This window comes from Schistocerca serialis, unplaced genomic scaffold, assembly GCF_023864345.2.
Source record: "Schistocerca serialis cubense isolate TAMUIC-IGC-003099 unplaced genomic scaffold, iqSchSeri2.2 HiC_scaffold_1393, whole genome shotgun sequence".
Lineage (NCBI taxonomy): Eukaryota > Metazoa > Arthropoda > Insecta > Orthoptera > Acrididae > Schistocerca > Schistocerca serialis.
The window spans coordinates 12,535,191-12,607,279 of NW_026047617.1; positions in this window are offsets into that span (position 1 = coordinate 12,535,191).

Here is a 72,089-nt window from a genome sequence, read left to right on the forward strand (position 1 = left end):
TAATTCCGATGCAATTTCTGTGTTTCATCGTCAATAAGAAGGCCCAAGGTATACAGTAAACCTGAAGTGAAGCATCGTAATCTATAACTAGTGTCACAGGAATGTTTCAAAACATAGTCAGTAAGAAGAGTCTGTCTTCTTTTACTTAAGTCGGCATTGTGCCATTTCTATTTAATTCCGATGCAATTTATGTGTTTCATCGTCAATAAGAAGGTCCAAGGGATACAGTAAACCTGGAGTGAAGCATCGGAATCTATAACTAGTGTGACAGGAATGGTTCAAAACATAGACAATAAGAAGAGTCAGTCTTCTTGTACTTAAGTCGACATAGTGCCTTTTCTACTTAATTCTGATGCAATTTCCGTGTTTCATCGTCAATAAGAAGGTCAGAGGGATACAATAAACATGAAGTGAAGCATCGGAATCTATAACTAGTGTCACAGGAATGGTTCAAAACATAGTCAGTAAGATGAGTCAGTCTTCTTGTACTTAAGTCCTCATTGTGCCTTTCCTATTTAATTCCGATGCAATTTCTGTGTTTCATCGTCAATAAGAAGGTCAGAGGGATACAGTAAACCTGGAGTGAAGCACCGGTATCTATAACTAGTGTCACAAGAATGGTTCAAAACATAGACTGTATGAAGAGTCAGTCTTCTTTTACTTTAGTCGGCATTGTGCCTTTTGTATATAATCCCGATGCAATTTCTGTGATTCATCGTCAATAAGAAGATCCAAGGGATACAGTAAACCTTAGGTGAAGCATCGCAATTTATAACTAGTGTCACAGGAATGGATCAAAACATAGACAGTAAGAAGAGTCAGTCTTCTTGTATTTAAGTCGGAATTTTGCCTTTTGTATTTAATTCCGATGCAATATCTTTGTTTCATCGTCAGTAAGAAGGTCAGAGGGATACAGTAATCCTAAAGTGAAGCATCGGAATCTATAACTAGTGTCACAGGAATGGTTCAAAGCATAGTCAGTAAGAATAGTCAGTCTTCTTGTACTTAAGTCATCATTGTGCATTTTCTACTTAATTTGGATGCAATTTCTGTGTTTCATCGTCAATAAGAAGGTCCAAGGGATACAGTGAACCTGGAGTGAAGCATCGGAATCTATAACTAGTGTCACAGGGACGGGTCAAAACATTGAGAGTAAGATGAGTCAGTATTCTTGTATTTAAGTCGGCATTGTGCTTTTTTAATTAATTCCGATGCAATTTCTGTGTTTCATCGTCACTAAGAAGGTCAGAGGGATTCAGTAATCCTGAAGTGAAGCATCGGAATCTATAACTAGTGTCACAGGATTGGTTCAAAACATAGTCAGTAAGAAGAGCGAGTCTTCTTGTACTTCAGTCGGCATTGTGCCTTTTGTATTTAATTCCGATGCAATTTCTGTGTTTCGTCATCAATAAGAAGTTCCAAGGGATACTGTGAACATGAAGCGAAGCATCGGACTCTATAACTAGTGTCCCAGGAATGGTTCAAAACATAGACAGTAAGAAGAGCCAGTCTTCTTGTACTTAAGTCAGCATTGTGCCTTTTGTATTTAATTTTGATGCAATTTCTGTGTTTCGTCGTCAATAAGAAGGACCAAGTGATTCAGTAAACCTGAAGTGAAGCATCGGAATCTATAACTAGTGTCACAGGAATGGTTCAAACATATACAGTAGGAAGAGTCAGTCTTCTTGTACTTGAGTCGGCATTGTGCCTTTTGAATTTAATTCCGATGCAATTTCCTTGTTTCATCGTCAATAAGAAGGTCCAAGGTATACAGTAAACCTGGAGTGAAGCATCGGAATCTATAACTAGTGTCACAGGAATGTTTCAAATCATAGTCAGTAAGAAGAGTCTGTCTTCTTTTACTTAAGTCGGCATTGTGCATTTTCTATTTAATTCCGATGGAATTTCTGTGTTTCATCGTCAATAAGAAGGTCCAAGGGATACAGTATACCTGGAGTGAAGCATCGGAATCTATAACTAGTGTCACAGGAATGGTTCAAACGTAGACAGTAAGAAGAGTCAGTCTTCTTGTACTTAAGTCGGCATTGTGGCTTTTGTATTTAATTCCGATGCAATTTCTGTCTTTCATCGTCAATAAGAAGATCAGAGCGATACAGTAAACCTGAAGTGAAGCATCGGAATCCAAAACTAGTGTCACAGGAATGGTTCAAAACATAGACAGTAGGAAGAGTCAGTCTTCTTGTACTTAAGTTAGCATTTTGCCTTTTGAATTTAATTCCGATGCAATTTCTGTGTTCCATTGTCAATAAGTAGGTCCAAGGGATACAGTAAACCTGGAGTGAAGCATCGGAATCTATAACTAGTGTCACAGGAATGGTTTAAAACATAGACAATAAGAAGAGTCAGTCTTCTTGTTCTTAAGTCGACATAGTGCCTTTTCTACTTAATTCCGATGCAATTTCCGTGTTTCATCGTCAATAAGAAGGTCAGAGGGATTCAATAAACCTGAAGCGAAGCATCGGAATCTATAACTAGTGTCACAGGAATGGTTCAAAACATAGTCAGTAAGAAGAGTCAGTCTTCTTGAACTTAAGTCCTCATTGTGCCTTTCCTATTTAATTCCGATGCAATTTCTGTGTTTCATCGTCAAGAAGAAGGTCAGAGGGATAGAGTAAACCTGAAGTGTAGCATCGGAATCTATAGCTAGTGTCACTGGAATGGTTCAAAACATAGTCAGTAGGAAGAGTCAGTCTTCTTGTACTTAAGTCAGCATTGTGCTTTTTCTATTTAATTCTGATTCAATTTCTGTGTTTCATCGTCAATAAGAAGGTCCAAGGGATACAGTAAACCTGGAGTGAAGCAACGGTATCTATAACTAGTGTCACAAGAATGGTTCAAAACATAGACTGTAAGAAAAGTCAGTCTTCTTGTACTTTAGTCTGCATTGTGCCTTTTGTATTTAATTCCGATGCAATTTCTGTGTTTCATCGTCAATAAGAAGATCCAAGGGATACAGTAAACCTGAAGTGAAGCATCGGAATTTATAACTAGTGTCACAGGAATGGATCAAAACATAGTCAGTAAGAAGAGCCAGCCTTCTTGTACTTAAGTCGGAATTTTGCCATTTGTATTTAATTCCGATGCAATTTCTGTGTTACATCGTCAATAAGAAGGACCAAGGGATACAGTAAACCTGGAGTGTAGCATCGGAATGTATAACTAGTGTCACAGGGATGGTTCAAAGCATAGACAGTAATAAGAGTCAGTCTTCTTGTACTGAAGTCGGCATTGTGCCTTTACTATTTAATTCCGATGCAATATCTGTGTTTCATCGTCAGTAAGAAGGTCAGAGGGAAACAGTAATCCTGAAGTGAAGCATCGGAATCTATAACTAGCGTCACAGGAATGGTTCAAATCATAGACAGTAAGAAGAGGCAGGCTTCTAGTACTTAAGTCATCATTGTGCACTTTGTACTTAATTCTGATGCAATTTCTGTGTTTCATTGTCAATAAGAAGGTCCAAGGGATACAGTAAACCTAGAGTGAAGCATTGGAAGCTATAACTAGTGTCACAGGAATGGTTCAAAACATAGTCAGTAAGAAGAGTCAGTCTTCTTGTACTTAAGTCCTCATTGTGCCTTTCCTATTTAATTCCGATGCAATTTCTGTGTTTCATCGTCAATAAGAAGGTCAGAGGGATACAGTAAACCTGAAGTGTAGCATCGGAATCTATAGCTAGTGTCACTGGAATGGTTCAAAACATAGTCATTAAGAAGAGTCAGTCTTCTTGTACTTAAGTCAGCATTGTGCCTTTTCTATTTAATTCTGATGCAATTTCAGTGTTTCATCGTCAATAAGAAGGTCCAAGGGATACAGTAAACCTGGAGTGAAGCACCGGTATCTATAACTAGTGTCACAAGAATGGTTCAAAACATAGACTGTAAGAAGAGCGTCTTCTTGTACTTTAGTCGGCATTGTGCCTTTTGTATTTAATTCCGCTGCAATTTCGGTGTTTCATCGACAGTAAGAAGATCCAAGGGATACAGTAAACCTGAAGTGAAGCATCGGAATTTATAACTAGTGTCACAGGAATGGATCAAAACATAGTCAGTAAGAAGAGTCAGTCTTCTTGTACTTAAGTCGGAATTTTGCCTTTTGTGTTTAATTCAGATGTAATTTCTGTGTTTCATCGTCAATAAGAAGGACCAAGGGATACAGTAAACATGAAGTGAAGCATCGGAATCTATAACTAGTGTCACAGCAATGGTTCAAACATAGACAGTAGGAAGAGTCAGTCTTCTTGTACTTAAGTCGGCATTGTGGCTTTTGTATTTAATTCCGATGCGATTTCTGTGTTTCATCGTCAATAAGAAGGTCAGAGGGATACAGTAAACCTCAAGTGAAGCATCGGAAGCTATAACTAGTGTCACAGGAATGGTTCAAAACATAGTCAGTAAGAAGAGTCAGTCTTCTTGTCCTAAAGTCGGCATTGTGCCTCTTTTATTTAATTCCGAAGCAATTTCTGTGTTTCATCGGCAATAAGGTCAGAGGTCTACAGTAAACCTGAAGTGAAGCATCGGAATCTATAACTAGTGTCACAGGAATAGTTCAAAACATAGTCAGTAAGAAGAGTCAGTCTTCTTGTCCTTAAGTCGGCATTGTGCCCTTTGTATTTAATTCCGATGCAATTTCTGTCTTTCATCGTCAATAATAAGATCAGACGGATACAGTAAACCTGAAGTGAAGCATCGGAATCCAAAACTAATGTCACAGGAATGGTTCAAAACATAGACAGTAGGAAGTGTCAGTCTTCTTGTACTTAAGTCAGCATTTTGCCTTTTGAATTTAATTCCGATGCAATTTCTGTGTTTGATCGTCAATAAGAAGGGCCAAGGTATACAGTAAACCTGAAGTCAAGCATCGTAACCTATAACTAGTGTCACAGGAATGGTTCAAATCATAGTCAGTAAGAAGAGTCTGTCTTCTTTTACTTACGTCGGCATTGTGCCTTTTCTATTTAATTCCGATGCAATTTATGTGTTTCATCGTCAGTAAGAAGGTCCAAGGGATACAGTAAACCTGGAGTGAACACCGGTATCTATAATTAGTGTCACAAGAATGGTTCAAAACATAGACTGTAAGAGGAGTCACTCTTCTTGTACTTTAGTCGGCATTGTGCCTTTTGTATTTAATTCCGACGCAATTTCTGTGTTTCATCGGCAACAAGGTCAGAGGTCTACAGTAAACCTGAAGTGAAGCATCGGAATCTATAACTAGTGTCCCAGGAATAGTTCATAACATAGTCAGTAAGAAGAGTCAGTCTTCTTGTCCTTAAGTCGGCATTATGCCTTTTGTATTTAATTCCGATGCAATTTCTGTCTTTCATCGTCAATAAGAAGATCAGAGGGATATAGTAAACCTGAAGTGAAGCATCGGAATCTATAACTATTGTCACAGGAATGTTTCAAACATAGTCAGTAAGAATAGTCAGTCTTCTTGTACTTAAGTCCTCATTGTGCCTTTCCTATTTAATTCCGATGCAATTTCACTGTTTCATCGTCAATATGAAGGTCGGAGGGATACAGTAAACCTGAAGTGTAGCATCGGAATCTATAGCTAGTGTCACTGGAATGGTTCAAAACATAGTCAGTAAGAAGAGTCAGTCTTCTTGTACTTAAGTCAGCTTTGTGCCTTTTCTATTTATTTCTGATGCAATTTCTGTGTTTCATCGTCAATAAGAAGTTCCAAGGGATACAGTAAACCTGGAGTGAAGCACCGGTATCTATAACTAGTGTCACAAGAATGGTTCAAAATATAGACTGTAAGAGGAGTCACTCTTCTTGTACTTTAGTCGGCATTGTGCGTTTTGTATTTAATTCCGATGCAATTTCTGTGTTTCATCGTCAATAAGAAGATCCAAGGGATACAGTAAACCTGAAGTGAAGCATCGGAATTTATAACTAGTGTCACAGGAATGGATCAAAATATAGTCAGTATGAAGAGTCAGTCTCCTTGTACTTAAGTCGGAATTTTGCATTTTGTATTTAAATCCGATGCAATTTCTGTGTTTCATCGTCAATAAGAAGGACCAAGGGATACAGTAAACCTGGAGTGTAGCATCGGAATCAATAACTAGTGTCACAGGGATGGTTCAAAACATAGACAGTAATAAGAGTCAGTCTTCTTGCACTTAAGATGGCATTGTGCCTTTTGTAATTATTTCCGATGCAATATCTGTGTTTCATCGTCAGTAAGAAGGTCAGAGGGATACAGTAATCCAAAAGTGATGCATCGGAATCTATAACTAGTGTCACAGGAATGGTTCAAACATAGACAGTAGGAAGAGTCAGTCTTCTTGTACTTAAGTCGGCATTGTGGCTTTTGTATTTAATTCCGATGCAATATCTGTGTTTCATCGTCAATAAGAAGGTCAGAGGGATACAGTAAACCTGAAGTGAAGCATCGGAAGCTATAACTAGTGTCACAGGAATAGTTCAAAACATAGTCAGTAAGAAGAGTCAGTCTTCTTGTCCTAAAGTTGGCATTGTGCCATTTGTATTTAATTCCGACGCAATTTCTGTGTTTCATCGGCAATAAGGTCAGAGGTCTACAGTAAACCTGAAGTGAAGCATCGGAATCTATAACTAGTGTCACAGGAATAGTTCAAATCATAGTCAGTAAGAAGAGTCAGTCTTCTTGTCCTTAAGTCGGCATTGTGCCTTTTGTATTTAATTCGGATTCAATTTCTGTCTTTCATCGTGAATATTAAGATCAGAGGGATACAGTAATCCTGAAGTGAAGCATCGGAATCCAAAACTAGTGTCACAGGAATGGTTCAAAACATAGACAGTAGGAAGAGTCAGTCTTCTTGTACTTAAGACGGCATTTTGCCTTTTGAATTTAATTCCGATGCAATTTCTGTGTTTCATCGTCAATAAGAAGGTCCAAGGTATACAGTAAACCTGAAGTGAAGCATCGTAATCTATAACTAGTGTCACAGGAATGGTTCAAAACACAGTCAGTAAGAAGAGTCTGTCTTCTTTTACTTAAGTCGGCATTTTCCCATGTCTATTTAATTCCGATGCAATTTATGTGTTTCATCGTCAATAAGAAGGTCCAAGGGATACAGTAAACCTGGAGTGAAGCATCGGAATCTATAACTAGTGTGACAGGAATGGTTCAAAACATAGACAATAAGAAGAGTCAGTCTTCTTGTACTTAAGTCGACATAGTGCCTTTTCTACTTAATTCTGATGCAATTTCCGTGTTTCATCGTCAATAAGAAGGTCAGAGGGATACAATAAACATGAAGTGAAGCATCGGAATCTATAACTAGTGTCACAGGAATGGTTCAAAACATAGTCAGTAAGAAGAGTCAGTCTTCTTGTACTTAAGTCCTCATTGTGCCTTTCCTATTTAATTCCGATGCAATTTCTGTGTTTCATCGTCAATAAGAAGGTCAGAGGGATACAGTAAACCTGAAGTGTAGCATCGGAATCTAGAACTAGTGTCAACTGGAATGGTTCAAAACATAGTCAGTAAGAAGAGTCAGTCTTCTTGTACTTAAGTTAGCATTGTGCCTTTTCTATTTAATTCTGATGCAATTTCTGTGTTTCATCGTCAATAAGAAGTTCCAAGGGATACAGTAAACCTGGAGTGAAGCACCGGTATCTATAACTAGTGTCACAAGAATGGTTCAAAACATAGACTGTAAGAAGAGTCAGTCTTCTTTTACTTTAGTCGGCATTGTGCCTTTTGTATTTAATCCCGATGCAATTTCTGTGATTCATCGTCAATAAGAAGATCCAAGGGACACAGTAAACCTTAGGTGAAGCATCGCAATTTATAACTAGTGTCACAGGAATGGATCAAAACATAGACAGTAAGAAGAGTCAGTCTTCTTGTATTTAAGTCGGGATTTTGCCTTTTGTATTTAATTCCGATGCAATATCTTTGTTTCATCGTCAGTAAGAAGGTCAGAGGGATACAGTAATCCTAAAGTGAAGCATCGGAATCTATAACTAGTGTCACAGGAATGGTTCAAAGCATAGTCAGTAAGAATAGTCAGTCTTCTTGTACTTAAGTCATCATTGTGCATTTTCTATTTAATTCGGATGCAATTTCTGTGTTTCATCGTCAATAAGAAGGTCCAAGGGATACAGTAAAGCTGAAGTGAAGCATCGGAATCCATAACTAGTGTCACAGGAATGGTTCAAAACATAGTCAGTAAGAAGAGTCAGTCTTCTTGTACTTAAGTTGGCATTGTGCCTTTTGTATTTAATTCCGATGCAATTTCTGTGTTTCATCGTCAATACGAAGGTCCAAGGGATACAGTAAACCTGGAGTGAAGCAACGGAATCTATAACTAGTGTCACAGGAACGGTTCAAAACATAGACAGTAAGATGAGTCAGTAATCTTGTACTTAAGTCGGCATTGTGCATTTTGTATTTAATTCCGATGCAATTTCTGTGTTTCATCGTCACTAAGAAGGTCTGAGGGATACAGTAATCCTGAAGTTAAGCATCGGAATCTATAACTAGTGTCACAGGAATGGTTCAAAGCATAGTCAGTAAGAAGAGTCAGTCTTCTTGTAGTTAAGTCGGCATTGTGCCTTTTGTACTGAATTCTAATGCAATTTCTGTGTTTCATCGTCAATAAGAAGGTCCAAGGGATACAGTAAACCTGCAGTGAAGCATCGGAATCTATAACTAGTGTCACAGGAATGGTTCAAAGCATGGACAGTAGGAAGAGTCAGGCTTCTAGAACTTAAGTCTGCATTGAGCCCTTTCTGTTTTATTCCGATGCAAATCCTGTGTTTCATCGTCAATAAGAAGGTCAAAGGGAATCAGTAAACCTGGAGTGAAGCACCGGAATCTATAACTAGTGTCACAGAATTGGTTAAAACATAGACTGTTAGAAGAGTCAGTCTTCTTGTACTTTAGTCGGCATTGTGCCTTTTGTATTTAATTCCGATGCCATTTCTGTGTTTCATCGTCAATAAGAAGGTACAAGGGATACAGAGAACCTGGAGTGAAGAATCGGAATCTATAACTAGTGTCTCAGGAATGGATCAAAACATTGTCAGTAAGAAGAGTCAGTCTTCTTGTAGTTAAGTCGGCATTGTGCCTTTTGTTCTGAATTTCAATGCAATTTCTGTGTTTCATCGTCAATAAGAAGGTCCAAGGGATACAGTAAACCTGAAGTGAAGCATCGGAATCTATAACTAGTGTCACAGGAATGGTTTAAAACATAGTCAGTAATAAGCGACAGTCTTTTTGTACTTAAGTCAGCATTGTGCCTTTTCAATTTAATTCTAATGCAATTTCTGTGTTTCATCGTCAATAAGAAGGTCCAAGTTATACAGTAAACCTGGAGTGAAGCATCGGAATCTATAACTAGTGTCACAGGAAAGGTTCAAAACATAAACAGTAAGAAGAGTCAGTCTTCTTGTACTTAAGTCGGCATTGTGCCTTTTCTATTTAATTCCGATGCAATATCTGTGTTTCATCGTCAATACGAAGGTCCAAGGGATACAGTAAACCTGAAGTGAAGCATCGGAATTTATAACTAGTGTCACAGGAACGGTTCAAAACATAGTCAGTAAGAAGAGTCAGTCTTCTTGTACTTAAGTCGGCATTGTGCCTTTTGTATTTAATTCCGCTGCAATTTCTGTGTTTCATCGGCAATAAGGTCAGAGGTCTACAGTAAACCTGAAGTGAAGCATCGGAATCTATAACTAGTGTCACAGGAATAGTTGAAAACATAGTCAGTAAGAAGAGTCAGTCTTCTTGGCCTTAAGTCGGCATTGTGCCTTTTGTATTTAATTCCGATGCAATTTCTGTCTTTCATCGTCAATAAGAAGATCAGTGGGATACAGTAAACCTGAAGTGAAGCATCGGAATCCAAAACTAGTGTCACAGGAATGGTTCAAAACATAGACAGTTGGAAGAGTCTATTTTCTTGTACATAAGTCGGCATTGTGCCTTTTGTATTTAATTCCGATGCAATTTCTGTGTTTCATCGTCAATAAGTTGGTCAGAGGGATACAGTAAACCTGAAGTGAAGCATCGGAATCTATAAGTAGTGTCACAGGAATGGTTCAAAACGTAGTCAGTAAGAAGCGTCAGTCTTCTTGTACTTAAGTCGGAATTGTGCCTTTTCTATTTAATTATGATGCAATTCCTGTGTTTCATCGTCAATAAGAAGGTCCAAGGGAATCAGTAAACCTGGAGTGAAGCAACGGAATCTACAACTAGTGTCACAGAAATGGTTCAAAACATAGATTGTTAGAAGAGTCAGTCTTCTTCAACTTTAGTCGGCATTGTGCCTTTTGTATTTAATTCCGATGCAATTTCTGTGTTACATCGTCAATAAGAAGGTCCAAGGGATACAGTAAACCTGGAATGAAGCATCGGAATCTATAACTAGTGTCACAGGAGTGGATCAAAACATAGACCGTAAGAAGAGTCAGTCTTCTTGTACTTAATTCTGCATTGTGCCTTTTGTATTTAATTCCGATGCAATTTCTGTGTTTCATCGTCAATAAGAAGATCCAAGGGATACAGTAAACCTGAAGTGAAGCATCGGAATTTATAACTAGTGTCACAGGAATGGATCAAAGCATAGTCAGTAAGAAGAGTCAGCCTTCTTGTACTTATGTCATCATTGTGCATTTTCTATTTAATTCGGATGCAATTTCTGTGTTTCATCGTCAATAAGAAGGTTCAAGGGATACAGTAAACCTGGAGTGAAGCGTCGGATTCTATAACTAGTGTCACAGGAATGGTTCAAATCATAGACAGTAAGAAGAGTCAGACTTCTTTCACTTAAGTCGGCATTGTGCCTTTTGTATTTAATTCCGATGCAATTTCTGTGTTTCATGGACAATAAGAAGGTCCAAGGGATACAGTAAACCTGGAGTGAAGCATCGGAATCTATAACTAGTGTCACAGGGACGGTTCTAAACATAGACAGAAAGATGAGTCAGTATTCTTATACTTAAGTCGGCATTGTGCTTTTTGTATTTAATTCCGATGCAATTTCTGTGTTTCATCGGCAATAAGGTCTGAGGTCTACAGTAAACCTGAAGTGAAGCATCGGAATCAATAACTAGTGTCACAGGAATAGTTCAAAACACAGTCGTTAAGAAGAGTCAGTCTTCTTGGCCTTAAGTCGGCATTGTGCCTTTTGTATATATTTCGATGCAATTTCTGTCTTTCATCGTCAATAAGAAGATCAGTGGTATACAGTAAACCTGAAGTGAAGCATCGGTATCCAAAACTAGTGTCACATGAATGGTTCAAAGCATAGACAGTAGGAAGAGTCAGTCTTCTTGTACTTAAGTCGGCATTTTGCCTTTTGAATTTAATTCCGATGCAATTTCTGTGTTTCATCGTCAATAAGAAGGTCCAAGGTATACAGAAAACCTGAAGTGAACCATCGTAATATATAACTAGTGTCACAGGAATGGTTCAAAACATAGTCAGTAAGAAGAGTCAGTCTTCTTTTACTTAAGTCGGCATTGTGCCTTTTGTATTTAATTCCGATGCAATTTCTGTCTTTCATCGTCAATAAGAAGATCAGTGGGATACAGTAAACCTGAAGTGAAACATCGGAATCCAAAACTAGTGTCACAGGAATGGTTCAAAACATAGACAGTTGGAAGAGTAAGTCTTCTTGTACTTAAGTCGGCATTTTGCCTTTTGAATTTAATTCCGATTCAATTTCTGTGTTTCATCGTCAATAAGAAGGTCCAAGGTATACAGTAAACCTGAAGTGAAGCATCGTAATCTATAACTAGTGTCACAGGAATGGTTCAAACATAGTCAGTAAGAAGAGTCAGTCTTCTTGGCCTTAAGTCGGCATTGTGCCTTTTGTATTTAATTCCGATGCAATTTCTGTCTTTCATCGTCAATAAGAAGATCAGTGGGATACAGTAAACCTGAAGTGAAGCATCGGAATCCAAAACTAGTGTCACAGGAATGGTTCAAAACATAGACAGTTGGAAGAGTCTATTTTCTTGTACATAAGTCGGCATTGTGCCTTTTGTATTTAATTCCGATGCAATTTCTGTGTTTCATCGTCAATAAGTTGGTCAGAGGGATACAGTAAACCTGAAGTGAAGCATCGGAATCTATAAGTAGTGTCACAGGAATGGTTCAAAACGTAGTCAGTAAGAAGCGTCAGTCTTCTTGTACTTAAGTCGGAATTGTGCCTTTTCTATTTAATTATGATGCAATTCCTGTGTTTCATCGTCAATAAGAAGGTCCAAGGGAATCAGTAAACCTGGAGTGAAGCAACGGAATCTACAACTAGTGTCACAGAAATGGTTCAAAACATAGATTGTTAGAAGAGTCAGTCTTCTTCAACTTTAGTCGGCATTGTGCCTTTTATATTTAATTCCGATGCAATTTCTGTGTTTCATCGTCAATAAGAAGGTCCAAGGGATACAGTAAACCTGGAATGAAGCATCGGAATCTATAACTAGTGTCACAGGAGTGGATCAAAACATAGACCGTAAGAAGAGTCAGTCTTCTTGTACTTAATTCTGCATTGTGCCTTTTGTATTTAATTCCGATGCAATTTCTGTGTTTCATCGTCAATAAGAAGATCCAAGGGATACAGTAAACCTGAAGTGAAGCATCGGAATTTATAACTAGTGTCACAGGAATGGATCAAAGCATAGTCAGTAAGAAGAGTCAGCCTTCTTGTACTTATGTCATCATTGTGCATTTTCTATTTAATTCGGATGCAATTTCTGTGTTTCATCGTCAATAAGAAGGTTCAAGGGATACAGTAAACCTGGAGTGAAGCGTCGGATTCTATAACTAGTGTCACAGGAATGGTTCAAATCATAGACAGTAAGAAGAGTCAGACTTCTTTCACTTAAGTCGGCATTGTGCCTTTTGTATTTAATTCCGATGCAATTTCTGTGTTTCATGGACAATAAGAAGGTCCAAGGGATACAGTAAACCTGGAGTGAAGCATCGGAATCTATAACTAGTGTCACAGGGACGGTTCTAAACATAGACAGAAAGATGAGTCAGTATTCTTATACTTAAGTCGGCATTGTGCTTTTTGTATTTAATTCCGATGCAATTTCTGTGTTTCATCGGCAATAAGGTCTGAGGTCTACAGTAAACCTGAAGTGAAGCATCGGAATCAATAACTAGTGTCACAGGAATAGTTCAAAACACAGTCGTTAAGAAGAGTCAGTCTTCTTGGCCTTAAGTCGGCATTGTGCCTTTTGTATATATTTCGATGCAATTTCTGTCTTTCATCGTCAATAAGAAGATCAGTGGTATACAGTAAACCTGAAGTGAAGCATCGGTATCCAAAACTAGTGTCACATGAATGGTTCAAAGCATAGACAGTAGGAAGAGTCAGTCTTCTTGTACTTAAGTCGGCATTTTGCCTTTTGAATTTAATTCCGATGCAATTTCTGTGTTTCATCGTCAATAAGAAGGTCCAAGGTATACAGAAAACCTGAAGTGAACCATCGTAATATATAACTAGTGTCACAGGAATGGTTCAAAACATAGTCAGTAAGAAGAGTCAGTCTTCTTTTACTTAAGTCGGCATTGTGCCTTTTGTATTTAATTCCGATGCAATTTCTGTCTTTCATCGTCAATAAGAAGATCAGTGGGATACAGTAAACCTGAAGTGAAACATCGGAATCCAAAACTAGTGTCACAGGAATGGTTCAAAACATAGACAGTTGGAAGAGTAAGTCTTCTTGTACTTAAGTCGGCATTTTGCCTTTTGAATTTAATTCCGATTCAATTTCTGTGTTTCATCGTCAATAAGAAGGTCCAAGGTATACAGTAAACCTGAAGTGAAGCATCGTAATCTATAACTAGTGTCACAGGAATGGTTCAAACATAGTCAGTAAGAAGAGTCAGTCTTCTTTTACTTAAGTCGGCATTGTGCCTTTTCTATTTAATTCCGATGCAATTTCTGTGATTCATCGACAATAAGAAGGTCCAAGGGATACAGTAAACCTGGAGTGAAGCATCGTAATCTATAACTAGTGTCACAGGAATGGTTCAAAACATAGTCAGTAAGAAGAGTCAGTCTGCTTTTACTTAAGTCGGCATTGTGCCTTTTCTATTTAATTCCGATGCAATTTCTGTGTTTCATCGTCAATACTAAGGTCCAAGGGATACAGTAAACCTGAAGTGTAGCATCGGAATCTATAGCTACTGTCACTGGAATGGTTAAAAACATAGTCAGTAAGAAGAGTCAGTCTTCTTGTCCTTAAGTCGGCATTGTGCTTTTGTATTTAATTCCGATGCAATATCTGTGTTTCATCGTCAATACGAAGGTCCAAGGGATACAGTAAACCTGAAGTGAAGCATCGGAATTTATAACTAGTGTCACAGGAACGGTTCTAAACATAGTCAGTAAGAAGAGTCAGTCTTCTTGTACTTAAGTCGGCATTGTGCCTTTTGTATTTAATTCCGATGCAATTTCTGTGTTTCATCGGCAATAAGGTCAGAGGTCTACAGTAAACCTGAAGTGAAGCATCGGAATCTATAACTAGTGTCACAGGAATAGTTCAAAACATAGTCAGAAAGAAGAGTCAGTCTTCTTGGCCTTAAGTCGGCATTGTGCCGTTTGTATTTAATTCCGATGCAATTTCTGTCTTTCATCGTCAATAAGATGATCAGTCGGATACAGTAAACCTGAAGTGAAGCATCGGAATCCCAAACTATTGTCACAGGTATGGTTCAAAACATAGACAGTAGGAAGAGTCAGTCTTCTTGTACTTAAGTCGGCATTTTGCCTTTTGAATTTAATTCCGATTCAATTTCTGTGTTTCATCGTCAATAAGAAGGTCCAAGGTATACAGTAAACCTGAAGTGAAGCATCGTAATCTATAACTAGTGTCACAGGAATGGTTCAAATCATAGTCAGTAAGAAGAGTCAGTCTTCTTTTACTTAAGTCGGCATTGTGCCTTTTCTATTTAATTCCGATGCAATTTCTGTGTTTCATCGTCAATAAGAAGGTCCAAGGGATACAGTGAACCTGGAGTGAAGAATCGGAATCTATAACTAGTGTCACAGGAATGGATCAAAACATAGACAGTAAGAAGAGTCAGTCTTCTTGTACTTAATTCTGCATTGTGCCTTTTGTATTTAATTCCGATGCAATCTCTGTATTTCATCGTCAATAAGAAGATCCAAGGGATACAGTAAACCTGAAGTGAGGCATCGGAATTTATAACTAGTGTCTCAGGAATGGATCAAAGCATAGTCACTAAGAAGAGTCAGTCTTCTTGTACTTAAGTCGGCATTGTGCCATTTGTATATAATTCGGATACAATATCTGTGTTTCATCGTCAATTAGAAGGTAAGAGGGATACAGTAATCCTAATTTGAAGCATCGGAATCTATAACTAGTGTCACAGGAATGGTTCAAAGCATAGTCAGTAAGAATAGTCAGTCTTCTTGTACTTAAGTCATCATTGTGCATTTTCTATTTAATTTGGATGCAATTTCTGTGTTTCATCGTCAATAAGAAGGTCCAAGGGATACAGTGAACCTGGAGTGAAGCATCGGAATCTATAACTAGTGTCACAGGGACGGTTCAAAACATTGACAGTAAGATGAGTCAGTATTCTTGTATTTAAGTCGGCATTGTGCTTTTTTAATTAATTCCGATGCAATTTCTGTGTTTCATCGTCACTAAGAAGGTCCAAGGGATACAGTAAACCTGAAGTGAAGCATCGGAATCTATAACTAGTGTCACAGGAATGGTTCAAAACATAGTCAGTAATAAGCGTCAGTCGTCTTGTACTTAAGTCAGCATGTGCCTTTTCAATTTAATTCTAATGCAATTTCTGTGTTTCATCGTCAATAAGAAGGTCCAAGGGATACAGTAAACCTGGAGTGAAGCATCGGAATCTATATCTAGTGTCACAGGAATGGTTCAAAACATAAACAGTAAGAAGAGTCAGTCTTCTTGTACTTAAGTCGGCATTGTGCCTTTTCTATTTAATTCCGATGCAATATCTGTGTTTCATCGTCAATACGAAGGTCCAAGGGATACAGTAAACCTGAAGTGAAGCATCGGAATTTATAACTAGTGTCACAGGAACGGTTCAAAACATAGTCAGTAAGAAGAGTCAGTCTTCTTGTACTTAAGTCGGCATTGTGCCTTTTGTATTTAATTCCGCTGCAATTTCTGTGTTTCATCGGCAATAAGGTCAGAGGTCAACAGTAAACCTGAAGTGAAGCATCGGAATCTATAACTAGTGTCACAGGAATAGTTGAAAACATAGTCAGTAAGAAGAGTCAGTCTTCTTGGCCTTAAGTCGGCATTGTGCCTTTTGCATTTAATTCCGATGCAATTTCTGTCTTTCATCGTCAATAAGAAGATCAGTGGGATACAGTAAACCTGAAGTGAAGCATCGGAATCCAAAACTAGTGTCACAGGAATGGTTCAAAACATAGACAGTTGGAAGAGTCAATTTTCTTGTACATAAGTCGGCATTGTGACTTTTGTATTTAATTCCGATGCAATTTCTGTGTTTCATCGTCAATAAGTTGGTCAGAGGGATACAGTAAACCTGAAGTGAAGCATCGGAATCTATAAGTAGTGTCACAGGAATGGTTCAAAACGTAGTCAGTAAGGAGCGTCAGTCTTCTTGTACTTAAGTCGGAATTGTGCCTTTTCTATTTAATTATGATGCAATTCCTGTGTTTCATCGTCAATAAGAAGGTCCAAGGGAATCAGTAAACCTGGAGTGAAGCAACGGAATCTACAACTAGTGTCACAGAAATGGTTCAAAACATAGATTGTTAGAAGAGTCAGTCTTCTTCAACTTTAGTCGGCATTGTGCCTTTTGTATTTAATTCCGATGCAATTTCTGTGTTTCATCGTCAATAAGAAGGTCCAAGGGATACAGTAAACCTGGAATGAAGCATCGGAATCTATAACTAGTGTCACAGGAGTGGATCAAAACATAGACCGTAAGAAGAGTCAGTCTTCTTGTACTTAATTCTGCATTGTGCCTTTTGTATTTAATTCCGATGCAATTTCTGTGTTTCATCGTCAATAAGAAGATCCAAGGGATACAGTAAACCTGAAGTGAAGCATCGGAATTTATAACTAGTGTCACAGGAATGGATCAAAGCATAGTCAGTAAGAAGAGTCAGTCTTCTTGTACTTATGTCATCATTGTGCATTTTCTATTTAATTCGGATGCAATTTCTGTGTTTCATCGTCAATAAGAAGGTTCAAGGGATACAGTAAACCTGGAGTGAAGCGTCGGATTCTATAACTAGTGTCACAGGAATGGTTCAAATCATAGACAGTAAGAAGAGTCAGACTTCTTTCACTTAAGTCGGCATTGTGCCTTTTGTATTTAATTCCGATGCAATTTCTGTGTTTCATGGACAATAAGAAGGTCCAAGGGATACAGTAAACCTGGAGTGAAGCATCGGAATCTATAACTAGTGTCACAGGGACGGTTCTAAACATAGACAGAAAGATGAGTCAGTATTCTTATACTTAAGTCGGCATTGTGCTTTTTGTATTTAATTCCGATGCAATTTCTGTGTTTCATCGGCAATAAGGTCTGAGGTCTACAGTAAACCTGAAGTGAAGCATCGGAATCAATAACTAGTGTCACAGGAATAGTTCAAAACACAGTCAGTAAGAGGAGTCAGTCTTCTTGGCCTTAAGTCGGTATTGTGCCTTTTGTATATATTTCGATGCAATTTCTGTCTTTCATCGTCAATAAGAAGATCAGTGGGATACAGTAAACCTGAAGTGAAGCATCGGAATCCAAAACTAGTGTCACATGAATGGTTCAAAGCATAGACAGTAGGAAGAGTCAGTCTTCTTGTACTTAAGTCGGCAATTTGCCTTTTGAATTTAATTCCGATGCAATTTCTGTGTTTCATCGTCAATAAGAAGGTCCAAGGTATACAGAAAACCTGAAGTGAACCATCGTAATATATAACTAGTGTCACAGGAATGGTTCAAAACATAGTCAGTAAGAAGAGTCAGTCTTCTTTTACTTAAGTCGGCATTGTGCCTTTTGTATTTAATTCCGATGCAATTTCTGTCTTTCATCGTCAATAAGAAGATCAGTGGGATACAGTAAACCTGAAGTGAAGCATCGGAATCCAAAACTTGTGTCACAGGAATGGTTCAAAACATAGACAGTTGGAAGAGTAAGTCTTCTTGTACTTAAGTCGGCATTTTGCCTTTTGAATTTAATTCCGATTCAATTTCTGTGTTTCATCGTCAATAAGAAGGTCCAAGGTATACAGTAAACCTGAAGTGAAGCATCGTAATCTATAACTAGTGTCAAAGGAATGGTTCAAACATAGTCAGTAAGAAGAGTCAGTCTTCTTTTACTTAAGTCGGCATTGTGCCTTTTCTATTTAATTCCGATGCAATTTCTGTGATTCATCGACAATAAGAAGGTCCAAGGGATACAGTAAACCTGGAGTGAAGCATCGTAATCTATAACTAGTGTCACAGGAATGGTTCAAAACATAGTCAGTAAGAAGAGTCAGTCTGCTTTTACTTAAGTCGGCATTGTGCCTCTTCTATTTAATTCCGATGCAATTTCTGTGTTTCATCGTCAGTACTAAGGTCCAAGGGATACAGTAAACCTGAAGTGTAGCATGGGAATCTATAGCTAGTGTCACTGGAATGGTTCAAAACATAGTCAGTAAGAAGAGTCAGTCTTCTTGTCCTTAAGTCGGCATTGTGCTTTTGTATTTAATTCCGATGCAATTTCTGTGTTTCATAGTCAACAAGAAGGTCCAAGGGATACAGTAAACCTGGAGTGAAGCATCGGAATCTATAACTAGTGTCACAGAAATGGTTCAAAACATAGACAGTAAGAAGAGTCTATTTTCTTGTACATAAGTCTGCATTGTGCCTTTTGTATTTAATTCCGATGCAATTTCTGTGTTTCATCGTCAATAAGATGGTCAGAGGGATACAGTAAACCTGAAGTGAAGCATCGGAATCTATAAGTAGTGTCACAGGAATGGTTCAAAACATAGTCAGTAAGAAGCGTCAGTCTTCTTGTACTTAAGTCGGAATTGTGCCTTTTCTATTTAATTATGATGCAATTCCTGTGTTTCATCGTCAATAAGAAGGTCCAAGGGAATCAGTAAACCTGGAGTGAAGCAACGGAACCTATAACTAGTGTCACAGAAATGGTTCAAAACATAGACTGTTAGAAGAGTCAGTCTTCTTCAACTTTAGTCGGCATTGTGCTTTTGTATTTAATTCCGATGCAATTTCTGTGTTACATCGTCAATAAGAAGGTCCAAGGGATACAGTAAACCTGGAATGAAGCATCGGAATCTATAACTAGTGTCACAGGAGTGGATCAAAACATAGACCGTATGAAGAGTCAGTCTTCTTGTACTTAATTCTGCATTGTGCCTTTTGTATTTAATTCCGATGCAATTTCTGTGTTTCATCGTCAATAAGAAGATCCAAGGGATACAGTAAACCTGAAGTGAAGCATCGGAATTTATAACTAGTGTCACAGGAATGGATCAAAGCATAGTCAGTAAGAAGAGTCAGTCTTCTTGTACTTATGTCATCATTGTGCATTTTCTATTTAATTCGGATGCACTTTCTGTGTTTCATCGTCAATAAGAAGGTTCAAGGGATACAGTAAACCTGGAGTGAAGCATCGGATTCTATAACTAGTGTCACAGGAATAGTTCAAATCATAGACAGTAAGAAGAGTCAGACTTCTTTCACTTAAGTCGGAATTGTGCCTTTTGTATTTAATTCCGATGCAATTTCTGTGCTTCATGGACAATAAGAAGGTCCAAGGGATACAGTAAACCTGGAGTGAAGCATCGGAATCTATAACTAGTGTCACAGGGACGGTTCAAAACATAGACAGAAAAATGAGTCAGTATTCTTATACTTAAGTCGGCATTGTGCTTTTTATATTTAATTCCGATGCAATTTCTGTGTTTCATAGGCAATAAGGTCTGAGGTCTACGGTAAACCTGTAGTGAAGCATCTGAATCAATAACTAGTGTCACAGGAATAGTTCAAAACACAGTCAGTAAGAAGAGTCAGTCTTCTTGGCCTTAAGTCGGCATTGTGCCTTTTGTATATATTTCGATGCAATTTCTGTCTTTCATCGTCAATAAGAAGATCAGTGGGATACAGTAAACATGAAGTGAAGCGTCGGAATCTATATCTAGTGTCACAGGAATGGTTCAAATCATAGACAGTACGAAGAGTCAGTGTGCTTGTACTTTAGTCGGCATTGTGGCTTTTGTATTTAATTCCGATGCAATTTCTGTGTTTCATCGTCAATAAGAAGGTCAGAGGGATACAGTAAACCTGAAGAGGAGCATCGGAATCCACAACTAGTGTCACAGGAATGGTTCAAAGCATAGACAGTAGGAAGAGTCAGTCATCTTGTACTTAAGTTGGCATTGTGCCTTTTGTATTTAATTCCGATGCAATTTCTGTCTTTCATCGTCAATAAGAAGATCAGTGGGATACAGTAAACCTGAAGTGAAGCACCGGAATCCAAAACTACTGTCACAGGAATGGTTCAAAACATAGACAGTTGGAAGAGTCTATTTTCTTGTACATAAGTCGGCATTGTGCCTTTTGTATTTAATTCCGATGCAATTTCTGTGTTTCATCGTCAATAAGTTGGTCAGAGGGATACAGTAAACCTGAAGTGAAGCATCGGAATCTATAAGTAGTGTCACAGGAATGGTTCAAAACGTAGTCAGTAAGAAGCGTCAGTCTTCTTGTACTTAAGTCGGAATTGTGCCTTTTCTATTTAATTATGATGCAATTCCTGTGTTTCATCGTCAATAAGAAGGTCCAAGGGAATCAGTAAACCTGGAGTGAAGCAACGGAATCTACAACTAGTGTCACAGAAATGGTTCAAAACATAGATTGTTAGAAGAGTCAGTCTTCTTCAACTTTAGTCGGCATTGTGCCTTTTGTATTTAATTCCGATGCAATTTCTGTGTTTCATCGTCAATAAGAAGGTCCAAGGGATACAGTAAACCTGGAATGAAGCATCGGAATCTATAACTAGTGTCACAGGAGTGGATCAAAACATAGACCGTAAGAAGAGTCAGTCTTCTTGTACTTAATTCTGCATTGTGCCTTTTGTATTTAATTCCGATGCAATTTCTGTGTTTCATCGTCAATAAGAAGATCCAAGGGATACAGTAAACCTGAAGTGAAGCATCGGAATTTATAACTAGTGTCACAGGAATGGATCAAAGCATAGTCAGTAAGAAGAGTCAGCCTTCTTGTACTTATGTCATCATTGTGCATTTTCTATTTAATTCGGATGCAATTTCTGTGTTTCATCGTCAATAAGAAGGTTCAAGGGATACAGTAAACCTGGAGTGAAGCGTCGGATTCTATAACTAGTGTCACAGGAATGGTTCAAATCATAGACAGTAAGAAGAGTCAGACTTCTTTCACTTAAGTCGGCATTGTGCCTGTTGTATTTAATTCCGATGCAATTTCTGTGTTTCATGGACAATAAGAAGGTCCAAGGGATACAGTAAACCTGGAGTGAAGCATCGGAATCTATAACTAGTGTCACAGGGACGGTTCTAAACATAGACAGAAAGATGAGACAGTATTCTTATACTTAAGTCGGCATTGTGCTTTTTGTATTTAATTCCGATGCAATTTCTGTGTTTCATCGGCAATAAGGTCTGAGGTCTACAGTAAACCTGAAGTGAAGCATCGGAATCAATAACTAGTGTCACAGGAATAGTTCAAAACACAGTCAGTAAGAAGAGTCAGTCTTCTTGGCCTTAAGTCGGCATTGTGCCTTTTGTATATATTTCGATGCAATTTCTGTCTTTCATCGTCAATAAGAAGATCAGTGGGATACAGTAAACCTGAAGTGAAGCATCGGAATCCAAAACTAGTGTCACATGAATGGTTCAAAGCATAGACAGTAGGAAGAGTCAGTCTTCTTGTACTTAAGTCGGCATTTTGCCTTTTGAATTTAATTCCGATGCAATTTCTGTGTTTCATCGTCAATAAGAAGGTCCAAGGTATACAGAAAACCTGAAGTGATCCATCGTAATATATAACTAGTGTCACAGGAATGGTTCAAAACATAGTCAGTAAGAAGAGTCAGTCTTCTTTTACTTAAGTCGGCATTGTGCCTTTTGTATTTAATTCCGATGCAATTTCTGTCTTTCATCGTCAATAAGAAGATCAGTGGGATACAGTAAACCTGAAGTGAAACATCGGAATCCAAAACTAGTGTCACAGGAATGGTTCAAAACATAGACAGTTGGAAGAGTAAGTCTTCTTGTACTTAAGTCGGCATTTTGCCTTTTGAATTTAATTCCGATTGAATTTCTGTGTTTCATCGTCAATAAGAAGGTCCAAGGTATACAGTAAACCTGAAGTGAAGCATCGTAATCTATAACTAGTGTCACAGGAATGGTTCAAACATAGTCAGTAAGAAGAGTCAGTCTTCTTTTACTTAAGTCAGCATTGTGCCTTTTCTATTTAATTCCGATGCAATTTCTGTGATTCATCGACAATAAGAAGGTCCAAGGGATACAGTAAACCTGGAGTGAAGCATCGTAATCTATAACTAGTGTCACAGGAATGGTTCAAAACATAGTCAGTAAGAAGAGTCAGTCTGCTTTTACTTAAGTCGGCATTGTGCCTTTTCTATTTAATTCCGATGCAATTTCTGTGTTTCATCGTCAATACTAAGGTCCAAGGGATACAGTAAACCTGAAGTGTAGCATCGGAATCTATAGCTACTGTCACTGGAATGGTTAAAAACATAGTCAGTAAGAAGAGTCAGTCTTCTTGTCCTTAAGTCGGCATTGTGCTTTTGTATTTAATTCCGATGCAATATCTGTGTTTCATCGTCAATACGAAGGTCCAAGGGATACAGTAAACCTGAAGTGAAGCATCGGAATTTATAACTAGTGTCACAGGAACGGTTCTAAACATAGTCAGTAAGAAGAGTCAGTCTTCTTGTACTTAAGTCGGCATTGTGCCTTTTGTATTTAATTCCGATGCAATTTCTGTGTTTCATCGGCAATAAGGTCAGAGGTCTACAGTAAACCTGAAGTGAAGCATCGGAATCTATAACTAGTGTCACAGGAATAGTTCAAAACATAGTCAGAAAGAAGAGTCAGTCTTCTTGGCCTTAAGTCGGCATTGTGCCGTTTGTATTTAATTCCGATGCAATTTCTGTCTTTCATCGTCAATAAGAAGATCAGTCGGATACAGTAAACCTGAAGTGAAGCATCGGAATCCCAAACTATTGTCACAGGTATGGTTCAAAACATAGACAGTAGGAAGAGTCAGTCTTCTTGTACTTAAGTCGGCATTTTGCATTTTGAATTTAATTCCGATTCAATTTCTGTGTTTCATCGTCAATAAGAAGGTCCAAGGTATACAGTAAACCTGAAGTGAAGCATCGTAATCTATAACTAGTGTCACAGGAATGGTTCAAATCATAGTCAGTAAGAAGAGTCAGTCTTCTTTTACTTAAGTCGGCATTGTGCCTTTTCTATTTAATTCCGATGCAATTTCTGTGTTTCATCCTCAATAAGAAGGTCCAAGGGATACAGTGAACCTGGAGTGAAGAATCGGAATCTATAACTAGTGTCACAGGAATGGATCAAAACATAGACAGTAAGAAGAGTCAGTCTTCTTGTACTTAATTCTGCATTGTGCTTTTTGTATTTAATTCCGATGCAATCTCTGTATTTCATCGTCAATAAGAAGATCCAAGGGATACAGTAAACCTGAAGTGAGGCATCGGAATTTATAACTAGTGTCTCAGGAATGGATCAAAGCATAGTCACTAAGAAGAGTCAGTCTTCTTGTACTTAAGTCGGCATTGTGCCATTTGTATATAATTCGGATACAATATCTGTGTTTCATCGTCAATTAGAAGGTAAGAGGGATACAGTAATCCTAATTTGAAGCATCGGAATCTATAACTAGTGTCACAGGAATGGTTCAAAGCATAGTCAGTAAGATTAGTCAGTCTTCTTGAACTTAAGTCATCATTGTGCATTTTCTATTTAATTTGGATGCAATTTCTGTGTTTCATCGTCAATAAGAAGGTCCAAGGGATACAGTGAACCTGGAGTGAAGCATCGGAATCTATAACTAGTGTCACAGGGACGGTTCAAAACATTGACAGTAAGATGAGTCAGTATTCTTGTATTTAAGTCGGCATTGTGCTTTTTTAATTAATTCCGATGCAATTTCTGTGTTTCATCGTCACTAAGAAGGTCCAAGGGATACAGTAAACCTGAAGTGAAGCATCGGAATCTATAACTAGTGTCACAGGAATGGTTTAAAACATAGTCAGTAATAAGCGTCAGTCGTCTTGTACTTAAGTCAGCATGTGCCTTTTCAATTTAATTCTAATGCAATTTCTCTGTTTCATCGTCAATAAGAAGGTCCAAGGGATACAGTAAACCTGGAGTGAAGCATCGGAATCTATATCTAGTGTCACAGGAATGGTTCAAAACATAAACAGTAAGAGGAGTCAGTCTTCTTGTTCTTAAGTCGGCATTGTGCCTTTTCTATTTAATTCCGATGCAATATCTGTGTTTCATCGTCAATACGAAGGTCCAAGGGATACAGTAAACCTGAAGTGAAGCATCGGAATTTATAACTAGTGTCACAGGAACGGTTCAAAACATAGTCAGTAAGAAGAGTCAGTCTTCTTGTACTTAAGTCGGCATTGTGCCTTTTGTATTTAATTCCGCTGCAATTTCTGTGTTTCATCGGCAATAAGGTCAGAGGTCAACAGTAAACCTGAAGTGAAGCATCGGAATCTATAACTAGTGTCACAGGAATAGTTGAAAACATAGTCAGTAAGAAGAGTCAGTCTTCTTGGCCTTAAGTCGGCATTGTGCCTTTTGCATTTAATTCCGATGCAATTTCTGTCTTTCATCGTCAATAAGAAGATCAGTGGGATACAGTAAACCTGAAGTGAAGCATCGGAATCCAAAACTAGTGTCACAGGAATGGTTCAAAACATAGACAGTTGGAAGAGTCTATTTTCTTGTACATAAGTCGGCATTGTGACTTTTGTATTTAATTCCGATGCAATTTCTGTGTTTCATCGTCAATAAGTTGGTCAGAGGGATACAGTAAACCTGAAGTGAAGCATCGGAATCTATAAGTAGTGTCACAGGAATGGTTCAAAACGTTGTCAGTAAGAAGCGTCAGTCTTCTTGTACTTAAGTCGGAATTGTGCCTTTTCTATTTAATTATGATGCAATTCCTGTGTTTCATCGTCAATAAGAAGGTCCAAGGGAATCAGTAAACCTGGAGTGAAGCAACGGAATCTACAACTAGTGTCACAGAAATGGTTCAAAACATAGATTGTTAGAAGAGTCAGTCTTCTTCAACTTTAGTCGGCATTGTGCCTTTTGTATTTAATTCCGATGCAATTTCTGTGTTTCATCGTCAATAAGAAGGTCCAAGGGATACAGTAAACCTGGAATGAAGCATCGGAATCTATAACTAGTGTCACAGGAGTGGATCAAAACATAGACCGTAAGAAGAGTCAGTCTTCTTGTACTTAATTCTGCATTGTGCCTTTTGTATTTAATTCCGATGCAATTTCTGTGTTTCATCGTCAATAAGAAGATCCAAGGGATACAGTAAACCTGAAGTGAAGCATCGGAATTTATAACTAGTGTCACAGGAATGGATCAAAGGATAGTCAGTAAGAAGAGTCAGTCTTGTTGTACTTAAGTCGGCAATTTGCCTTTTGAATTTAATTCCGATGCAATTTCTGTGTTTCATCGGCAATAAGGTCTGAGGTCTACAGTAAACCTGAAGTGAAGCATCGGAATCAATAACTAGTGTCACAGGAATAGTTCAAAACACAGTCAGTAAGAGGAGTCAGTCTTCTTGGCCTTAAGTCGGTATTGTGCCTTTTGTATATATTTCGATGCAATTTCTGTCTTTCATCGTCAATAAGAAGATCAGTGGGATACAGTAAACCTGAAGTGAAGCATCGGAATCCAAAACTAGTGTCACATGAATGGTTCAAAGCATAGACAGTAGGAAGAGTCAGTCTTCTTGTACTTAAGTCGGCAATTTGCCTTTTGAATTTAATTCCGATGCAATTTCTGTGTTTCATCGTCAATAAGAAGGTCCAAGGTATACAGAAAACCTGAAGTGAACCATCGTAATATATAACTAGTGTCACAGGAATGGTTCAAAACATAGTCAGTAAGAAGAGTCAGTCTTCTTTTACTTAAGTCGGCATTGTGCCTTTTGTATTTAATTCCGATGCAATTTCTGTCTTTCATCGTCAATAAGAAGATCAGTGGGATACAGTAAACCTGAAGTGAAGCATCGGAATCCAAAACTAGTGTCACAGGAATGGTTCAAAACATAGACAGTTGGAAGAGTAAGTCTTCTTGTACTTAAGTCGGCATTTTGCCTTTTGAATTTAATTCCGATTCAATTTCTGTGTTTCATCGTCAATAAGAAGGTCCAAGGTATACAGTAAACCTGAAGTGAAGCATCGTAATCTATAACTAGTGTCACAGGAATGGTTCAAACATAGTCAGTAAGAAGAGTCAGTCTTCTTTTACTTAAGTCGGCATTGTGCCTTTTCTATTTAATTCCGATGCAATTTCTGTGATTCATCGACAATAAGAAGGTCCAAGGGATACAGTAAACCTGGAGTGAAGCATCGTAATCTATAACTAGTGTCACAGGAATGGTTCAAAACATAGTCAGTAAGAAGAGTCAGTCTGCTTTTACTTAAGTCGGCATTGTGCCTTTTCTATTTAATTCCGATGCAATTTCTGTGTTTCATCGTCAGTACTAAGGTCCAAGGGATACAGTAAACCTGAAGTGTAGCATGGGAATCTATAGCTAGTGTCACTGGAATGGTTCAAAGCATAGTCAGTAAGAAGAGTCAGTCTTCTTGTCCTTAAGTCGGCATTGTGCTTTTGTATTTAATTCCGATGCAATTTCTGTGTTTCATAGTCAACAAGAAGGTCCAAGGGATACAGTAAACCTGGAGTGAAGCATCGGAATCTATAACTAGTGTCACAGAAATGGTTCAAAACATAGACAGTAAGAAGAGTCTATTTTCTTGTACATTAGTCTGCATTGTGCCTTTTGTATTTAATTCCGATGCAATTTCTGTGTTTCATCGTCAATAAGATGGTCAGAGGGATACAGTAAACCTGAAGTGAAGCATCGGAATCTATAAGTAGTGTCACAGGAATGGTTCAAAACATAGTCAGTAAGAAGCGTCAGTCTTCTTGTACTTAAGTCGGAATTGTGCCTTTTCTATTTAATTATGATGCAATTCCTGTGTTTCATCGTCAATAAGAAGGTCCAAGGGAATCAGTAAACCTGGAGTGAAGCAACGGAATCTATAACTAGTGTCACAGAAATGGTTCAAAACATAGACTGTTAGAAGAGTCAGTCTTCTTCAACTTTAGTCGGCATTGTGCTTTTGTATTTAATTCCGATGCAATTTCTGTGTTTCATCGTCAATAAGAAGGTCCAAGGGATACAGTAAACCTGGAATGAAGCATCGGAATCTATAACTAGTGTCACAGGAGTGGATCAAAACATAGACCGTATGAAGAGTCAGTCTTCTTGTACTTAATTCTGCATTGTGCCTTTTGTATTTCATTCCGATGCAATTTCTGTGTTTCATCGTCAATAAGAAGATCCAAGGGATACAGTAAACCTGAAGTGAAGCATCGGAATTTATAACTAGTGTCACAGGAATGGATCAAAGCATAGTCAGTAAGAAGAGTCAGTCTTCTTGTACTTATGTCATCATTGTGCATTTTCTATTTAATTCGGATGCAATTTCTGTGTTTCATCGTCAATAAGAAGGTTCAAGGGATACAGTAAACCTGGAGTGAAGCATCGGAATCTATAACTAGTGTCACAGGGACGGTTCAAAACATAGACAGAAAAATGTGTCAGTATTCTTATACTTAAGTCGGCATTGTGCTTTTTATATTTAATTCCGATGCAATTTCTGTGTTTCATAGGCAATAAGGTCTGAGGTCTACAGTAAACCTGTAGTGAAGCATCGGAATCAATAACTAGTGTCACAGGAATAGTTCAAAACAGAGTCAGTAAGAAGAGTCAAGCTTCTTGGCCTTAAGTCGGCATTGTGCCTTTTGTATATATTTCGATGCAATTTCTGTCTTTCATCGTCAATAAGAAGATCAGTGGGATACAGTAAACCTGAAGTGAAGCATCGGAATCCAAAACTAGTGTCACATGAATGGTTCAAAGCATAGACAGTAGGAAGAGTCAGTCTTCTTGTACTTAAGTCGGCATTTTGCCTTTTGAATTTAATTCCGATGCAATTTCTGTGATTCATCGTCAATAAGAAGGTCCAAGGTATACAGAAAACCTGAAGTGAACCATCGTAATATATAACTAGTGTCACAGGAATGGTTCAAAACATAGTCAGTAAGAAGGGTCAGTCTTCTTTTACTTACGTCGGCATTGTGCCTTTTCTATTTAATTCCGATGCAATTTCTGTGTTTCATCGTCAATACGAAGGTCCAAGGGATACAGTAAACCTGGAGTGAAGCATCGGAATCTATAACTAGTGTCACAGGAATGGTTCAAAACATAGACAATAAGAAGAGTCAGTCTTCTTGTACTTAAGTCGAAATTGTGCCGTTTCTACTTAACTCCGATGCAATTTCAGTGTTTCATCGTCAATAAGAAGGTCAGAGGGATACAATAAACCTGAAGTGAAGCATCGGTATCTATAACTAGTGTCACAGGAATGGTTAAAAACATAGTCAGTAAGAAGAGTCAGTCTTCTTGTACTTAAGTCCTCATTGTGCCTTTCCTATTTAATTCCGATGCAATTTCTGTGTTTCATCGTCAATAAGAAGGTCAGAGGGATACAGTAAACCTGAAGTGTAGCATCGGAATCTATAACTAGTGTCACTGGAATGGTTCAAAACATAGTCAGTAATAAGAGTCAGTCTTCTTGTCCTTAAGTCGGCATTGTGCTTTTGTATTTAATTCCGATGCAATTTCTGTGTTTCATAGTCAACACGAAGGTCCAAGCGATACTGTAAACCTGGAGTGAAGCATCGGAATCTATAACTAGTGTCACAGGAATGGTTCAAAACATAGACAGTAAGAAGAGTCAGTCTTCTTGTACTTAGGTCGGCATTGTGCCTTTTGTATTTAATTCCGATGCAATTTCTGTGTTTCATCGTCAATAAGAAGGTCAGAGGGATACAGTAAACCTCAAGTGAAGCATCGGAATCTTTAACTAGTGTCACGGGAATGGTTCAAAACATAGTCAGTAAGAAGCGTCAGTCTTCTTGTACTTAAGTCGGAATTGTGCCTTTTCTATTTAATTATGGTGCAATTCCTGTGTTTCATCGTCAATAAGAAGGTCCAAGGGAAACAGTAAACCTGGAGTGAAGCAACGGAATCTATAACTAGTGTCACAGGAATGGTTCAAAACATAGACTGTTAGAAGAGTCAGTCTTCTTGTACATTAGTCGGCATTGTGCCTTTTGTATTTAATTCCGATGCAATTTCTGTGTTTCATCGTCAATAAGAAGGTGCAAGGGATACAGTAAACTTGGAATGAAGCATCGGAATCTATAACTAGTGTCACAGGAATGGATCAAAACATAGACCGTAAGAAGAGTCAGTCTTCTTGTACTTAATTCTGCATTGTGCCTTTTGTATATAATTGCGATGCAATTTCTGTGTTTCATCGTCAATAAGAAGAACCAAGGGATACAGTAAATCTGAAGTGAAGCATCGGAATTTATAACTAGTGTCACAGGAATGGATCAATACATAGTCAGTAAGAAGAGTCAGTCTTCTTGTACTTATGTCATCATTGTGCATTTTCTATTTAAATTACGGATGCAATTTCTGTGTTTCATCGTCAATAAGAAGGTTCAGGGGATACAGTAAACCTGGAGTAAAGCATCGGGATCTATAACTAGTGTCACAGGAATAGTTCAAAACATAGTCAGTCAGAAGAGTCAGTCTTCTTGGCCTTAAGTCGGCATTGTGCCTTTTGTATATAATTCCGATGCAATTTCTGTCTTTCATCGTCAATATGAAGATCAGTGGGATACAGTAAACCTGAAGTGAAGCATCGGAATCCAAAACTAGTGTCACAGGAATGGTTCAAAGCATAGACAGTAGGAAGAGTCAGTCTTCTTGTACTTAAGTCGGCATTTTGCCTTTTGAATTTAATTCCGATGCAATTTCTGTGTTTCATCGTCAATAAGAAGGTCCAAGGTATACAGTAAACCTGAAGTGAAGCATCGTAATATTTAATTAGTGTCACAGGAATTGTTCAAAACATAGTCAGTAAGAAGAGTCAGTCATCTTTTACTTAAGTCGGCATTGTGCCTTTTCTATTTAGTTCCGATGCAATTTCTGTGTTTCATCGTCAATACGAAGGTCCAAGGGATACAGTAAACCTGGAGTGAAGCATCGGAATCTATAACTAGTGTCACAGGAATGGTTCAAAACATAGACAATAAGAAGAGTCAGTCTTCTTGTACTTAACTCGAAATTGTGCAGTTTCTACTTAATTCCGATGCAATTTCTGTGTTTCATCGTCATTAAGAAGGTCAGAGGGATACAATAAACCTGAAGTGAAGCTTCGGAATCTATAACTAGTGTCACAGGAATGGTTCAAAACATAGTCAGTAAGAATCGTCAGTCTTCTTGTACTTAAGTCGGAATTGTGCCTTTTCTATTTAATTATGATGCAATTCCTGTGTTTCATCGTCAATAAGAAGGTCCAAGGGAAACAGTAAACCTGGAGTGAAGCAACGGAATTTATAACTAGTGTCACAGGAATGGTTCAAAACATAGACTGTTAGAAGAGTCAGTCTTCTTGTACTTTAGTTGGCATTGTGCCTTTTGTATTTTATTCCAATGCGATTTCAGTGTTTCGTCGTCAATAAGAAGGTCCAAGGGATACAGTAATCGTGAAGTGAAGTATCGGAATCAGTAACTAGTGTCACAGGAATGATTCAAATCATAGACAGTAAGAAGAGTCAGGCTTCTTTCACTTAAGTCGGCATTGTGCCTTTTGTATTTAATTCCGATGCAATTTCTGTGTTTCATGGACAATAAGAATGTCCAAGGGATACAGTAAACCTGGAATGAAGCATCGGAATCTATAACTAGTGGCACAGGAATGGATCAAAACATAGACAGTAAGAAGAGTCAGTCTTCTTGTACTTAATTCTGCATCGTGCCTTTTGTATTTAATTCCGATGCAATTTCTGTGTTTCATGGACAATAAGAATGTCCAAGGGATACAGTAAACCTGGAAAGAAGCATCGGAATCTATAACTAGTGTCACAGGAATGGATCAAAACATAGACAGTAAGAAGAGTCAGTCTTCTTGTACTTAATTCTGCATCGTGCCTTTTCTATTTAATTATGATGCAATTCCTGTGTTTCATCGTCAATAAGAAGATCCAAGGGATACAGTAAACCTGAAGTGAAGCATCGGACTTTATAACTAGTGTCACAGGAATGGATCAAAGCATAGTCAGTAAGAAGAGTCAGTCTTCTTGTACTTATGTCATCATTGTGCATTTTCTATTTAATTCGGATGCAATTTCTGTGTTTCATCGTCAATAAGAAGGTTCAAGGGATACAGTAACCCTGGAGTGAAGCATCGGAATCTATAACTAGTGTCACAGTAATGGTTCAAATCATAGACAGTAAGAGGAGTCAGACTTCTTTCACTTAAGTCGGCATTGTGCCTTTTGTATTTAATTCCGATGCAATTTCTGTGTTTCATCGACAATAAGAAGGTCCAAGGGATACAGTAAACCTGGAGTGAAGCGTCGGAATCTATAACTAGTGTCACAGGGACGGTTCAAAACATAGACAGTAAGATGAGTCAGTATTCTTGTACTTAAGTCGGCATTGTGTTTTTGTATTTAGTGTGTCACTAAGAAGGTCATAGGGATACATTAATCCTGAAGTTGAGCATCGGAATCTATAACTAGTGTCGCAGGAATGGTTCAAAGCATAGTCAGTAAGAAGAGTCAGTCTTCTTGTAGTTAATTCGGCATTGTGCCATTTGTACTGAATTCCAAGGCAATTTCTGTGTTTCATCGTCAATAAGACGGTCAGAGGGATACAGTAAACCTGAAGTGAAGCATCGGAATCTATAACTAGTGTCACAGGAATGGTTCAAAACATAGACAGTTCGAACAGTCAGTCTTCTTGTACTTAAGTTGGCGTTGTGTCTTTTGTATTTAATTCTGATGCAATTTCTGTGTTTCATCGTCAATAAGAAGGTCCGAGGTATACAGTAAACCTGAAGTGAAGCATCGGAATCTATAACTAGTGTCACAGGAATGGTTCAAAACATAGACTGTAAGAAGAGTCAGTCTTCTTGTACTTTAGTCGGCATTGTGCCTTTTGTATTTCATTCCGATGCAATTTCTGTTTTTCATCGTCAATAAGAAGGTCCAAGGGATACAGTAAACCTGGAGTGAAGCATCGGAATCTATAACTAGTGTCACAGGAATGGTTCAAAACATAAACAGTAAGTAGACTCAATATTCTTGTACTTAAGTCGGCATTGTGCCTTTTCTATTTAATTCCGAAGCAATATCTGTGTTTCATCGTCAATAAGAAGGTCCAAGGGATACAGTAAACCTGAAGTGAAGCATCGGAATTTATAACTAGTGTCACACGAACGGTTCAAAACATAGTCTGTAAGAAGAGTCAGTCTTCTTGTACTTAAGTCGGCATTGTGCCTTTTGTATTTAATTCCGATGCAATTTCTGTGTTTCATCGTCAATAAGAAGGACCAAGGGATACAGTAAACCTGGAGTGAAGCATCCGAATCTATAACTAGTGTCACAGGGATGGTTCAAAACATAGACAGTAAGAATAGTCAGACTTCTTGTTCTTTAGTCGGCATTGTGCCTTTTGTATTTAATTCCGATGCAATTTCTGTGCTTCATCGTCAATAAGAAAGTCAGAGGGATACAGTAATCCTGAAGTGAAGCATCGGAATCTAATACTAGTGTCATAGGAATGGTTCAAAACATAGTCAGTAAGAAGAGTCAGTCTTCTTGTCCTTAAGTCGGCATTGTGCTTTTGTATTTAATTCCGATGCAATTTCTGTGTTTCGTAGTCAACACGAAGGTCCAAGGGATACAGTAAACCTGGAGTGAAGCATCGGAATCTAACTAGTGTCACAGGAATGGTTCAAAACCTAGACAGTAAGAAGAGTCAACCTTCTTGTACTTAGGTCGGCATTATGCCTTTTGTATTTAATTCCGATGCAATTTCTGCGTTTCATCGTCAATAAGAAGGTCCAAGGGATACAGTAAACCTGGAGTGAAGCAACGGATTCTATAACTAGTGTCACAGGAATGGTTCAAAACCTAGACTGTTAGAAGAGTCAGTCTTCTTGTACTTTAGTCGGCATTGTGCATTTTGTATTTAATTCCGATGCAATTTCTGTGTTTCATCGTCAATAAGAAGGTCCAAGGGATGCAGTAAACCTGGAATGAAGCATCGGAATCTATAACTAGTGGCACAGGAATGGATCAAAACATAGACAGTAAGAAGAGTCAGTCTTCTTGTACTTAATTCTGCATTGTGTCTTTTGTATTTAATTCCGATGCAATTTCTGTGTTTCATCGTCAATAAGAAGATCCAAGGGATACAGTAAACCTGAAGTGAAGCATCGGAATTTATAACTAGTGTCTCAGGAATGGTTCAAAACATAGTCAGTAAGAAGAGTCAGTCTTCTTGTACGTATGTCAACATTGTGCATTTTCTATTTAATTCGGATGCAATTTCTGTTTTCATCGTCAATAAGAAGGATCAAGGGATACAGTAAACCTGGAGTGAAGCATCGGAATCTATAACTAGTGTCACAGGAATGGTTCAAATCATAGACAGTAAGAAGAGTCAGACTTCTTTCACTTAAGTCGGCATTGTGCCTTTTGTATTTAATTCCGATGCAATTTCTGTGTTTCATCGACAATAAGAAGGTCCAAGGGATACAGTAAACCTGGAGTGAAGCATCGGAATCTATAACTAGTGTCACAGGGACGGTTCAAAACATAGACAGTAAGATGAGTCAGTATTCTTGTACTTAAGTCGGCATTGTGCTTTTTGTATTTAATTCCGATGCAATTTCTGTGTTTCATCGTCACTAAGAAGGTCAGAGGGATACAGTAATCCTGAAGTTAAGCATCGGAATCTATAACTAGTGTCACAGGAATGGTTCAAAGCATAGTCAGTAAGAAGAGTCAGTCTTCTTGTAGTTAATTCGGCATTGTGCCTTTTGTACTGAATTCCAATGCAATTTCTGTTTTTCATCGTCAATAAGAAGGTCCAAGGGATGCAGTAAACCTGGAGTGAAGCATCGGAATCTATAACTAGTGTCACAGGAATGGTTCAAAACATAAACAGTAAGTAGACTCAATATTCTTGTACTTAAGTCGGCATTGTGCCTTTTCTATTTAATTCCGAAGCAATATCTGTGTTTCATCGTCAATAAGAAGGTCCAAGGGATACAGTAAACCTGAAGTGAAGCATCGGAATTTATAACTAGTGTCACACGAACGGTTCAAAACATAGTCTGTAAGAAGAGTCAGTCTTCTTGTACTTAAGTCGGCATTGTGCCTTTTGTATTTAATTCCGATGCAATTTCTGTGTTTCATCGTCAATAAGAAGGACCAAGGGATACAGTAAACCTGGAGTGAAGCATCCGAATCTATAACTAGTGTCACAGGGATGGTTCAAAACATAGACAGTAAGAATAGTCAGACTTCTTGTTCTTTAGTCGGCATTGTGCCTTTTGTATTTAATTCCGATGCAATTTCTGTGCTTCATCGTCAATAAGAAAGTCAGAGGGATACAGTAATCCTGAAGTGAAGCATCGGAATCTAATACTAGTGTCATAGGAATGGTTCAAAACATAGTCAGTAAGAAGAGTCAGTCTTCTTGTCCTTAAGTCGGCATTGTGCTTTTGTATTTAATTCCGATGCAATTTCTGTGTTTCGTAGTCAACACGAAGGTCCAAGGGATACAGTAAACCTGGAGTGAAGCATCGGAATCTAACTAGTGTCACAGGAATGGTTCAAAACCTAGACAGTAAGAAGAGTCAACCTTCTTGTACTTAGGTCGGCATTATGCCTTTTGTATTTAATTCCGATGCAATTTCTGCGTTTCATCGTCAATAAGAAGGTCCAAGGGATACAGCAAACCTCAAGTGAAGCATCGGAATCTTTTACTAGTGTCACAGGAATGGTTCAAAACATAGTCAGTAAGAAGCGTCAGTCTTCTTGTACTTAAGTCGGAATTGTGCCTTTTCTATTTAATTATGATGGAATTCCTGTGTTTCATCGTCAATAAGATGGTCCAAGGGAAACAGTAAACCTGGAGTGAAGCAACGGATTCTATCACTAGTGTCACAGGAATGGTTCAAAACCTAGACTGTTAGAAGAGTCAGTCTTCTTGTACTTTAGTCGGCATTGTGCCTTTTGTATTTAATTCCGATGCAATTTCTGTGTTTCATCGTCAATAAGAAGGTCCAAGGGATGCAGTAAACCTGGAATGAAGCATCGGAATCTATAACTAGTGGCACAGGAATGGATCAAAACATAGACAGTAAGAAGAGTCAGTCTTCTTGTACTTAATTCTGCATTGTGCCTTTTGTATTTAATTCCGATGCAATTTCTGTGTTTCATCGTCAATAAGAAGGTCCAAGGGATACAGTAAACCTGAAGTGAAGCATCGGAATTTATAACTAGTGTCTCAGGAATGGATCAAAACATAGTCAGTAAGAAGAGTCAGTCTTCTTGTACGTATGTCATCATTGTGCATTTTCTATTTAATTCGGATGCAATTTCTGTTTTCATCGTCAATAAGAAGGATCAAGGGATACAGTAAACCTGGAGTGAAGCATCGGAATCTATAACTAGTGTCACAGGAATGGTTCAAATCATAGACAGTAAGAAGAGTCAGACTTCTTTCACTTAAGTCGGCATTGTGCCTTTTGTATTTAATTCCGATGCAATTTCTGTGTTTCATCGACAATAAGAAGGTCCAAGGGATACAGTAAACCTGGAGTGAAGCATCGGAATCTATAACTAGTGTCACAGGGACGGTTCAAAACATAGACAGTAAGATGAGTCAGTATTCTTGTACTTAAGTCGGCATTGTGCTTTTTGTATTTAATTCCGATGCAATTTCTGTGTTTCATCGTCACTAAGAAGGTCAGAGGGATACAGTAATCCTGAAGTTAAGCATCGGAATATATAACTAGTGTCACAGGAATGGTTCAAAGCATAGTCAGTAAGAAGAGTCAGTCTTCTTGTAGTTAATTCGGCATTGTGCCTTTTGTACTGAATTCCAATGCAATTTCTGTGTTTCATCGTCAATAAGAAGGTCCAAGGGATACAGTAAACCTGAAGTGAAGCATCGGAATCTATAACTAGTGTCATAGGAATAGTTCAAAACATAGACAGTAGGAAGAGTCAGGCTTCTAGAACTTAAGTCGGCATTGTGCCCTTTCTATTTGATTCCGATGCAATTTCTGTGTTTCATCGTCAATAAGACGGTCAGAAGGATACAGTAAACCTGAAGTGAAGCATCTGAATCTATAACTAGTGTCACAGGAATGGTTCAAAACATAGTCAGTAAGAAGAGTCAGTCTTCTAGTACTTAAGTCGTCATTGTGCATTTTCTATTTAATTCTGATGCAATTTCTGTGTTTCATCGCCAATACGAAGGTCCAAGGGATACAGTAAACCTGGAGTGAAGCTCGGAATCTATAACTAGTGTCACAGGAATGGTTCAAAACATAGTCAGTAAGGAGAGTCAGTCTTCTTGTACGTAAGTTGGCATTGTGCCTTTCGTATTTAAATCCGATGCAATTTCTGTGTTTCACCGGCAATAAGAAGGTCAGAGGGATACAGTAAACCTGAAGTCAAGCACCGGAATCTATAACTAGTGTCACAGGAATGGTGCAAAACGTAGACTGCAGGAAGAGTCAGTCTTCTTGTACTTAAGTCGGCATTGTGCCTTTTGTATTTAATTCCGATGCAATTTCTGTGTTTCGTCGTCCTTAAGAAGGTCAGAGTGACACAGTAAACCTGAAGTGAAGCATCGGAATCTATAGCTAGTGTCACTGGAATGGTTCAAAACATAGTCAGTAAGAAGAGTCAGTTTTCTTATCCTTAAGTCGGCATTGTGCCTTTTGTATTTAATTCCGATGCAATTTCTGTAATTCATAGTCAACAAAAAGGTCCAAGGGATACAGTAAACCTGAAGTGAAGCATCGGAATCTATAACTAGTGTCGCAGGAATGGTTCAAAACATAGACAGTAAGAAGAGTCAGTCTTCTTGTACTTAAGTCGGCATTGTGCCTTTTGTATTTAATTCCGATGCAATTTCTGTGCTAAATAGTCAACAAAAAGGTCCAAGGGATACAGTAAACCTGAAGTGTAGCATCGGAATCTATAACTAGTGTCGCAGGAATGGTTCAAAACATAGAGAGTAAGAAGAGTCAGTCTTTTTGTACTTAATTCTGCATTGTGCCTTTTGTATTTAATTCCGATGCAATCTCTGTGTTTCATCGTCAATAAGAAGATCCCAGGGATACAGTAAACCTGAATTGAAGCATCGGAATTTATAACTAGTGTCACAGGAATGGTTCAAAACATAGTCAGTAAGAAGAGTCAGTCTTCTAGTACTTAGGTAATCATTGTGCATTTTCTATTTAATTCTGATGCAATTTCTGTGTTTCATCGCCAATACGAAGGTCCAAGGGATACAGTAAACCTGGAGTGAAGCATCGGAATCTATAACTAGTGTCACAAGAATGGTTCAAAACATAGTCAGTAAGGAGAGTCAGTCTTCTTGTACTTAAGTTGGCATTGTGCCTTTCGTATTTAAATCCGATGCAATTTCTGTGTTTCACCGGCAATAAGAAGGTCAGAGGGATACAGTAAACCTGAAGTCAAGCACCGGAATCTATAACTAGTGTCACAGGAATGGTTCAAAACATAGACAGTAAGAAGAGTCAGTCTTCTGGTCCTTAAGTCGGCATTGTGCCTTTTGTATTTAATTCCGATGCAATTTCTGTGTTTCATCGGCAATAAGGTCAGAGGGATACAATAAACCTCAAGTGAATCATCGGAATCTATAACTAGTGTCACAGGAATGGTGCAAAACGTAGACTGCAGGAAGAGTCAGTCTTCTTGTACTTAAGTCGGCATTGTGCCTTTTGTATTTCATTCCGATGCAATTTCTGTGTTTCATCGTCAATAAGTATGTCCAAGGGATACAGTAAACCTGGAGTGAAGCATCGGAATCTATAACTAGTGTCACAGGAATGATTCAAAACATAAACAGTAAGAAGACTCAGTCTTCTTGTACTTAAGTCGGCATTGTGCCTTTTCTATTTAATTCCGATGCAATATCTGTGTTTCATCGTCAATAAGAAGGTCCAAGGGATACAGTAAACCTGAAGTGAAGCATCGGAATTTATAACTAGTGTCACATAAACGGCTCAAAACATAGTCAGTAAGAAGAGTCAGTCTTCTTGTACTTAAGTCGGCATTGTGCCTTTTGTATTTAATTCCGATGCAATTTCTGTGTTTCATAGTCAACAAAAAGGTCCAAGGGATACAGTAAACCTGAAGTGAAGCATCGGAATCTATAGATAGTGTCACTGGAATGGTCCAAAACATAGTCAGTAAGAAGAGTCAGTTTTCTTATCCTTAAGTCGGCATTGTGCCTTTTGTATTTAATTCCGATGCAATTTCTGTGTTTCATAGTCAACAAAAAGGTCCAAGGGATACAGTAAACCTGAAGTGAAGCATCGGAATCAATAACTAGTGTCGCAGGATTGGTTCAAAACATAGACAGTAAGAAGAGTCAGTCTTCTTGTACTTAAGTCGGCATTGTGCCTTTTGTATTTAATTCCGATGCAATTTCTGTGTTTCATAGTCAACAAAAAGGTCCAAGGGATACAGTAAACCTGAAGTGAAGCATCGGAATCTATAGCTAGTGTCACTGGAATGGTCCAAAACATAGTCAGTAAGAAGAGTCAGTTTTCTTATCCTTAAGTCGGCATTGTGCCTTTTGTATTTAATTCCGATGCAATTTCTGTGTTTCATAGTCAACAAAAAGGTCCAAGGGATACAGTAAACCTGAAGTGAAGCATCGGAATCAATAACTAGTGACGCAGGAATGCTTCAAATCATAGACAGTAAGAAGAGTCAGTCATCTGGTACTTAAGTCGGCATTGTGCCTTTTGTATTTAATTCCGATAAAATATCTGTGTTTCATCGTCAATAAGAAGGTCATAGGGATACAGTAATCCTAAAGTGAAGCATCGGAATCTATAACTAGTGTCACAGGAATGGTTCAAAGCATAGTCAGTAAGAATAGTCAGTCTTCTTGTACTTAAGTCATCATTGTGCATTTTCTATTTAATTCGGATGCAATTTCTGTGTTTCATCGTCAATAAGAAGGCCCAAGGGATACAGTAAACCTGGAGTGAAGCATCGGAATCCATAACTAGTGTCACAGGAATGCTTCAAATCATAGACAGTAAGAAGAGTCAATCTTCTTGTACTTAAGTCGGCATTGTGCCTTTTGTATTTCATTCCGATGCAATTTCTGTGTTTCATTGTCACTAAGAAGGTCAGAGGGATACAATAATCCTGAAGTGATGCATCGGAATCTATAACTAGTGTCACAGGAATGGTTCAAAGCATAGTCAGTAAGAAGAATCAGTCTTCTTGTAGTTAAGTCGGTATTGTGCCTTTTGTACTGTATTCCAACGCAATTTCTGTGTTTCTTCGTCAATAAGAAGGTCCAAGGGATACAGTAAACCTGAAGTGAAGCATCGGAATCTATAACTAGTGTCACAGGAATGGTTCAAAACATAGACAGTAGGAAGAGTCAGGCTTCTAGTACTTAAGTCGGCATTGTGCATTTTCTATTTGATTCCGATGCAATTTCTGTGTTTCATCGTCAATAAGACGGTCAGAGGGATACAGTAAACCTGAAGTGAAGCATCGGAATCTATAACTAGTGTCACAGGAATGGTTCAAACATAGACAGTTGGAACAGTCAGTCTCCTGGTACTTAAGTCGGCGTTGTGTCTTTTGTATTTAATTCCGATGCAATTTCTGTGTTTCATCGTAAATAAGAAGGTCCGAGGTATACAGTAAACCTAAAGTGAAGCATCGGAATCTATAACTAGTGTCACAGCAATGGTTCAAATCATAGTCAGTAAGAAGAGTCAGTCTTCTTTGCCTTATGTCGGCATTGTGCCTTTCGTATTTAATTCCGATGCAATTTCTGTGTTTCATCGTCAATAAGAAGGTCCAAGGGATACAGTAAACCTGGAGTGAAGCATCGGAACCTATAACTAGTGTCACAGTAATGGTGCAAAACATAGACAGTAAGAAGAATCAGACGTCTTGTACTTAAGTCGGCATTGTGCCTTTTGTGTTTAATCCCGATGCAATATCTGTGTTTCATTGGCAATAGGAAGGTGCAAGGGATACTGTAAACCTGAAGTGAAGTATCGGAATCTATAACTAGTTTCACAGAAATGGTTCAAAACATAGACAGTAGGAAGAGTCAGTCTTCTTGTACTTAAGTCGACATTGTGCCTTTTGTATTTCATTCCGATGCAATTTCTGTGTTTCATCGTCAATAAGAAGGTCCAAGGGAAACAGTAATACTGAAGTGAAGCATCGGAATCTATAACTAGTGACACAGGAATGGTTCAAAACATAGTCAGTAAGAAGAGTCAGTCTTCTTGTCCTTAAGTCGGCATTGTGCCTTTTGTATTTAATTCCGATGCAATTTCTGTGTTTCATCGGCAATAAGGTCAGAGGGATACAGTAAACCTGAAGTGAAGTATCGGAATCTATAACTAGTGTCACAGGAATGGTTCAAAACATAGACAGTAGGAAGAGTCAGTCTTCTTGTACTTAAGTCGGCACTGTGCCTTTTGTATTTAATTCCGATGCAATTTCTGTGTTTCATCGTCAATAAGATGGTCAGAGGGATACAGTAAACCTGAAGTGAAGCATCGGAATCCAAAACTAGTGTCACAAGAATGGTTCAAATCATAGACAGTAGGAAGAGTCAGTCTTCTTGTACTTAAGTCGGCATTGTGCCTTTTGTATTTAATTCCGATGCAATTTCTGTGTTTCATCGTCAATAAGAAGGTCCAAGGTATACAGTAAACCTGAAGTGTAGCATCGGAATCTATAACTAGTGTCACAGGAATGGTTCAAAACATAGTCAGTAAGAAGAGTCAGTCTTCTTGTACTTAAGTCGGCATTGTGAATTTTCTATTTAATTCCGATGCAATTTCAGTGTTTCATCGTCAATAAGAAGGTCCAAGGGATCCAGTAAACCTGGAGTGAAGCATCGGAACCTATAACTAGTGTCACAGGAATGGTTCATAACATAGACAGTAAGAAGAGTCAGTCTCCTTGTACTTAAGTCGACATTGTGCTTTTTGTATTTAATTCTGATGCAATTTCTGTGTCTCATCGTCAAAAAGAATGTCCAAGGGATACAGTAAACCTGGGGTGTAGCATCGGAATCTATAACTAGTGTCACAGGAATGGTTCAAAACATAGACGGTAAGAAGAGTCAGTCTTCGTGTACTTAAGTCGGCATTTTGCCTTTTTTATTTATTTCCGATGCAATTTCTGTATTTCATCGTCAATAATAAGGTCCAAGGGATACAGTAAACCTGAAGTGAAGCATCGGAATCAATAACTAGTGTCACAGGAATGGTTCAAATCATAGTCAGTAAGAAGAGACAGTCTTCTAGTACTGAAGTCGGCATTGTGCCTTTTGTATTTAATTCCGATGCAATTTCTGTGTTTCATCGTCAATAAGAAGGTCCAAGGGATACAGTAAACCTGGAGTGAAGCATCGGAATCGATAACTAGTGTCACAGGGATGGTTCAAAACATAGACAGTAAGAAGAGTCAGACTTCTTGTTCTTTAGTCGGCATTGTGCCTTTTGTATTTAATTCCGATGCAATTTCTGTGCTTCATCGTCAATAAGAAAGTCAGAGGGATACAGTAATCCTGAAGTGAAGCATCGGAATCTATAACTAGTGTCATAGGAATGGTTCAAAACATAGTCAGTAAGAAGAGTCAGTCTTCTTGTCATTAAGTCGGCATTGTGCTTTTGTATTTAATTCCGATGCAATTTCTGTGCTTCATCGTCAATAAGAAAGTCAGAGGGATACAGTAAACCTGAAGTGAAGCATCGGAATTTATAACTAGTGTCTCAGGAATGGATCAAAACATAGTCAGTAAGAAGAGTCAGTCTTCTTCTACGTATGTCATCATTGTGCATTTTCTATTTAATTCGGATGCAATTTCTGTGTTTCATCGTCAATAAGAAGGATCAAGGGATACAGTAAACCTGGAGTGAAGCATCGGAATCTATAACTAGTGTCACAGGAATGGTTCAAATCATAGACAGTAAGAAGAGTCAGACTTCTTTCACTTAAGTCGGCATTGTGCCTTTTGTATTTAATTCCGATGCAATTTCTGTGTTTCATCGGCAATAAGAAGGTCCAAGGGATACAGTAAACCTGAAGTGAAGCATCGGAATCTATAACTAGTGTCATAGGAATGGTTCAAAACATAGACAGTAGGAAGAGTCAGGCTTCTAGAACTTAAGTCGGCATTGTGCCCTTTCTATTTGATTCCGATGCAATTTCTGTGTTTCATCGTCAATAAGACGGTCAGAAGGATACAGTAAACCTGAAGTGAAGCATCGGAATCTATAACTAGTGTCACAGGAATGGTTCAAAACATAGACAGTTGGAACAGTCAGTCTTCTTGTACTTAAGTCGGCGTTGTGTCTTTTGTATTTAATTCTGATGCAATTCTGTGTTTCATCGTCAATAAGAAGGTCCGAGGTATACAGTAAATCTGAAGTGAAGCATCGGAATCTATAACTAGTGTCACAGGAATGGTTCAAATCATAGACTGTAATAAGAGACAATCTTCTTGTACTTTAGTCGGCATTGTGCCTTTTGTATTTAATTCCGATGCAATTTCTGTGTTTCATCGTCAATAAGAATGTCCAAGGGATACAGTAAATCTGGAGTGAAGCATCGGAAACTATAACTAGTGTCACAGGAATGGTTCAAAACATAAACAGTAAGAAGACTCAGTTTTCTTGTACTTAAGTCGGCATTGTGCCTTTTCTATTTAATTCCGATGCAATATCTGTGTTTCATCGTCAATAAGAAGGTCCGAGGGATACAGTAAACCTGAAGTGAAGCATCGGAATCTATAACTAGTGTCACAGGAACGGTTCAAAACATTGTCAGTAAGAAGAGTCAGTCTTCTTGTACTTAAGTCGGCATTGTGCCTTTTGTATTTAATTCCGATGCAATTTCTCTGTTTCATCGTCAATAAGAATGACCAAGGGATACAGTAAACCTGCAGTGAAGCATCGGAATCTATAACTAGTGTAACAGGAATGGTTCAAAACATAGACAGTAAGAAGAGTCAGTCTTCTTGTACTTAAGTCGGCATTGTGCCTTTTGTATTTAATTCCGATGCAATTTCTGTGTTTCATCGTCACTAAGAAGGTCAGAGGGATACAATAATCCTGAAGTGAAGCATCGGAATCTATAACTAGTGTCACAGGAATGGTTCAAAGCATAGTCAGTAAGAAGAGTCAGTCTTCTTGTAGTTAAGTCGGTATTGTGCCTTTTGTACTGAATTCCGATGCAATTTCTGCGTTTCACCGTCAATAAGAAGGTCCAAGGGATACAGCAAACCTCAAGTGAAGCATCGGAATCTTTAACTAGTGTCACAGGAATGGTTCAAATCATAGTCAGTAAGAAGCGTCAGTCTTCTTGTACTTAAGTCGGAATTGTGCCTTTTCTATTTAATTATGATGCAATTCCTGTGTTTCATCGTCAATAAGATGGTCCAAGGGAAACAGTAAACCTGGAGTGAAGCAACGGAATCTATAACTAGTGTAACAGGAATGGTTCAAATCCTAGACTGTTAGAAGAGTCAGTCTTCTTGTACTTTAGTCGGCATTGTGCCTCTTGTATTTAATTCCGATGCAATTTCTGTGTTTCATCGTCAATAAGAAGGTCCAAGGGATACAGTAAACCTGGAATGAAGCATCGGAATCTATAACTAGTGTCACAGGAATGGATCAAAACATAGACAGTAAGAAGAGTCAGTCTTCTTGTACTTAATTCTGCATTGTGCCTTTTGTATTTAATTCCGATGCAATTTCTGTGTTTCATCGTCAATAAGAAGGTCCAAGGGATATAGTAAACCTGAAGTGAAGCATCGGAATTTATAACTAGTGTCTCAGGAATGGATCAAAACATAGTCAGTAAGAAGAGTCAGTCTTCTTGTACATATGTCATCATTGTGCATTTTCTATTTAATTAAGATGCAATTTCTGTGCTTCATCGTCAATAAGAAGGATCAAGGGATACAGTAAACCTGGAGTGAAGCATCGGAATAAATAACTAGTGTCACAGGAATAGTTCAAATCATAGACAGTAAGAAGAGTCAGACTTCTTTCACTTAAGTCGGCATTGTGCCTTTTGTATTTAATTCCGATGCAATTTCTGAGTTTCATCGACAATAAGAAGGTCCAAGGGATACAGTAAACCTGGAGTGAAGCATCGGAATCTATAACTAGTGTCACAGGGACGGTTCAAAGCATAGACAGTAAGATGAGTCAGTATTCTTGTACTTAAGTGGGCATTATGCTTTTTGTATTTAATTCCGATACAATTTCTGTGTTTCATCGTCACTAAGAAGGTCAGAGGGATACAGTAATCCTGAAGTTAAGCATCGGAATCTATAACTAGTGTCACAGGAATGGTTCAAAGCATAGTCGGTAAGAAGAGTCAGTCTTCTTGTAGTTAAGTCGGCGTTGTGTCTTTTGTATTTAATTCTGATGCAATTCTGTGTTTCATCATCAATAAGAAGGTCCGAGGTATACAGTAAATCTGAAGTGAAGCAACGGAATTTATAACTAGTGTCACAGGAATGGTTCAAATCATAGACTGTAATAAGTGACAATCTTCTTGTACTTTAGTCGGCATTGTGCCTTTTGTATTTAATTCCGATGCAATTTCTGTGTTTCATCGTCAATAAGAATGTCCACGGGATACAGTAAACCTGGAGTTAAGCATCGGAATCTATAACTAGTGTCACAGGATTGGTTCAAAACATAAACAGTAAGAAGACTCAGTCTTCTTGTACTTAAGTCGGCATTGTGCCTTTTCTATTTAATTCCGATGCCATATCTGTGTTTCATCGTCAATAAGAAGGTCCAAGGGATACAGTAAACCTGAAGTGAAGCATCGGAATTTATAACTAGTGTCACAGGAACGGTTCAAAACATAGTCAGTAAGAAGAGTCAGTCTTCTTGTACTTATGTCGGCATTGTGCCTTTTGTATTTAATCACGATGCAATTTCTCTGTTTCATCGTCAATAAGAATGACCAAGGGATACAGTAAACCTGCAGTGAAGCATCGGAATCTATAACTAGTGTCACAGGGATGGTTCAAAACATAGACAGTAAGAAGAGTCAGACTTCTTGTACTTTAGTCGGCATTGTGCCTTTTGTATTTAATTCCGATGCAATTTCTGTGTTTCATCGTCAATAAGAAGGTCAGAGGGATACAGTAATCCTGAAGTGAAGCATCGGAAACTATAACTATTGTCACAGGAATGGTTCAAAACATAGTCAGTAAGAAGAGTCAGTCTTCTTGTACTTATGTCGGCATTGTGCCTTTTGTATTTAATTCCGATGCAATTTCTGTGTTTCGTCGTCAATAAGAAGGTCAGAGTGACACAGTAAACCTGAAGTGAAGCATCGGAATCTATAGCTAGTGTCACTGGAATGGTTCAAAACATAGTCAGTAAGAAGAGTCAGTTTTCTTGTTCTTCAGTCGGCACTGTGCCTTTTGTATTTAATTCCGATGCAATTTCTGTGTTTCATAGTCAACAAAAAGGTCCAAGGGATCCACAAAACCTGAAGTGAAGCATCGGAATCAATAACTAGTGTCACAGGAATGGTTCAAAACATAGTCAGTTAGAAGAGTCAGTCTTCTAGTCCTTAAGTCGGCTATGTGCCTTTTGTATTTAATTCCGATGCAAATTCTGTGTTTCATCGTCAATAAGAAGGCCAAGGGATACAGTACACATAGAGTGTAGCATCGGAATCTATAACTAGTGTCACAGGAATGGTTCAACACATATAGTAAGAAGAGTCATTCATCATGTACTTAAGTCGGCATTGTGCCTTTTGTATTAAATTCCGATGCAATTTCTGTGTTTCATCGTCAATAATAAGGTCCAAGGGATACAGTAAACCTCAAGTGAAGCATCGGAATCTATAACTAGTATCACAGGAATGGTTCAAAACATAGTCAGTAGGAAGAGTCGGTCTTCATGTACTTAAGTCGGCATTGTGTCTATTGTATTTAATTCCGATGCAATTTCTGTGTTTCATCGTCAATAAGAAGGTCCAAGGGATACAGCAAATCTGAAAGGAAGCATCGGAATCTATAACTAGTGTCACAGGAATGGATCAAAACATAGACAGTAAGAAGAGTCAGTTTTCTTGTACTGAAGTCGGCATTTTGCCTTTTCTATTTAATTCCGATGCAATTTCTGTGTTTCATCGTCAATAAGAAGGTCCAAGGGATCCAGTAAACCTGGAGTGAAGCATCGGAATCTATAACTAGTGTCACAGGAATGGTACATAACATAGACAGTAAGAAGAGAAAGTCTCCTTGTACTTAAGTCGACATTGTGCCTTTTGTATTTAATTCCGATGCAATTTCTGTGTTTCATCGTCAATAAGAAGGTCCAAGGGATACAGTAAACGTGAAGTGAAGCATCGTAATCCATAACTAGTGTCACAGGAATGGTTGAAAACATAGACAGTAGGGAGAGTCAGTCTTCCTGTACTTAAGTCGGCATTGTGGCTTTTGTATTTAATTCCGATGCAATTTCTGTGTTTCATCGTCAATAAGAAGGTCCAAGGGATACAGTAAACCTGGAGTGTAGCAACGGAATCTATAACTAGTGTCACAGGAATGGTTCAAAACATAGACGGTAAGAAGAGACAGTCTTCGTGTACCTAAGTCGGCATTTTGAGTTTTTTATTTAATTCCGATGCAATTTCTGTGTTTCATCGTCAATAATAAGGTCCAAGGGATACAGTAAACCTGTAGTGAAGCATCGGAATCAATAACTAGTGTCACAGGAATGGTTCAAAAGTAGTCAGTAAGAAGAGTCAGTCTTCTAGTCCTTAAGTCGGCATTGTGCCTTTTGTATTTAATTCCACTGCAGTTTCTGTGTTTCATCGTCAATCAGAAGGTCCAAAGGATACAGTACACATAGAGTGTAGCATCGGAATCTATAACTAGTGTCACATTAATGGTTCAAAACATAGACAGTAAGAAGAGTCAGTCATCATGTACTTAAGTCGGCATTGTGCCTTTTGTATTAAATTCCGATGCATTTTCTGTGTTTCAACGTCAATAAGAAGGTCCAAGGGATACAGTAAACGTGAAGTGAAGCATCGTAATCCATAACTAGTGTCACAGGAATGGTTGAAAACATAGACAGTAGGAAGAGTCAGTCTTCTTGTACTTAAGTCGGCATTGTGCCTTTTGTATTAAATTCCGATGCAATTTCTGTGTTTCATCGTCAATAAGAAGGTCCAAGGGATCCAGTAAACCTGGAGTGAAGCATTGGAATCTATAACTAGTGTCACAGGAATGGTTCATAACATAGGCAGTAAGAAGAGTCAGTCTCCTTTTACTTAAGTCGACATTGTGCCTTTTCTATTTAATTCCGATGCAATTTCTGTGTTTCATCGTCAATAAGAAGGTCCAAGGGATACAGTTAACCTCAAGTGAAGCATCGGGATCTATAACTAGTGTCACACGAATGGTTCAAATCATAGTCAGTAGGAAGTGTCGGTCTTCATGTACTTAAGTCGACATTGTGCCTTTTGTATTTAATTCCGATGCAATTTCTGTGTTTCATCGTCAATAAGAAGGTCCAAGGGAAACAGTAAACGTGAAGTGAAGCATCGTAATCCATAACTAGTGTCACAGGAATGGTTGAAAACATAGACAGTAGGAAGAGTCAGTCTTCTTGTACTTAAGTCGGCATTGTGCCTTTTGTATTTAATTCCGATGCAATTGCTGTGTTTCATCGTCAACAAGAAGGTCCAAGGGATACAGTAAATCTGAAGGGAAGAATCGGAATCTATAACTAGTGTCACAGGAATGGTTCAAAACATAGACAGTAAGAAGAGTCAGTCTTCTTGTACTTAAGTCGGCATAGTGCCTTTTGTATTTAATTCCGATGCAATTTACGTGTTTAATCGTCAATAAGATGGTCAGAGGGATACAGTAAACCGAAAGTGAAGCATCGCAATCTATAACTAGTGTCACAGGAATGGTTCTAAACATAGTCAGTAAGAAGAGTCAGTATTTTTGTACTTAAGTCGGCATTGTGGCTGTTGTGTTTAGTTCCGATGCTATTTCTGTGTTTCAGCGTCAATAACAAGGTCCAAGGGATACAGTAAACCTGAAGTGAAGCATCGGAATCTATAACTAGTGTCACAGGAATCTTTCAAAACATAGTCAGTAAGATGAGTCAGTCTTCTTGTACTTAAGTCGGCATAGTGCCTTTTGTATTTAATTCCGATGCAATTTCTGTGTTTCATCGTCAATAAGAAGGTCCAAGGGATCCAGTAAACCTGGAGTGAAGCATCGGAATCTATAACTAGTGTCACAGGAATGGTTCATAACATAGACAGTAAGAAGAGTCAGTCTCCTTGTACTTAAGTCGACATTGTGCCTTTTGTATTTATTTCCGATGCAATTTCTGTGTCTCATCGTCAATAAGAAGGTCCAAGGGATACAGTAAACGTGAAGTGAAGCATCGTAATCCATAACTAGTTTCACAGGAATGGTTGAAAACATAGACAGTAGGAAGAGTCAGTCTTCTTGTACTTAAGTCGGCATTGTGCCTTTTGTATTAAATTCCGATGCAATTTCTGTGTTTCATCGTCAATAAGAAGGTCCAAGGGATCCAGTAAACCTGGAGTGAAGTATTGGAATCTATAACTAGTGTCACAGGAATGGTTCATAACATAGGCAGTAAGAAGAGTCAGTCTCCTTGTACTTAAGTCGACATTGTGCCTTTTCTATTTAATTCCGATGCAATTTCTGTGTTTCATCGTCAATAAGAAGGTCCAAGGGATACAGTTAACCTCAAGTGAAGCATCGGGATCTATAACTAGTGTCACACGAATGGTTCAAATCATAGTCAGTAGGAAGAGTCGGTCTTCATGTACTTAAGTCGACATTGTGCCTTTTGTATTTAATTCCGATGCAATTTCTGTGTTTCATCGTCAATAAGAAGGTCCAAGGGATACAGTAAACGTGAAGTGAAGCATCGTAATCCATAACTAGTGTCACAGGAATGGTTGAAAACATAGACAGTAGGAAGAGTCAGTCTTCTTGTACTTAAGTCGGCATTGTGCCTTTTGTATTTAATTCCGATGCAATTGCTGTGTTTCATCGTCAACAAGAAGGTCCAAGGGATACAGTAAATCTGAAGGGAAGAATCGGAATCTATAACTAGTGTCACAGGAATGGTTCAAAACATAGACAGTAAGAAGAGTCAGTCTTCTTGTACTTAAGTCGGCATAGTGCCTTTTGTATTTAATTCCGATGCAATTTCCGTGTTTAATCGTCAATAAGATGGTCAGAGGGATACAGTAAACCTAAAGTGAAGCATCGCAATCTATAACTAGTGTCACAGGAATGGTTCAAAACATAGTCAGTAAGAAGAGTCAGTATTTTTGTACTTAAGTCGGCATTGTGGCTGTTGTGTTTAATTCCGATGCTATTTCTGTGTTTCAGCGTCAATAACAAGGTCCAAGGGATACAGTAAACCTGAAGTGAAGCATCGGAATCTATAACTAGTGTCACAGGAATCGTTCAAAACATAGTCAGTAAGATGAGTCAGTCTTCTTGTACTTAAGTCGGCATAGTGCCTTTTGTATTTAATTCCGATGCAATTTCTGTGCTTCATCGTCAATAAGATGGTCAGAGGGATACAGTAAACCTGATGTGAAGCATCGCAATCTATAACTAGTGTCACAGAAATGGTTCAAAACATAGTCAGTAAGAAGAGTCAGTATTTTTGTACTTAAGTCGGCATTTTGCCTTTTGTGGTTAATTCCGATGCAATTACTGTGTTTCAGCGTCAATAACAAGGTCCTAAGGGATACAGTAAACCTGAAGTGAACCATCGGACTCTATAACTAGTTTCACAGAAATGGTTCAAAACATAGACAGTAGGAAGAGTCAGACTTCTTGTACTTAAGTCGGCATTGTGCCTTTTGTATTTAATTCCGATGCAATTTCTGTGTTTCATCGTCAATAAGAAGGTCCAAGGGATACAGTACACCTAGAGTTTAGCATCGGAATCAATAACTAGTGTCACAGGAATGGTTCAAAACATAGACAGTAAGAAGAGTCAGTCATCTTGTACTTAAGTCGGCATTGTGCCTTTTGTATTAAATTCCGATGCAATTTCTGTGTTTCATCGGCAATAAGAAGGTCCAAGGGATACAGTAAACCTCAAGTGAAGCATCGGGATCTATAACTAGTATCACAGGAATGGTTCAAAACATAGTCAGTAGGAAGAGTCGGTCTTCATGTACTTAAGTCGGCATTGTGCCTTTTGTATTTAATTCCGATGCAATTTCTGTGTTTCATCGTCAATACGAAGGTCCAAGGGATACAGTAAACGTGAAGTGAAGCATCGTAATCTATAACTAGTGTCACAGGAATGGTTGAAAACATAGACAGTAGGAAGAGTCAGTCTTCTTGTACATAAGTCGGCATTGTGCCTATTGTATTTAATTCCGATGCAATTGCTGTGTTTCATCGACAACAAGAAGGTCCAAGGGATACAGTAAATCTGAAGGGAAGAATCGGAATCTACAACTAGTGTCACAGGAATGGTTCAAAACATAGACAGTAAGAAGAGTCAGTCTTCTTGTACTTAAGTCGGCATAGTGCCTTTTGTATTTAATTCCGATGCAATTTACGTGTTTAATCGTCAATAAGATGGTCAGAGGGATACAGTAAACCGAAAGTGAAGCATCGCAATCTATAACTAGTGTCACAGGAATGGTTCAAAACATAGTCAGTAAGAAGAGTCAGTATTTTTGTACTTAAGTCGGCATTGTGGCTGTTGTGTTTAGTTCCGATGCTATTTCTGTGTTTCAGCGTCAATAACAAGGTCCAAGGGATACAGTAAACCTGAAGTGAAGCATCGGAATCTATAACTAGTGTCACAGGAATCTTTCAAAACATAGTCAGTAAGATGAGTCAGACTTCTTGTACTTAAGTCGGCATAGTGCCTTTTGTATTTAATTCCGATGCAATTTCTGTGTTTCATCGTCAATAAGAAGGTCCAAGGGATCCAGTAAACCTGGAGTGAAGCATCGGAATCTATAACTAGTGTCACAGGAATGGTTCATAACATAGACAGTAAGAAGAGTCAGTCTCCTTGTACTTAAGTCGACATTGTGCCTTTTGTATTTATTTCCGATGCAATTTCTGTGTCTCATCGTCATAAAGAAGGTCCAAGGGATACAGTAAACGTGAAGTGAAGCATCGTAATCCATAACTAGTTTCACAGGAATGGTTGAAAACATAGACAGTAGGAAGAGTCAGTCTTCTTGTACTTAAGTCGGCATTGTGCCTTTTGTATTAAATTCCGATGCAATTTCTGTGTTTCATCGTCAATAAGAAGGTCCAAGGGATCCAGTAAACCTGGAGTGAAGTATTGGAATCTATAACTAGTGTCACAGGAATGGTTCATAACATAGGCAGTAAGAAGAGTCAGTCTCCTTGTACTTAAGTCGACATTGTGCCTTTTCTATTTAATTCCGATACAATTTCTGTGTTTCATCGTCAATAAGAAGGTCCAAGGGATACAGTTAACCTCAAGTGAAGCATCGGGATCTATAACTAGTGTCACACGAATGGTTCAAATCATAGTCAGTAGGAAGAGTCGGTCTTCATGTACTTAAGTCGACATTGTGCCTTTTGTATTTAATTCCGATGCAATTTCTGTGTTTCATCGTCAATAAGAAGGTCCAAGGGATACAGTAAACGTGAAGTGAAGCATCGTAATCCATAACTAGTGTCACAGGAATGGTTGAAAACATAGACAGTAGGAAGAGTCAGTCTTCTTGTACTTAAGTCGGCATTGTGCCTTTTGTATTTAATTCCGATGCAATTGCTGTGTTTCATCGTCAACAAGAAGGTCCAAGGGATACAGTAAATCTGAAGGGAAGAATCGGAATCTATAACTAGTGTCACAGGAATGGTTCAAAACATAGACAGTAAGAAGAGTCAGTCTTCTTGTACTTAAGTCGGCATAGTGCCTTTTGTATTTAATTCCGATGCAATTTCCGTGTTTAATCGTCAATAAGATGGTCAGAGGGATACAGTAAACCTAAAGTGAAGCATCGCAATCTATAACTAGTGTCACAGGAATGGTTCAAAACATAGTCAGTAAGAAGAGTCAGTATTTTTGTACTTAAGTCGGCATTGTGGCTGTTGTGTTTAATTCCGATGCTATTTCTGTGTTTCAGCGTCAATAACAAGGTCCAAGGGATACAGTAAACCTGAAGTGAAGCATCGGAATCTATAACTAGTGTCACAGGAATCGTTCAAAACATAGTCAGTAAGATGAGTCAGTCTTCTTGTACTTAAGTCGGCATAGTGCCTTTTGTATTTAATTCCGATGCAATTTCTGTGCTTCATCGTCAATAAGATGGTCAGAGGGATACAGTAAACCTGATGTGAAGCATCGCAATCTATAACTAGTGTCACAGAAATGGTTCAAAAGATAGTCAGTAAGAAGAGTCAGTATTTTTGTACTTAAGTCGGCATTTTGCCTTTTGTGGTTAATTCCGATGCAATTACTGTGTTTCAGCGTCAATAACAAGGTCCTAAGGGATACAGTAAACCTGAAGTGAACCATCGGACTCTATAACTAGTTTCACAGAAATGGTTCAAAACATAGACAGTAGGAAGAGTCAGACTTCTTGTACTTAAGTCGGCATTGTGCCTTTTGTATTTAATTCCGATGCAATTTCTGTGTTTCATCGTCAATAAGAAGGTCCAAGGGATACAGTACACCTAGAGTTTAGCATCGGAATCAATAACTAGTGTCACAGGAATGGTTCAAAACATAGACAGTAAGAAGAGTCAGTCATCTTGTACTTAAGTCGGCATTGTGCCTTTTGTATTAAATTCCGATGCAATTTCTGTGTTTCATCGGCAATAAGAAGGTCCAAGGGATACAGTAAACCTCAAGGGAAGCATCGGGATCTATAACTAGTATCACAGGAATGGTTCAAAACATAGTCAGTAGGAAGAGTCGGTCTTCATGTACTTAAGTCGGCATTGTGCCTTTTGTATTTAATTCCGATGCAATTTCTGTGTTTCATCGTCAATACGAAGGTCCAAGGGATACAGTAAACGTGAAGTGAAGCATCGTAATCTATAACTAGTGTCACAGGAATGGTTGAAAACATAGACAGTAGGAAGAGTCAGTCTTCTTGTACATAAGTCGGCATTGTGCCTATTGTATTTAATTCCGATGCAATTTCTGTGTTTCATCGTCAATAAGAAGGTCCAAGGGATCCAGTAAACCTGGAGTGAAGCATCGGAATCTATAACTAGTGTCACAGGAATGGTTCATAACATAGACAGTAAGAAGAGTCAGTCTCCTTGTACTTAAGTCGACATTGTGCCTTTTCTATTTAATTCCGAAGCAATTTCTGTGTTTCTTCGTCAATAAGAAGGTCCAAGGGATACAGTAAACCTGAAGTGAAGCATCGGAATTTATAACTAGTGTCACAGGAACGGTTCAAAACATAGTCAGTAAGAAGAGTTAGTCTTCTTGTACTTAAGTCGGCATTGTGCCTTTTGTATTTAATTCCGATGCAATTTCTCTGTTTCATCGTCAATAAGAATGACCAAGGGATACAGTAAACCTGCAGTGAAGCATCGGAATCTATAACTAGTGTCACAGGGATGGTTCAAAACATAGACAGTAAGAAGAGTCAGACTTATTGTACTTTAGTCGGAATTGTGCCTTTTGTATTTAATTCCGATGCAATTTCTGTGTTTCATCGTCAATAAGAAGGTCAGAGGGATACAGTAATCCTGAAGTGAAGCATCGGAATCTATAACTATTGTCACAGGAATGGTTCAAAACATAGTCAGTAAGAAGAGTCAGTCTTCTAGTACTTAAGTCATCATTGTGCTTTTTCTATTTAATTCTGATGCAATTTCTGTGTTTCATCGTCAATACGAAGGTCCAAGGGATACAGTAAACCTGGAGTGAAGCTTCGGAATCTATAACTAGTGTCACAGGAATGGTTCAAAACATATTCAGTAAGGAGAGTCAGTCTTCTTGTAATTAAGTTGGCATTGTGCCTTTCGTATTTAAATCCCATGCAATTTCTGTGTTTCACCGGCAATAAGAAGGTCAGAGGGATACAGTAAACCTGAAGTCAAGCACCGGAATCTATAACTAGTGTCACAGGAATGGTTCAAATCATAGACAGTAAGAAGAGTCAGTCTTCTGGTCCTTAAGTCGGCATTGTGCCTTTTGTATGTAATTCCGATGCAATTTCTGTGTTTCATCGGCAATAAGGTCAGAGGGATACAGTAAACCTCAAGTGAATCATCGGAATCTATAACTAGTGTCACAGGAATGGTTCAAAACGTAGACTGCAGGAAGAGTCAGTCTTCTTGTACTTATGTCGGCATTGTGCCTTTTGTATTTAATTCCGATGCAATTTCTGTGTTTCGTCGTCAATAAGAAGGTCAGAGTGACACAGTAAACCTGAAGTGAAGCATCGGAATCTATAGCTAGTGTCACTGGAATGGTTCAAAACATAGTCAGTAAGAAGAGTCAGTTTTCTTGTTCTTAAGTCGGCACTGTGCCTTTTGTATTTAATTCCAATGCAATTTCTGTGTTTCATAGTCAACAAAAAGGTCCAAGGGATACAGTAAACCTGAAGTGAAGCATCGGAATCTATAACTAGTGTCGCAGGAATGGTTCAAAACGTATACAGTAAGAAGAGTCAGTCTTGTTGTACTTAAGCCGGCATTGTGCCTTTTGTATTTAATTCCGATGCAATTTCTGTGTTTAATAGTCAACAAAAAGGTCCAAGGGATACAGTAAACCTGAAGTGAAGCATCGGAATCTATAACTAGTGTCGCAGGAATGGTTCAAAACATAGACAGTAAGAAGAGTCAGTCTTTTTGTACTTAATTCTGCATTGTGCCTTTTGTATTTAATTCCGATGCAATCTCTGTGTTTCATCGTCAATAAGAAGATCCAAGGGATACAGTAAACCTGAATTGAAGCATCGGAATTTATAACTAGTGTCACAGGAATGGATCAAAACATAGTCAGTAAGATGAGTCAGTCATCTGGTACTTAAGTCGGCATTGTGCCTTTTGTATTTAATTCCGATGCAATTTCTGTGTTTCATCGTCAATAAGAAGGTCCGAGGTATACAGTAAACCTAAAGTGAAGCATCGGAATCTATAACTAGTGTCACAGGAATGGTTCAAAACATAGTCAGTAAGAAAAGTCAGTCTTCTTTGCCTTATGTCGGCATTGTGCCTTTCGTATTTAATTCCGATGCAATTTCTGTGTTTCATCGTCAATAAGAAGGTCCAAGGGATACAGTAAACCTGGAGTGAAGCATCGGAACCTGTAACTAGTGTCACAGTAATGGTGCAAATCATAGACAGTAAGAAGAATCAGACGTCTTGTACTTAAGTCGGCATTGTGCCTTTTGTGTTTAATCCCGATGCAATTTCTGTGTTTCATTGGCAATAGGAAGGTGCAAGGGATACTGTAAACCTGAAGTGAAGTATCGGAATCTATAACTAGTGTCACAGGAATGGTTCAAAATATAGACAGTAAGAAGAGTCAGTCTTCTTGTACTTAAGTCTGCATTGTGCCTTTTGTATTTAATTCCGACGCAATTTCTGTGATTCATCGTCAATAAGAAGGCCCAAGGGATACAGTAAACCTGAAGTGAAGCATGGGACTCTATAACTAGTTTCACAGAAATGGTTCAAAACATAGACAGTAGGAAGAGTCAGTCTTCTTGTACTTAAGTCGGCATTGTGCCTTTTGTATTTCATTCCGATGCAATTTCTGTGTTTCATCGTCAATAAGAAGGTCCAAGGGAAACAGTAATACTGAAGTGAAGCATCGGAATCTATAACTAGTGTCACAGGAATGGTTCAAAACATAGTCAGTATGAAGAGTCAGTCTTCTTGTCCTTAAGTCGGCATAGTGCCTTTTGTATTTAATTCCGATGCAATTTCTGTGTTTCATCGACAATAAGGTCAGAGGGATACAGTAAACCTGAAGTGAAGTATCGGAATCTATAACTAGTGTCACAGGAATGGTTCAAAACATAGACAGTAGGAAGAGTCAGTCTTCTTGTACTTAAGTCGGCATTGTGCCTTTTGTATTTAATTCCGATGCAATTTCTGGGTTTCATCGTCAATAAGAAGGTCCAAGGTATACAGTAAACCTGAAGTGAAGCATCGGAATCTATAACTAGTGTCACAGGAATGTTTCAAAATATAGTCAGTATGAAGTGTCAGTCTTCTTGTACTTAAGTCGGCATTGTGCCTTTTCTATTTAATTCCGATGCAATTTCTGTGTTTCATCGTCAATAAGAAGGTCCAAGGGATCCAGTAAACCTGGAGTGAAGCATCGGAATCTATAACTAGTGTCACAGGAATGGTTCAAAATATAGTCAGTAAGAAGTGTCAGTCTTCTTGTACTTAAGTCGGCATTGTGCCTTTTCTATTTAATTCCGATACAATTTCTGTGTTTCATCGTCAATAAGAAGGTCCAAGGGATCCAGTAAACCGGGAGTGAAGCATCGGAACCTATAACTAGTGTCACAGGAATGGTTCATAACATAGACAGTAAGAAGAGTCAGTCTCCTTGTACCTAAGTCGACATTGTGCCTTTTGTATTTAATTCTGATGCAATTTCTGTGTTTCATCGTCAAAAAGAATGTCCAAGGGATACAGTAAACCTGAAGTGAAGCATCGGACTCTATAACTAGTTTCACAGAAATGGTTCAAAACATAGACAGTAAGAAGACTCAGTCATTTTGTACTTAAGTCGGCATTGTGCCTTTTGTATTAAATTCCGATGCAATTTCTGCTTTTCATCGTCAATAAGAAGGTCCAAGGGATACAGTAAACCTTAAGTGAAGCATCGGAATCTATAACTAGTGTCACAGGAATGGTTCAAAGCATAGTCAGGAGGAAGAGTCGGTCTTCATGTACTTAAGTCGGCATTGTGCCTTTTGTATTTAATTCCGATGCAATTTCTGTGTTTCATCGTCAATAAGAAGAACCAAGGGATACAGTAAACCTGAAGTGAAGCATCGGAATCAATAACTAGTGTCACAGGAATGGTTCAAAACATAGACAGTAAGATCAGTCAGTCTTCGTGTCCTTAAGTCGGCATTGTGCCTTTTGTATTTAATTCCGATGCAATTTCTGTGTTTCATGGTCAATAAGAAGGTCCAAGGGATACAGTAAACCTGGAGTGTAGCAACGGAATCTATAACTAGGGTCACAGGAATGGTTCAATACATAGACGGTAAGATGAGTCAGTCTTCATGTACTTAAGTCGGCATTTTGCCTTTTTTATTCAATTCCGATGCAATTTCTGTGTTTCATCGTCAATAATAAAGTCCAAGGGATACAGTAAACCTGAAGTGAAGCATCGGAATCAATAACTAGTGTCACAGGAATGGTTCAAAACATAGTCAGTAAGAAGAGTCAGTCTTCTAGTCCTTAAGTCGGCAATGTGCTTTTTGTATTTAATTCCAATGCAATTTCTGTGTTTCATCGTCAATAAGAAGGCCAAGGGATACAGTACACATAGAGTGTAGCATCGGAATCTATAACTAGTGTCACAGGAATGGTTCAAAACATAGATAGTAAGAAGAGTCATTCATCATGTACTTAAGTCGGCATTGTGCCTTTTGTATTAAATTCCGATGCAATTTCTGTGTTTCATCGTCAATAAGAAGGTCCAAGGGATACAGTAAACCTCAAGTGAAGCACCGGAATCTATAACTAGTATCACAGGAATGGTTCAAAACATAGTCAGTAGGAAGAGTCGGTCTTCATGTACTTAAGTCGGCATTGTGTCTATTGTATTTAATTCCGATGCAATTTCTGTGTTTCATAGTCAACAAAAAGGTCCAAGAGATACAGTAAACCTGAAGTGAAGCATCGGAATCTATAACTAGTGTCGCAGGAATGGTTCAAAACATATACAGTAAGAAGAGTCAGTCTTGTTGTACTTAAGCCGGTATTGTGCCTTTTGTATTTAATTCCGATGCAATTTCTGTGTTTAATAGTCAACAAAAAGGTGCAAGGGATACAGTAAACCTGAAGTGAAGCATCGGAATCTATAACTAGTGTCGCAGGAATGGTTCAAAACATAGACAGTAAGAAGAGTCAGTCTTTTTGTACTTAATTCTGCATTGTGCCTTTTGTATTTAATTCCGATGCAATCTCTGTGTTTCATCGTCAATAAGAAGATCCAAGGGATACAGTAAACCTGAATTGAAGCATCGGAATTTATAACTAGTGTCACAGGAATGGATCAAAACATAGTCAGTAAGATGAGTCAGTCATCTGGTACTTAAGTCGGCATTGTGCCTTTTGTATTTAATTCCGATGCAATTTCTGTGTTTCATCGTCAATAAGAAGGTCCGAGGTATACAGTAAACCTAAAGTGAAGCATCGGAATCTATAACTAGTGTCACAGGAATGGTTCAAAACATAGTCAGTAAGAAAAGTCAGTCTTCTTTGCCTTATGTCGGCATTGTGCCTTTCGTATTTAATTCCGATGCAATTTCTGTGTTTCATCGTCAATAAGAAGGTCCAAGGGATACAGTAAACCTGGAGTGAAGCATCGGAACCTGTAACTAGTGTCACAGTAATGGTGCAAATCATAGACAGTAAGAAGAATCAGACGTCTTGTACTTAAGTCGGCATTGTGCCTTTTGTGTTTAATCCCGATGCAATTTCTGTGTTTCATTGGCAATAGGAAGGTGCAAGGGATACTGTAAACCTGAAGTGAAGTATCGGAATCTATAACTAGTGTCACAGGAATGGTTCAAAATATAGACAGTAAGAAGAGTCAGTCTTCTTGTACTTAAGTCTGCATTGTGCCTTTTGTATTTAATTCCGACGCAATTTCTGTGATTCATCGTCAATAAGAAGGCCCAAGGGATACAGTAAACCTGAAGTGAAGCATGGGACTCTATAACTAGTTTCACAGAAATGGTTCAAAACATAGACAGTAGGAAGAGTCAGTCTTCTTGTACTTACGTCGGCATTGTGCCTTTTGTATTTCATTCCGATGCAATTTCTGTGTTTCATCGTCAATAAGAAGGTCCAAGGGAAACAGTAATACTGAAGTGAAGCATCGGAATCTATAACTAGTGTCACAGGAATGGTTCAAAACATAGTCAGTATGAAGAGTCAGTCTTCTTGTCCTTAAGTCGGCATAGTGCCTTTTGTATTTAATTCCGATGCAATTTCTGTGTTTCATCGACAATAAGGTCAGAGGGATACAGTAAACCTGAAGTGAAGTATCGGAATCTATTACTAGTGTCACAGGAATGGTTCAAAACATAGACAGTAGGAAGAGTCAGTCTTCTTGTACTTAAGTCGGCATTGTGCCTTTTGTATTTAATTCCGATGCAATTTCTGGGTTTCATCGTCAATAAGAAGGTCCAAGGTATACAGTAAACCTGAAGTGAAGCATCGGAATCTATAACTAGTGTCACAGGAATGTTTCAAAATATAGTCAGTAAGAAGTGTCAGTCTTCTTGTACTTAAGTCGGCATTGTGCCTTTTCTATTTAATTCCGATGCAATTTCTGTGTTTCATCGTCAATAAGAAGGTCCAAGGGATCCAGTAAACCTGGACTGAAGCATCGGAATCTATAACTAGTGTCACAGGAATGGTTCAAAATATAGTCAGTAAGAAGTGTCAGTCTTCTTGTACTTAAGTCGGCATTGTGCCTTTTCTATTTAATTCCGATGCAATTTCTGTGTTTCAACGTCAATAAGAAGGTCCAAGGGATCCAGTAAACCTGGAGTGAAGCATCGGAACCTATAACTAGTGTCACAGGAATGGTTCATAACATAGACAGTAAGAAGAGTCAGTCTCCTTGTACCTAAGTCGACATTGTGCCTTTTGTATTTAATTCTGATGCAATTTCTGTGTTTCATCGTCAAAAAGAATGTCCAAGGGATACAGTAAACCTGAAGTGAAGCATCGGACTCTATAACTAGTTTCACAGAAATGGTTCAAAACATAGACAGTAAGAAGAGTCAGTCATTTTGTACTTAAGTCGGCATTGTGCCTTTTGTATTAAATTCCGATGCAATTTCTGCTTTTCATCGTCAATAAGAAGGTCCAAGGGATACAGTAAATCTTAAGTGAAGCATCGGAATCTATAACTAGTGTCACAGGAATGGTTCAAAGCATAGTCAGGAGGAAGAGTCGGTCTTCATGTACTTAAGTCGGCATTGTGCCTTTTGTATTTAATTCCGATGAAATTTCTGTGTTTCATCGTCAATAAGAAGAACCAAGGGATACAGTAAACCTGAAGTGAAGCATCGGAATCAATAACTAGTGTCACAGGAATGGTTCAAAACATAGACAGTAAGATCAGTCAGTCTTCGTGTCCTTAAGTCGGCATTGTGCCTTTTGTATTTAATTCCGATGCAATTTCTGTGTTTCATGGTCAATAAGAAGGTCCAAGGGATACAGTAAACCTGGAGTGTAGCAACGGAATCTATAACTAGGGTCACAGGAATGGTTCAATACATAGACGGTAAGATGAGTCAGTCTTCGTGTACTTAAGTCGGCATTTTGCCTTTTTTATTCAATTCCGATGCAATTTCTGTGTTTCATCGTCAATAATAAAGTCCAAGGGATACAGTAAACCTGAAGTGAAGCATCGGAATCAATAACTAGTGTCACAGGAATGGTTCAAACATAGTCAGTAAGAAGAGTCAGTCTTCTAGTCCTTAAGTCGGCAATGTGCTTTTTGTATTTAATTCCGATGCAATTTCTGTGTTTCATCGTCAATAAGAAGGCCAAGGGATACAGTACACATAGAGTGTAGCATCGGAATCTATAACTAGTGTCACAGGAATGGTTCAAAACATAGATAGTAAGAAGAGTCATTCATCATGTACTTAAGTCGGCATTGTGCCTTTTGTATTAAATTCCGATGCAATTTCTGTGTTTCATCGTCAATAAGAAGGTCCAAGGGATACAGTAAACCTCAAGTGAAGCACCGGAATCTATAACTAGTATCACAGGAATGGTTCAAAACATAGTCAGTAGGAAGAGTCGGTCTTCATGTACTTAAGTCGGCATTGTGTTTATTGTTCTTAATTCCGATGCAATTTCTGTGTTTCATCGTCAATAAGAATGTCCAAGGGATACAGTAAATCTGAAGGGAAGCATCGGAATCTATAACTAGTGTCACAGGAATGGATCAAAACATAGACAGTAAGAAGAGTCAGTCTTCTTGTACTTAAGTCGGCATTTTGCCTTTTCTATTTAATTCCGATGCAATTTCTGTGTTTCATCGTCAATAAGAAGGTCGAAGGGATCCAGTAAACCTGGAGTGAAGCATCGGAATCTATAACTAGTGTCACAGGAATGGTTCATAACATAGACAGTAAGAAGAGTAAGTCTCCTTGTACTTAAGTCGACATTGTGCCTTTTGTATTTAATTTCGATGCAATTTCTGTGTTTCATCGTCAATAAGAAGGTCCAAGGGATACAGTAAACGTGAAGTGAAGCATCGTAATCCATAACTAGTGTCACAGGAATGGTTGAAATCATAGACAGTAGGAAGAGTCAGTCTTCTTGTACTTAAGTCGGCATTGTGGATTTTGTATTTAATTCCGATGCAATTTCTGTGTTTCATCGTCAATAAGAAGGTCCAAGGGATACAGTAAACCTGGAGTGTAGCAACGGAATCTATAACTAGTGTCACAGGAATGGTTCAAAACATAGACGGTAAGAAGAGACAGTCTTCGTGTACCTAAGTCGGCATTTTGCGTTTTTTATTTAATTCCGATGCAATTTCTGTGCTTCATCGTCAATAATAAGGTCCAAGGGATACAGTAAACCTGTAGTGAAGCATCGGAATCAATAACTAGTGTCACAGGAATGGTTCAAAAATAGTCAGTAAGAAGAGTCAGTCTTCTAGTCCTTAAGTCGGCATTGTGCCTTTTGTATTTAATTCCGATGCAATTTCTGTGTTTCATCGTCAATAAGAAGGTCCAAAGGATACAGTACACCTAGAGTGTAGCATCGGAATCTATAACTAGTGTCACATTAATGGTTCAAAACATAGACAGTAAGAAGAGTCAGTCATCATGTACTTAAGTCGGCATTGTGCCTTTTGTATTAAATTCCGATGCAATTTCTGGGATTCAACGTCAATACGAAGGTCCAAGGGATACAGTAAACCTCAAGTGAAGCATCGGAATCTATAACTAGTATCACAGGAATGGTTCAAAACATAGTCAGTAGGAAGAGTCGGTCTTCATGTACTTAAGTCGGCATTGTGACTATTGTATATCATTCCGATGCAATTTCTGTGTTTCATCGTCAATAAGAAGGTCCAAGGGATACAGTAAATCTGAAGGGAAGCATCGGAATCTATAACTAGTGTCACAGGAATGGAACAAAACATAGACAGTAAGAAGAGTCAGTCTTCTTGTACTTAAGTCGGCATTGTGCCTTTTCTATTTAATTCCGATGCAATTTCTGTGTTTCATCGTCAATCAGAAGGTCCAAGGGATCCAGTAAACCTGGAGTGAAGCATCGGAATCTCTAACTAGTGTCACAGGAATGGTTCATAACATAGACAGTAAGAAGAGTCAGTCTCCTTGTACTTAAGTCGACATTGTGCCTTTTGTATTTAATTCCGATGCAATTTTTGTGTTTCATCGTCAATAAGAAGGTCCAAGGGATCCAGTAAACCTGGAGTGAAGCATCGGAATCTATAACTAGTGTCACAGGAATGGTTCATAACGTAGGCAGTAAGAAGAGTCAGTCTTCTTGTACTTAAGTCGGCATAGTGCCTTTTCTATTTAATTCCGATGCAATTTCCGTGTTTAATCGTCAATAAGATGGTCAGAGGGATACAGTAAACCTGAAGTGAAGCATCGCAATCTATAACTAGTGTCACAGGAATGGTTCAAAACATAGTCAGTAAGAAGAGTCAGTATTTTTGTACTTAAGTCGGCATTGTGGCTTTTGTGTTTAATTCCGATGCTATTTCTGTGTTTCAGCGTCAATAACAAGGTCCAAGGGATACAGTAAACCTGAAGTGAAGCATCGGAATCTAGAACTAGTGTCACAGGAATCGTTCAAAACATAGTCAGTAAGATGAGTCAGTCTTCTTGTACTTAAGTCGGCATAGTGCCTTTTGTATTTCATTCCGATGCAATTTCTGTGCTTCATCGTCAATAAGATGGTCAGAGGGATACAGTAAACCTGATGTGAAGCATCGCAATCTATAACTAGTGTCACGGGAATGGTTCAAAACATAGTCAGTAAGAAGAGTCAGTATTTATGTACTTAAGTTGGCATTTTGCCTTTTGTGTTTAATTCCGATGCAATTACTGTGTTTCAGCGTCAATAACAAGGTCCTAAGGGATACAGTAAACCTGAAGTGAAGCATTGGACTCTATAACTAGTTTCACAGAAATGGTTCAAAACATAGACAGTAGGAAGAGTCAGTCTTCTTGTACTTAAGTCGGCATTGTGCCTTTTGTATTTAATTCCGATGCAATTTCTGTGTTTCATCGTCAATAAGAAGGTCCAAGGGATACAGTACACCTAGAGTTTAGCATCGGAATCTATAACTAGTGTCACAGGAATGGTTCAAAACATAGACAGTAAGAAGAGTCAGTCATCTTGTACTTAAGTCGGCATTGTGCCTTTTGTATTAAATTCCGATGCAATTTCTGTGTTTCATCGTCAATAAGAAGGTCCAAGGGATACAGTAAACCTCAAGTGAAGCATCGGGATCTATAACTAGTATCACAGGAATGGTTCAAAACATAGTCAGAAGGAAGAGTCGGTCTTCATGTACTTAAGTCGGCATTGTGCCTTTTGTATTTAATTCCGATGCAATTTCTGTGTTTCATCGTCAATACGAAGGTCCAAGGGATACAGTAAACGTGAAGTGAAGCATCGTAACCTATGACTAGTGTCACAGGAATGGTTGAAAACATAGACAGTAGGAAGAGTCAGTCTTCTTGTACTTAAGTCGGCATTGTGCCTATTGTATTTAATTCCGATGCAATTTCTGTGTTTCATCGTCAATAAGAAGCTCCAAGGGATCCAGTAAACCTGGAGTGAAGCATCGGAATCTATAACTAGTGTCACAGGAATGGTTCATAACATAGACAGTAAGAAGAGTCAGTCTCCTTGTACTTAAGTCGACATTGAGCCTTTTCTATTTAATTCCGAATCAATTTCTGTGTTTCTTCGTCAATAAGAAGGTCCAAGGGATACAGTAAACCTCAAGTGAAGCATCGGAATCTATAACTAGTGTCACACGAATGGTTCAAAACATAGTCAGTAGGAAGAGTCGGTCTTCATGTACTTAAGTCGGCATTGTGCCTTTTGTATTTAATTCCGATGCAATTTCTGTGTTTCATCGTCAATACGAAGGTCCAAGGGATACAGTAAACGTGAAGTGAAGCATCGTAATCTATAACTAGTGTCACAGGAATGGTTGAAAACATAGACAGTAGGAAGAGTCAGTCTTCTTGTACTTAAGTCGGCATTGTGCCTATTGTATTTAATTCCGATGCAATTTCTGTGTTTCTTCGTCAATAAGAAGGTCGAAGGGATACAGTAAATCTGAAGGGAAGCATCGGAATCTATAACTAGTGCCACAGGTATGGATCAATACATAGACAGCAAGAAGAGTCAGTCTTCTTGTACTTAAGTCGGCATTGTGCCTTTTCTATTTAATTCCGATGCAATTTCTGTGTTTCATCGTCAATAAGAAGGTCCAAGGGATCCAGTAAAACTGGAGTGAAGCATCGGAATCTATAACTAGTGTCACAGGAATGGTTCATAACATAGACAGTAAGAAGAGTCAGTCTCCTTGTACTTAAGTCGACATTGTGCCTTTTCTATTTAATTCCGATGCAATTTCTGTGTTTCTTCGTCAATAAGAAAGTCCAAGGGATACAGTAAACCTCAAGTGAAGCATCGGGATCTATAACTAGTGTCACACGAATGGTTCAAAACATAGTCAGTAGGAAGAGTCGGTCTTCATGTACTTAAGTCGGCATTGTGCCTTTTGTATTTAATTCCGATGCAATTTCCGTGTTTCATCGTCAATAAGAAGGTCCAAGGGATACAGTAAACGTGAAGTGAAGCATCGTAATCTATAACTAGTGTCACAGGAATGGTTGAAAACATAGACAGTAGGAAGAGTCAGTCTTCTTGTACTTAAGTCGGCATTGTGCCTTTTGTATTTAATTCCGATGCAATTTCTGTGTTTCATCGTCAATAAGAAGGTCCAAGGGATACAGTAAATCTGAAGGGTAGCATCGTAATCCATAACTAGTGTCACAGGAATGGTTCAAAACATAGACAGTAAGAAGAGTCAGTCTTCTTGTACTTAAGTCGGCATAGTGCCTTTTGTATTTAATTCCGATGCAATTTCCGTGTTTAATCGTCAATAAGATGGTCAGAGGGATACAGTAAACCTGAAGTGAAGCATCGCAATCTATAACTAGTGTCACAGGAATGGTTCAAAACATAGTCAGTAAGAAGAGTCAGTATTTTTGTACTTAAGTCGGCATTGTGCATTTTGTGTTTAATTCCGATGCAATTTCTGTGTTTCAGCGTCAATAACAAGGTCCAAGGGATACAGTAAACCTGAAGTGAAGCATCGGAATCTACAACTAGTGTCACATGAATGGTTCAAAACATAGACAGTAAGATGAGTCAGTCTCCTTGTACTTAAGTCGGCAAAGTGCCTTTTGTATTTAATTCCGATGCAAATGCTGTGCTTCATCGTCAATAAGATGGTCAGAGGGATACAGTAAACCTGATGTGAAGCATCGCAATCTATAACTAGTGTCACAGGAACGGTTCAAAACATAGTCAGTAAGAAGAGTCAGTATTTTTGTACTTAAGTCGGCATTTTGCCTTTTGTGTTTAATTCCGATGCAATTACTGTGTTTCAGCGTCAATAACAAGGTCCTAAGGGATACAGTAATCCTGAAGTAAAGCATCGGAATCTATACCTAGTGTCACAGGAATGGTTCAAAATATAGACAGTAAGAAGAGTCAGTCTTCTTGTACTTAAGTCTGCATTGTGCCTTTTGTATTTAATTCCGATGCAATTTCTGTGATTCATCGTCAATAAGAAGGCCCAAGGGATACAGTAAACCTGAAGTGAAGCGTCCGACTCTATACCTAGTTTCACAGAAATGGTTCAAAACATAGACAGTAGGAAGAGTCAGTCTTCTTGTACTTAAGTCGGCATTGTGCCTTTTGTATTTAATTCCGATGCAATTTCTGTGTTTCTTCATCAATAAGAAGGTCCAAGGGATACAGTAAACCTCAAGTGAAGCATCGGAATCTATAACTAGTGTCACACGAATGGTTGAAAACATAGACAGTAGGAAGAGTCAGTCTTCTTGTACTTAAGTCGGCATTGTGCCTATTGTATTTAATTCCGATGCAATTTCTGTGTTTCATCGTCAATAAGAAGGTCCAAGGGATACAGTAAATCTGATGGGAAGCATCGGAATCTATAACTAGTGTCACAGGAATGGATCAAAACATAGACAATAAGATGAGACAGTCTTCTTGTACTTAAGTCGGCATTGTGCCTTTTCTATTTAATTCCGATGCAATTTCTGTGTTTCATCGTCAATAAGAAGGTCCAAGGGATCCAGTAAACCTGGATTGAAGCATCGGAATCTATAACTAGTGTCACAGGAATGGTTCATAACATAGACAGTTAGAAGAGTCAGTCTCCTTGTACTTAAGTCGACATTGTGCCTTTTCTATTTAATTCCGATGCAATTTCTGTGTTTCTGCGTCAATAAGAAGGTCCAAGGGATACAGTAAACCTCAAGTGAAGCATCGGAATCTATAACTAGTGTCACACGAATGTTCAAAACATAGTCAGTAGGAAGAGTCGGTCTTCATGTACTTAAGTCGGCATTGTGCCTTTTGTATTTAATTCCGATGCAATTTCTGTGTTTCATCGTCAATACGAAGGTCCAAGGGATACAGTAAACGTGAAGTGAAGCATCGTAATCTATAACTAGTGTCACAGGAATGGTTGAAAACATAGACCGTAGGAAGAGTCAGTCTTCTTGTACTTAAGTCGCCATTGTGCCTTTTGTATTTAATTCCGATGCAATTTCTGTGTTTCATCGTCAAAAAGAAGGTCCAAGGGATACAGTAAATCTGTAGGGAAGCGTCGGAATCTATAACTAGTGTCACAGGAATGGTTCAAAACATAGACAGTAAGAAGAGTCAGTCTTCTTGTACTTAAGTCGGCATAGTGCCTTTTGTATTTAATTCCGATGCAATTTCCGTGTTTCATCGTCAATATGTTGGTCAGAGGGATACAGTAAACATGAAGTGAAGCATCGCAATCTATTACTAGTGTCACAGGAATGGTTCAAAACATAGTCACTAAGAAGAGTCAGTATTTTTGTACTTAAGTCGGCATTGTGCCTTTTGTGTTTAATTCCGATGCAATTTCTGAGTTTCAGCGTCAATAACAAGGTCCAAGGTATACAGTAAACCTGAAGTGAAGCTTCGGAATCTATAACTAGTGTCACAGGAATGGTTCAAAACATAGACAGTAAGATGAGTCAGTCTCCTTGTACTTAAGTCGACATTGTGCCTTTTCTATTTAATTCCGATGCAATTTCTGTGTTTCATCGTCAATAAGAAGATCAGAGGGATACAATAAACCTGAAGTTTAGCATCGGAATCTATAACTAGTGTTACAGGAATGGTTCAATACATAGTCAGTAAGAACAGTCAGTCTTCTTGTCCTTAAGTCGGCATTGTGCCTTTTGTATTTAATTCCGATGCAATTTCTGTGTTTCATCGTCAATAAGAAGGTCCAAGGGATACAGTAAACCTGGAGTGTAGCATCGGAATCTATAACTAGTGTCACAGGAAAGATTCAAAACATAGACAGTAAGAAGAGTCAGTCATCATGTACTTAAGTCGGCATTGTGCCTTTTGTATTAAATTCCGATGCAATTTCTGTGTTTCATCGTCAATAAGATGGTCCAAGGGATACAGTAAACCTCAAGTGAAGCATCGGAATCTATAACTAGTGTCACAGGAATGGTTCAAAACTTAGTCAGTAGGAAGAGTCGGTCTTCATGTACTTAAGTCGGCATTGTGCCTTTTGTATTTAATTCCGATGCAATTTCTGTGTTTCATCGTCATTAAGAAGGTCCAAGGGATACAGTAAACGTGAAGTGAAGCATCGGAATCTATATCTAGTGTCACAGGAATGGTTCAAAACATAGACAGTAGGAAGAGTCAGTCTTCTTGTACTTAAGTCGGCATTGGGCCTTTTGTATTTAATTCCGATGCAATTTCTGTGTTTCATCGTCAATAAGAAGGTCCAAGGGATACAGTAAACCTGAAGTGAAGCATCGGAATCTATAACTAGTGTCACAGGAATGGTTCAAAACATAGACGGTAAGAAGAGTCAGTCATCTTGTACTTAAGTCGGCATAGTGCCTTTTGTATTTAATTCCGATGCAATTTCTGTGCTTCATCGTCAATAAGATGGTCAGAGGGATACAGTAAACCTGATGTGAAGCATCGCAATCTATAACTAGTGTCACAGGAATGGTTCAAAACATAGACAGTAGGAAGGGTCAGTCTTCTTGTACTTAAGTCGGCATTGTGCCTTTTGTATCTAATTCCGATGCAATTTCTGTGTTTCATCGTCAATAACAAGGTCAGAGGGATACGGTAAACATGAAGTGAAGTATCGGAATCTAAAACTAGTGTCACAGGAATGGTTCAAACATAGACAGTAGGAAGAGTCAGTCTTCTTGTACTTAAGTCGGCATTGTGCCTTTTGTATTTAACTGCGATGCAATTTCTGTGTTTCATCGTCAATACGAAGGTCCAAGGGATACAGTAAACGTGAAGTGAAGCATCGTAATCTATAACTAGTGTCACAGGAATGGTTGAAAACATAGACAGTAGGAAGAGTCAGTCTTCTTGTACTTAATTCGGCATTGTGCCTACTGTATTTAATTCCGATGCAATTTCTGTGCTTCATTGTCAATAAGAAGGTCCAAGGGATACAGTAAATCTGAAGGGAAGCATCTGAATCTATAACTAGTGTCACAGGAATGGATCAAAACATAGACAGTAAGAAGAGACAGTCTTCTTGTACTTAAGTCGGCATTGTGCCTTTTCTATTTAATTCCGATGCAATTTCTGTGTTTCATCGTCAATAAGAAGGTCCAAGGGATCCAGTAAACCTGGAGTGAAGCATCGGAATCTATAACTAGTGTCACAGGAATGGTTCATAACATAGACAGTAAGAAGAGTCAGTCTCCTTGTACTTAAGTCGACATTGTGCCTTTTCTATTTAATTCCGATGCAATTTCTGTGTTTCTTCGTCAATAAGAAGGTCCAAGGGATACAGTAAACCTCAAGTGAAGCATCGGAATCTATAACTAGTGTCACACGAATGGTTCAAAACATAGTCAGTAGGAAGAGTCGGTCCTCATGTACTTAAGTCGGCATTGTGCCTTTTGTATTTAATTCCGATGCAATTTCTGTGTTTCATCGTCAATAAGAAGGTCAGAGGGATACAATAAACCTGAAGTGTAGCATCGGAATCTATAACTAGTGTCACAGGAATGGTTCAAAACATAGTCAGTAAGAACAGTCAGTCTTCTTGTCCTTAAGTCGGCATTGTGCCTTTTGTATTTAATTCCGATGCAATTTCTGTGTTTCATCGTCAATAACAAGGTCCAAGGGATACAGTAAACCTGGAGAGTAGGATCGGAATCTATAACTAGTGTCACAGGAAAGATTCAAAACATAGACAGTATGAAGAGTCAGTCATCATGTACTTAAGTCGGCATTGTGCCTTTTGTATTAAATTCCGATGCAATTTCTGTGTTTCATCGTCAATAAGATGGTCCTAGGGATACAGGTAAACCTCAAGTGAAGCATCGGAATCTATAACTAGTGTCACAGGAATGGTTCAAAACTTAGTCAGTAGGAAGAGTCGGTCTTCATGTACTTAAGTCGGCATTGTGCCTTTTGTATTTAATTCCGATGCAATTTCTGTGTTTCATCGTCATTAAGAAGGTCCAAGGGATACAGTAAACGTGAAGTGAAGCATCGGAATCTATAACTAGTGTCACAGGAATGGTTCAAAACATAGACAGTAGGAAGAGTCAGTCTTCTTGTACTTAAGTCGGCATTGTGCCTTTTGTATTTAATTCCGATGCAATTTCTGTGTTTCATCGTCAATAAGAAGGTCCAAGGGATACAGTAAACCTGAAGTGAAGCATCGGAATCTATAACTAGTGTCACAGGAATGGTTCAAAACATAGACGGTAAGAAGAGTCAGTCTTCTTGTACTTAAGTCGGCATAGTGCCTTTTGTATTTAATTCCGATGCAATTTCTGTGCTTCATCGTCAATAAGATGGTCAGAGGAATACAGTAAACCTGATGTGAAGCATCGCAATCTATAACTAGTGTCACAGGAATGGTTCAAAACATAGTCAGTAAGAGGAGTCAGTATTTTTGTACTTAAGTCGGCATTTTGCCTTTTGTGTTTAATTCCGATGCAATTACTGTGTTTCAGCGTCAATAACAAGGTCCAAGCGATACAGTAATCCTGAAGTGAAGCATCGGAATCTATAACTAGTGTCACAGGAATGGTTCAAAATATAGACAGTAAGAAGGGTCAGTCTTCTTGTACTTAAGTCTGCATTGTGCCTTTTGTATTTAATTCCGATGCAATTTCTGTGATTCATCGTCAATAAGAAGGTCCAAGGGATACAGTAAACCTGAAGTGAAGCATCGGACTCTATAACTAGTTTCACAGAAATGGTTCAAAACATAGACAGTAGGAGTAGTCAGTCTTCTTGTACTTAAGTCGGCATTGTGCCTCTTGAATTTCATTCCGATGCAATTTCTGTGTTTCATCGTCAATAAGAAGGTCCAAGGGAAACAGTAATACTGAAGTGAAGCATCGGAATCTATAACTAGTGTCACAGGAATGGTTCAAAACATGGTCAGTAAGAAGAGTCAGTCTTCTTGTCCTTTAGTCGGCATTGTGCCTTTTGTATTTAATTCCGATGCAATTTCTGTGTTTCATCGGCAATAAGGTCAGAGGGATACAGTAAACCTGAAGTGAAGTATCGGAATCTAAAACTAGTGTCACAGGAATGGTTCAAAACATAGACAGTAGGAGGAGTCAGTCTTCTTGTACTGAAGTCGGCATTGTGCCTTTTGTATCTAATTCCGATGCAATTTCTGTGTTTCATCGTCAATAACAAGGTCAGAGGGATACAGTAAACATAAAGTGAAGTATCGGAATCTAAAACTTGTGTCACAGGAATGGTTCAAACATAGACAGTAGGAAGAGTCAATCTACTTGTACTTAAGTCGGCATTGTGCCTTTTGTATTTAACTCCGATGCAATTTCTGTGTTTCATCGTCAATACGAAGGTCCAAGGGATACAGTAAACGTGAAGTGAAGCATCGTAATCTATAAGTAGTGTCACAGGAATGGTTGAAAACATAGACAGTAGGAAGAGTCAGTCTTCTTGTACTTAAATCGGCAT